Source organism: Myotis myotis, unplaced genomic scaffold (genome assembly GCF_014108235.1).
Source record: "Myotis myotis isolate mMyoMyo1 unplaced genomic scaffold, mMyoMyo1.p scaffold_m19_p_15, whole genome shotgun sequence".
In the NCBI taxonomy this organism is placed as follows: Eukaryota; Metazoa; Chordata; class Mammalia; order Chiroptera; family Vespertilionidae; genus Myotis; species Myotis myotis.
Window position 1 is genome coordinate 11,105,058 of NW_023416319.1, and position 72,089 is coordinate 11,177,146.

Genomic DNA, 72,089 nt, shown 5'->3' on the forward strand with positions numbered 1-72,089 from the left:
ATTATTCCAGATTCATCCCTAGGGGGTCCCACAGAGTGCAGGTTCTCTCTAGCACCCACTCCCCCTTCTCTGTGGGGAAAACCAAGTCAAAGACAACCAGGGCCAAGGTACCAAGAGTCTGTGGGAGGAGTCACTAAGGCGAGAGGCAGCCCGGGGGGCCCAGGGGATGGCCCACTGGCGATGGATATTTTTCCATTGACTTTTTTTTTTTTAGAGAGAGTGAAAAGAGACACATGGACATGAGAGAAACAAGATATGTGCCCTTGACCAGAACTGAACCTGCGATCCTTCAGTCCATGGGCTGAGGCTGTAACCACTGAGAAAACTGGTTAGGGCTCCACCACTTTCTAATAGAAAGCTTTAGGCAAGTTACTTCATCCTCATAGAAGGTGGGGTTGCCGAAACCGGTTTGGCTCAGTGGATAGAGCATCGGCCTGCAGACTGAAGGGTCCCGGGTTTGATTCTGGTAAAGGGCATGTGCCTTGGTTGTGGGCATATCCCCAGTAGGGAATATGCAGGAGGCGGCTGATCGATGTTTCTCTCTCATCGATGTTTCTGGCTATCTCTCTCCCTTCCTCTCTGTAAAAAATCAATAAAATATATTTAAAAAAAAAAAAAGAAGAAAAAGAAGGTGGGGTTAACACCACCCACCGCCAACTTGTTGCCCTGAAGTGACATGATAAAAGGCCTGTTTGGTATTAGGTAAGTAATAACCTGTTTAAATCAGGCACAGGAGAGAAAGCTCTGCTCTGAAGAGAAACTAGCAGTGCCTTTGCAGGAAAGGGCTGCCATTTTATTAACAAGATTCCATTCAACAGCTGCTGCATCGCTTTCTACATCACAGTTCAACCTGTTGCAAGTACTAGGTGCCTTGGCTGAAAGCAGCCAGTTTATGACTGAGCTGCAAGCAGTTAACACGTAGCTCATAAACTCCTGCAACAGAGAAACCTCAGGAATATCACACGTCGAATGCTGCTGGAACTCTAATAAAGGAGGAATTAGAGAGGAAACTAGACAGAAAAAAATGGAGGAAGGGCTGGCATGTGTCAAGGGCCCCCTCTAGCGGTGCTGGAAATAATTGAGATATAGGATATTGGGAGAAAAAACAGTGGCACAGACAAAGCTGAAGAAAGCATCAACCTTTCTAACCTTTGCAGTCATCATTTCTAATTCTGAGATGCTATGATAGATTCCTGTTTGAAAACCTCTTCTAGCAAAAGTGGGTGCCTTAGAGGTGACACAATTCTTTACTGGGTGACACGTTAACTGCCTCTCAGACCTGAGTCCCAAATGATTTGGCTTTACACCATGTCCTTCAAGTTCAATTTTCTGTTGTGGTTTCTCTCTCACTATATATATATTTATATACACTTCCATGTTTCCAGTCTTTGTAAACCATATTTTTTAATCCTCACCTAAGGATATGCTTAGAGAGAGGGGAACAAGGAGAGAAACACTGATGTAAGAGAACATCAACTGGTTGCCTCCTGTTCACAGCCCAATGGAGGATCAAACCTGAAACTTAGTTATGTGCCCTGACTAGAAATCAAACCCACAACCTTTCAGAATACGGGATGACGCTCCCATTAACTGAGCCACACCAGCCAGGACAATAACCATTATTTTTAATGGCTGAATAATTGTAGACTTAACTGATGAGGCTAGAGCAGGACTTGGTATCACTGTACACTTGAATGTTTTATATAATCAGCACACGGAATCCATAAAAAATGACACTCAAATGCTAATGTTCTCTTTGCAGTGGACTTCAACCCACTGATGGAATGACTTGAGAGAGTAAATATATCCATGCTCTCCCTGCAAACCTAATCTCTGTGCTGCCTCATCTTCCTGCAGCTACTGGCTGCCACAAGGGCTGTTACACCCAGGAGACTCTCTGTCTCTAGGAAGGGGAGACTGAGTGCCACACGGTGGCAGATTTATGGAGCAATTCTGGCATCTTCCAGGCGGAAGACTGGCAGCCAGTCCCCCTAGGATATTGAGACAAGTGACCTGCACCAAAATAGGTGAGGTCTGAAGAAAAAGGGGGGGAGGGAGTGAAGAAGTAAAGAAAACGAACGATGGTGACTCACCCATAAACTGTTACTCTAACACAGAGGATCAACCAACACGGTACAAACACAACACCCTCTCCCCCATTTTCATAGTTCACCAGGGAGAACAAAGACCTAACACATCAAGGCGTCCCCTCTATCAACGCAGGGAAGCCTGAGCTTCATTCTGGCTCTGCCAATTATTAACCCTTTGAGTGCCAACCATTATCCTAGGAACTATGCTAAAATTGCCAAGTCATTTTTGCTGTTTTTACAGCAGTTTAGGAAAAAAATTATGAATCGCAAGTAAATGAAGTTACATATTCAAAAACGTAAGGAAACCTTTACTACATTGACATATTTAGCAATATCATCATCACTAATAAAAGCAGACTTAGAACTGGATGCCATTTCAAAGCTTTGATAGCGCTCCTGGCACTTTTGGCGAAAGACAGGGAGTGTGGACCGCGCTCCCAGACACTCTAGGGGTAAGCTGTGCGTGCTCACTTTGTCATTATCTGGGCAAATTTCCTTAACCATAAAATAAAAGTCTTACAAACTAAAAAAAAAAATCCCGTATCTCTGGATCCTATGTGTAAGGGCTTGATACTTTTAGCTTAGAGCAGGTTGACCAAAAAAGCTTTATTTAAGAAGAGGAAATGCCTTACAAAATCCGAGTTCCTGCCAAACTAAGATTCCTTCTAGAGAGGTATCTGAATCAATCCACTTTATCAAGAATTACTTAATGAGGCCAAAAGAGAGGCCACACCACACCTCTAAGCAGTAGACCACTGAAATAGAATCTGTCATTTTTCACAGAGGAAAAGAGCTACCTGCTTCTCCCAAAAGCATGAAACCTACGGAACAAGGGTATCTCTATTGCTTCATCTTCACAGAAAAGCAGAGGGTAATTTCTACCTAATAACATAATTTCAAAAGAAATCCTCAAATAAAGAAGGAAAGACATTCCTAGTTTCTTGGTAGTAGGTAAACACGTTGCTGTCACAGTTTTAACTGCATTAGTGTGCTTCTGTTTTCCATTTGCTCTTCCCCTGTTGAATATGCAAATTCAAATTACTTATTCATGTTCTAGGATAAGAGGATATATGCCTGAGTAAAGGTGAAGAAAGATAAAGAATGTCATTGCTACTATAAAAATTCCTTGACAGTGAACACTTTCTGCTCCTCTCTGGCAAGCATCCCAGCAGCATGATGCCACTCCCAGGCTAAGGTGACCATTTGCTGGGTGACAGAAATCTTAATGTTTGCTTTTCCTCAGCACTGGATTCTCTCTTTGTGGGAACTGAACAAAAGTGCTAGTCCTCTACCCTGAGAGTTGTTATGAGAGAAACTCCATTTAAGAATGAACTAAATGTTTTTAAACTCAGGGTTGCTATTGCTTAAATACTTACCAAAAAAAAAGGAATTCTCCAATTCATCTTATACCTTTTCTATACTTCTATTATATGACTATTATACCACTAGTCATTTTTCTCTAAATTGCATCATTTTCTTTAAAATTAGTACTTTTTTACTTATTTTGACAAAATGCTTAACCCATTTTTGCTAATCATCCCATATTTTATTTAATTTTTAAACATATTTTTATTGATTTCAGAGAGGAAGGGAGAGGGAGATAGAAACATTGATGATACAGAAAATCAATGACTGGCTGCCTCCTGCACACCCCACACTGGGGATTGAGTCTGCAAGCCGGGCATGTGTCCGGACAGGGAATAGAACTGTGACCTCCTGGTTCATAGGTTTACACTCAACCACTGAGCCACGCCAATTGGGCCATATTTTATTTTTTTTAAAGTTGCAAAAAGCTTTATAAATGTTACTCTTAAAACCACATTACCAAGTTCTATTAAATAGATTGCCATCTTAAATTAAAAATAATTTTTAAAGGACTGTTATGAGTTTAAAGCAGGGGTTCTGTCCGGTTTGGCTTAGTGGATAGAGTGTTGGCCTGCAGACCAAAGAGTACCAGGTTCGGTTCCGGTCAAGGGCCCGTACCTTGGCTGCAGGCTCCTCCCCAGCCTGGGCTCTGGTCAGTGCTTGTGCAGGAGGCAATCATCAATGTGTTTCTCTCACATCGATGTTTCTTTCTGTCTTTCCCTCTCCCTTCCACTCTCTCTAAAAATCAATGGAAAAATATCCTAGGGTGAGGATTAACAAAAAAAAAAAATCAATAATAACAATAAATATAGCAGGGGTTCTAACCCTCACTGAGAGTCAGAATCACCTGGGGGAATTCAGAATTGAAGTGACCAGGACACCATCCCATTAGGATTTTGATCCAACTGGTATAGGGACAGACTCCCACAGTGTTATATTTTTAAAAGCTTCCTCCATGAATTTAAACATGCAGCCTAGATTAGGAACCACTGATATAATTCAACAGAATATGAAACTATTTTTTAAATCTTCTTTTAGGTGAAAACAGACCTTTTTTTAGACAAAATAAAACAGATATTTAAGAAAAATTTGTTTCTAATTGTACAACTATAAATGAAGCCACATAAAACACAAAATTTTAAAAAGCAAAATTAAGTCATAAAACCAATTATTTAATTGAAGCTATAAAAAAAGAGGCAATATAATTGATAAAATACTTAGGAAAAGATATTTAGCATGTTTCAAAGATTTAAAACAGTAACAGGACACTTTACAAAAAGTTGTGTGGGAAATAAAATTCTTAAACTATACATAGAAATGTAACATTACAGAGTATCTTATAAAATACAATGACAGAAATATAAAAGGACAGTGTGTGCTCTACATCTGAAAACTATTAATGACGACCAGATATTTAAGTTTAAATTTACAGTTCCTGGGAATGAGAATCATAATACTATACATATCTTCCAAACCAGTGGGCAACAGTTTCCAATTAACCATGAGTGGTATCATCTTCTACAAAGTCTTTGGCCATCTCTGCTGTGATCACATCGATATGACTAACCTGAAGAATAAATGCCAAAAATAAAATCTGTTAAATCTTAAAGAAATATATCAGTGTTCCCACTGTACAGGGTAATAATTAAAATATACAGCCTATTACCTGTAAGTTTTACATATCAAGTCAAATGACTGATTTTAAAACAAGGACTGATAAAACCTTTATTTATAATGGTGTTTGTTCCATGTGTGAGTTTAAAAATATTCTGCCTTTTAATGCTCTGAAAATATGGACAAAAACTTACGCCTAAGTATTCTTTTGCTGTTTCAGAGAACATTAAGGCTTATTAAAACACCAAGGAAAACGGTCCAGCCAAATATAAATCAATGTACATAACAGTTAAAGACTTCATTAAGAAGCACTGAATGACTAGATAGGAAGACATTGTCTCTTAATGCCAATGGAAAAAAAATCAGTGCAGTGAATGCCACAAGAAAACTGCTAAATCTCCTGGGCACTTTAAGTAAAGTTTTTTCTTTACAAAGACATCATCAGATAAGCAACAACTTTCTAAGATTGCTTTCATGACTTAAGTAATACAAAATAAGAATTCAACAAACATAATGGATTAAATACTACATAAACTTAAACTTCATGTAAAAAAAATTACCTTATTTCTGAATTTTACACCATAGAATTTGTCAGCTGACTCAAGCAGTTCAGGCCTAAAAGTAGTTGTAATAAATTGAGCATGTACAGCAAGTTCCATAATCATATCTGTAAAAACAAAAAAGTAATTTAATAAGACCCTTTTCTTAGATCTTAAAATTTAAAATGCAACTATCTTTACTCTTATTTAATATTCAAAACAGCCTGTGACTCTATTTTTATGCATATACCTACAAAAATTACCACCTTAATTTCTTAAATTAGAAATAAATCTTTAACCCCAATATCTTAGTTCCAGAATATAAAGAAGCAGTAACTTCTAACACAGCATTAGAAATAATGTGAGAACAAAACGCCTTTCCCCAGCTACCACTCCCAAAGATATATTTTTTTTAATTGAACTTACTGGTGTTTTTATTTTAATTTATTGATTTTTTTTGTTTGTTTATTAGAGTAAGACAGAAAGAAACATCACTTCGTTGTTCCACTCATTCATGCACTCACTAGTTATCTCTTGTATGTGCTCTGACCAGGAATCAAGCCCATAATCCTGGCACATGAGCTTCTAACCAACTGAGCTAGCCTGCCAGGGCTTTCCCAAAGATCTTCTGAACTTACTAAAGATCAAATACAGATTCTTTAACCACATAATCAACAATGTGGTTGAAACTACATTGAAATACTCAAACATTGAAATACAAGTTCTAAAATGAGCAACTTCTACATTAAAAAGTTTAACTCAAGTAGAATTTTCTTTTTTTATTGATTTTTGAAGCGAAGAAGGGAGAGAGGGAGAGAGAAAGAGAGAGATTGACTGATTGCCTCCTACATGCGCCCTCAGACTGGGCATTGAACTGCAACGTAGGTATGTGCCCTGACTGGGAACCAAACCTGAAACCTTTTGATGTTCGGGACAATGCTCCAATAAATTGAGCCACACTAGCCAGGGCAGTAGGATTTTCAATTGATTCAAAAAATTACATCTTTCTCACAGAACTTTGCAAAGAAGTCTAATGTTAAATTTTAAAAACCTATTAAAAGATAAATTTTATTTACTAGTACATATCCTATCTAGTAACCCCAAATCTCTCAGGCAGTAAGAAGTCACTATAAAAAAGTTAAGCTATCATTTTAGAGCATGTTCTCATTGATAAGTGTAAAACCCAAACTGTACCTGACACAGCCTTTCTGTGCTGAGCATCCAGAGCCTGGTCAATCTCATCAAACAAGTAAAAAGGAGCTGGGTCACATTTCTGAATGGCAAAAATGAGAGCAAGAGCCACCAAGGATTTCTGTCCACCTGAAAGCTGTTGCATTTCCCTCATTTCACCTTGTTTTCCTGTAAATGACACCTAAGAAAACATTTGAGTCAATATCCTAAAGGGGTCGAATACAATCACCTCTTCAAATTAAATTGCATACAATGCATCTACTTAGATTTGCAAAATATTTACAAATTACACTATGATAATTACTGAGGAAAATGGGATGTAAAAGCATTTACCCTGATTCCAACTCCAGTGAACTGGTCAACTGATGGGACACTACTTTGTGACCCAGAACCCCTCTCACTTTCACCACTCCCTTCTCCTTCATCCTGAGACTGGCTGCCCTCAACATCTCCTTTCTTCATCACCAAAGTAGCTTTGCCACCAGGTACCAGCTTCTGAAATACTTCACTGAAGTTCTTGGATACCTTAAAATAAATAAATAGATAGATATATAAGGTTGTGTGTCAATTCAAATATAAATTTTGCTTATATGGAACTATACATATTACTGCTTAAAACAAAGACAAGTATGTAAAAGCAATCAGAAGTATTTTTTTAATATGCATTTTTTTAATTGACTTTTTTTAGAGGGAGAGAAGGGGAGAGGAAAGAGAGAGAGAGAGAGAGAGAGAGAGAGAGAGAGAGAGAGAGAGAGAGAGAGAGACATCTATTTGTTGTTCCACTTATTTATGCATTCACTGGTTGATTCTTGTACATCCCCTGACTGGGGATGAACCCAAAACCTTGGTGAGTGGGAACAATGCTCTATGCTATCCAGCCAGAGCCAGAAGTATTTTTTTTTTTTTAAGAACAATAACAGATGTGATCCTTTTAAGAACTGTGTAGCCTTGGCCAGTGGTGTGGCTCATTTGGCTGGTTGTCATCCTGTGCACCAAAAGGTTGACAGTTTAATTCTCGGTCAGGGTATGTGCCCTGATTGTGGGCTCAATCCCAGGTGAGAGGTGTGCAGGAGGCAGCTGAAAGATGTTTCATTCTCATATTGATGTTTCTCTCTCCTCTCCTCTCTCTCTAAAAAATACAATGAAAATATTTTTTAAAAGAACTGTAATCTTTAAAAAATAGAAGACAGCTGTGTAAAACATTCTAGTTAATATGTTAGCAACTTATATGCTGAATTTATTCACATGTATTAGATCCAACTATCAGTGGGGAAAAAATCTTACAAACTGAAAAATAAACTGAATGATAGCTGGAGCTTTTGTCATGCATGTTTATTTACTACTAAAAGAAACACCACCCTAGCCGGCTTGTCTCAGTGGATAGAGCAGTCAGCCCTTGGACTGAAGGGTCTCGGGTTCTACTCCAGTCAAGGGCACAATACCTCGGTTTCAGGCTCAATTCAAGGCCCCAGTCAGGGTGCATGCAGGAGGCAATCAATGTGTCTCTCTCACATACATGTTTCTCTCTGTATCTCTCCCTCCTGTCCCCTCTCTCTGGGGCGGGGGGTGGGGGTGGGGGGTGGGAAGGAAACATACCTGTTTGAAAGTTAACTGAATAGCTTCATATTTTCGAAGTTCGAGTACATTCATCAATTCCATGATTGATTTGTACCCCCTATCCAATTCTTCTTGTCGCTTTATTAACTTTTCCTTTTGCTCAGAGAAATTTACAAACTGGTCTAAAGCTTTTTTGTTAACATGACTGTACTTCTTCAATTCTGTGTTGCACTGTTCAAGTTTTCGAAACAACTATAAGGAGGAAAAAAATGTATATGTAAATTCATATACAGGAAAATTTGCAATGAGATTTCAAATTTAAAACCAACTAGATTTACCTGTTTGAGACTCAGTGTTTGGTATTTTTCAAATGCTTCCTGGGGAAGTGATCCAAGTTCTCGAATTTTCTTCATACATTCTTCTTTCTTCTTCAGTAGCATGCCTTGTCGATTTGTCATCTTTTCTAGTTCTTTAGTATCATGATTTATAGCATCCATGTGTTCTTTTTCCATATTTTTCCAGCGCTCCATACTCTTCTGAAGTTCCTTAATTCCAGCTTCTGTTTTATCAATGGAATTGTCCAAATCTGAAATGGAGGGAAAAACAAATTAAGCCATAATACCTATTTTACAGACAGAATGTTATTTGATCAAAGGTTTTATTTTAATGGTCAAATCTATCAAAATAAATAGGATTTTTCATGTTTGTTTAAATTTTACTGTGAAAAATTCATAAAACATTGAATTCAGGATAAATTAGAAGTTTACATGAGAATCATGAGTATAGTTTTTATTATTATTTAATGTTTACCTTTAGAAAAAACTAAAAAAGAATTTTATACTCATGAAGTAGGCGACAAGAAAATTATTTCATACTTTTCTCAATAAAATTAACAATTTACGATCTCAAAATAGTCACAAATATTTCAATAAAACAAAGATTACTATCTATAATCAACACCCTGAACTCTGTTCACTATAGACTGTTTATGATGATGGAAAACAAAAAACCATTACTAGATAATTCTGCCTTTTTGGATGTTTCATTTTGTATTAAACAATGTTATAAAATGAATACGCTAAATTTAACTAAAATACCTAAAAAAATTTTACTAAACAATAATTTACCTTCTGATCGTGCCATAGTATCTTTTACTCTTTTATTGATGGCTTCAAGTTCTGAGGTTGTAGCAGTGAGAACAGTACCCCCCTCTGTCTCTCTCAGTTCATTCAGTTCCTGCAACACAAAAGACAGTTATGAGCATTCATCCACAAAATATAAAGGTTAGTTTCAAAATATTATGACTATCAACAGTTTCTATAGCTGTTATGTTTGAATAAACATTCAGAAAACAAAAAAACATACTTTATACAATTGCAAATACTTAAAGTACCATTACAGGGGGGAAAAGTAATGATATAATTACTAAAAAATTTCTCCACATCTACCTTCTACTGATTAAATATTAATAACTTTTACTGAATACCTAGATTGTGCCAGAATACAAATACAAAACAGTATTTTGATAGTCCTGAAACTGAAGCTTAGAAATATTAAATGATTTATCCAAGATCATACACAAAGTGGCAATGCTAGGCAGGTGGTCACACTGCTAGTTGTTGGTCCCCAAAGTCCAAGTTCTCAAACAGAGCCTCTTATATGCGCCTTCAAATAGTTATGGTCATCAAGGAACTCCCGAAAAAGAACATACCTGTTCTACTTGGTCCAAGCGTTTTCTCAAATTCTCATTGAGGTAAGTCTCTACTCGAGTAATAATACCTTCTAATTTAATTCTTTCATTCAGCAACTGTCTGTTTTCCTAAAAGAAAAGAAAATTATTTGTCTACATAGGCATGTACATTTCACATACAGGAATGCCATTAATTTGCTGTCATCCCCATTACTTGTGTTCAAATGAGCATTATGGAGTTTTATATAGGGTGTCCCAAAATTCACGCAAGATTTGAATTTTGCGTGAGCATTAACAACAACAACAAATAAAAGCCTAATTTTACTTGGTTTATTGAATCAGATTCTAATATCTGTTGCCCTTTGATTTCAATCCCTTCAATTTGATAAGCATTACCAAGTACCAATTATGGCCCAGGAGCAGGGACAATGAAGACCAATGAAGACCACGGCTTTGTGTATGTGCCAGCAAAGCCGTGGAGGCCATTTACCCAATGTGCTATTCCATACATAACCCTATACTGTATTCTTTATGAATCAATAAAAAAATTTACAATTTTTAATTATAAACCTGTGTTTTCTATCAAAATTACTTCTTGCGTGAATTTTGGGACACCTTATATCATTCCAAAGACTGTATGTTTTCTTCATTTTCTGTCTTCAAATGCTAGGTTTTTGTGCCTGGTTCTTTTTGTAAGCATGCTACCAAAAATGTTTTTCTTTTCCTGCTTTTAAATCTTTGGACTTAAAATTGTTTAAATCTCTGTTTCAATAATAAAATGTTACTAAAATGTTTAATTCAAATAATATTAAATATGTAAAGATGGTCATATCAATAAATATGGCAAAGCTAACAAGTCAAACCTTACTAGTGATAAATATGCACTAAATAAGATAGAATAAAATGAAGATTTCTTGTATAATCCTAACATATACAGAATGGTTTAGGAAAACTTATTAAAATCTTATTTTATTTACTTTTATGGATAAGTCCAAGTGTCATTTTTACATTTTTTCAATAATCTTTCGCATTTCTTTATTAGCAAGAAAGATACTTTCCACAGTAACCGTTATCAACAATTATTTTTCCTGTCAATTGTACTTGCCTGCTGAAGTTGACGAATTTCATCATTTAGTGCATCTACTCTCTTCTGATCTTCCAGACTAAGTTGGGAAAGCAAATCAGTTCCCAGCTCTGCTTTTAATGATTCTCTGGTGGACTCCATAGCATGCAAACTTGCCTCCAAACTTTGTAAGCTACGTTGCTATAAGACAGATAATTCATTTATTAATAAAGGTACTAGTTACTGTATAACTTATAATAGTAAAAAGTTGGTAACAATCTACATTTGATATTAAAGTGAGCTAAGAATCATATCAACTCAAATTAACTATTAGGTATCCATTACATTTGCTAATTAGAACTATGTAGCAATAATATTCATGATGGGGCTGTGTGGAATACCATATCCCATATCAGACTAGATAAAAATCTTCACATATATTCAAAAGAACCAAAAATAGTTAACTGTTAGAATGTATTAGGGTAGAATAATTGTGGGTAATTTTTAGAAAAAAAATTTTGTATTAGTACTGATGTACCAAATTAATAGTTTTGTCAAACAGCTTCACGTTTATAAGATCAATATATATTTCCACTGTAACAGCAGTTACAATTTGCTTTCTACTCATTTTAATACTCAAAACAAAATGCAATAAAATATTCAAATAACTCCATAAATAGTACTTTACAGACAAAAATGGTAAATTACAAATTAATTACTATCAGACAGTACTATTATGCCATAGTTCAAAATGCCTATTTGTTGAATGAATTTGGAAAGTCTGAATGTGGGCTAGGAAAAGAGACTTTGGGTACCCTCGGGTAATAAGTGTGGATAACCTATTTAACATGGTCCACCCAATTCTATATAATGAAAACATCTATAATAAAAGGCATACTTACGAACCTTCGGCATAAAAGTTTTTTCTGACTGCTGCCTCTTCTCTTTCAGCATCTTCATTTCTGATAATATGCTATCTCGAGATGCTTTAAATTTCCTTTGCTGGGTCTCTATCTGCTGCATTTGGTTCATCAACTGGTCAATTTCATTATTAATCCATATGCAAGGCTAAGGAAAATTCTCTCCAAGTTGTAAATACATCTTATGTTCTAAACTCGCTTCAGTTCTTATAAACATTATTTTGTATCCCCTTCCTTTTCTTTACCCTTAAATAGGTTTACTCAAATTTATGGACCATAAGAATGTTGAATTAAGTGGTGCTCACCCCACCATTTCTCTTTCAAAATAACATGTTATTTTGCTAATAGCTATACCAATCAACCAATCAATATTCTTAGAAAACCCTAGAAGAAGCTAAATGAAATAACAGTATTTTTTAACATCTTTTCATTAAACAAATACTTATTGTGTAGTCTATTATGCTTAAAGCATCAATTATATATGGAAGTTATGTATAAAGAGGCCTTCCTCAATGTGGAAGAATAATTCTATCTCACTGGATTATCAAATATGGAAAGGTAACTGGTGTCAATCTCCTTTTTCCTAGTATTTCACTATGCTTTCTTAGTGGTAAAAAGTTGCCAAATTTAGGCAGTTCTCAAAGTATGCTGTGTAGATCTCTGCAAAATCAAAACTAGGATGTTTACCTTTTTCTCAGTGCTGTTGCTTTCACTGATGGCACAGAAGCTATAAACTCCTATTTTTTAAAAATGCCAGTTTCAATTAAGAATATTTTAATGAAGCAGTAAAAATGATTATTTTTGCTGCTTAAGTATATGTATTTTTAGTATTGTGTGACATAATGTGAAGTACACATAAAGCACTTTTGCCTTAAACCATGGCTGTTTTAAGAAAATGAACAGGCACAACTATTTCAGTTGTAAGCTATACTAGCCATTCTTTTTTATGTGTGTGTGATTTTGAGAGTACCTTTATTAAAGCTGAGGACAGTGAAACAAGGGCTGAACTAGCCACTCTTAATGGAACACCATTTTTATGGATTTTGACAGCCATTTCCTCCACCCTACTAAATCTCAGCCAAATGACCACGAGATAATAAAATCTAATGGACATTTTTCAACCTTATATATTTAATTTCTATGAAGAATGTAGTATTTCTAATTACCTCCCCTCCTTCTTCCATGAAACACTATCCTGGTTTTCCTTCTACAATTTTCTGACTAATCCTCTTCAGTTACCTTATAACCTTAAATTTTAGTATTTCTTGAGTTCTTTCGCTCAGAAGTAGACTCACTATTAGCTATTTATCAGCAAAGTAAAGGATCAATGCTAAAATAGTTTTTACTGCTTTCAGAAGTTAGATAAATATAAGCTTCTGTGCTTAAATAAAAGTCAAAGTAAAACACATGGAATTTTTTCCCATTGTATATATGAGAAGACACACCTAACATGTAAAAGATTATATATTCTAACCAAAATGCAGTTCTCTCTCTACAGTAGCACAGGACAAAAAGATATTTTCAATATTTCTGCGCAGGTTTTCATTGAGCTTTGCTTCAAGCTCACCTAGTTCTTCTTCTGCTTTTCTAACATCTTTTTGTAATTCAAGTCTAGATTTCCTTGTGTCATAATAACCTCCAGTTAGAGCACCCCGATGACTAACTTGGTCACCTATAAATAAAACATAAGAAAGGTAGTAATTCTTTATAACAACTTTACTCAATGATATACTGACTTACAATCAAACAATATTTCCAATATTAAAATATGCATTTTAAAAAAATGTGCTTTTAGGTGAGCCCAAACCTCTGCTAGAAAAGAAGTGCTAAAGACTAATGGAGACATGTGAACAGGACACAGAACTAGCTTGGAATTCCCACTGGCCATATTTGGGAAAATTTGATAAAAAATAGGTGACAATGTAGTAACACATGGAATAAGAAAATAATCCATTAATCATACTGATACTTTAAAAATAAGAATAAAAGGAGAGGGCTTTCTTTACAGAACAGTGACAGCTAATAAATATAGAAGCAATAAAAGAATAACCATTCTGAAACCCCCAGTATATTAAATGAGTCAGACAAGGATCAACAAAGGATACTAAAAAAGTTGTGGGGGAACATGATATTCAGTATTCTTAAAGGACAATCCCACATGTCATTTATTAATTTAAAAAGGGAAAAAGGTACTTTGCTAGTGGTCAAACTTAGCATCACCAACAGTGGGACACATTATGTGATACTATATGTACATATCACTATGCCAAGAATTTTTAACCCAAATCTAATGATAAGGAAGCAAGAAGACAAATCCAGAGAATGGACATTTTTTGAGAAAGTCAATTTCTGTGGGTAGGAAGAAACAGGAGAAACTGTCCTACATTAAAAGAAACTAAAGAGAAGACATTGCCTGCATCCTGGATAGAAAAATAATTTGAATGTGGTAATCACTTCATAAGATATATAAATGTCAAATCACTATGTTGTATACCTGAAACTAATATAATATTGCATTTCAACTATACTTTAATTTAAAAAGAATTTTTTTTTGGGGGGGCAATTGAGAAAATTTGAATGTTGACCCTTTTTAGATTTTATAAGGTTAATATTAAATTTCTTAGGTGTAACAATGATATCTACACTAATAAAGGAGAAACATGGTAACTGGTGTAAGACCGCTACCCTTTTCATTGGCTAATCCATGAGATATGCAAATTAACTCTCAGCCAAGATGGCGGCCGGCAGCCAGGCAGCTTGAAACTAACATGAGGCTTGCTTGCCTCAGTGACGGAGGATCATTGGAGGAAACCAACGTTCCCCGCCTGCGGCTGCAGGCCTCTGAGTGGGCAGTTTAAGAAACATTGTAACAAATACCGCCGGACCTCAGCCAGCAGATTTGCAACATTGTAAGCAAAGGCCAGAAACCTACTTTCAGCCGCGGAGGCCTAAGAGCTGGAGCCAAGCCTCAAGGTAAAGCTGGCCCAGAATAAAAAAAAGAAAAGAAAAAAAGGAGCGGTTGGGAACTTCAGTCACTCCCAGCCTGAAAACAGCCCTCAGCCCCTCACCCAGACTGGCCAGGCACCCCAGTGGGGACCCCCACCCTGAAGGGTGTGTGACCAGCTGCAAACAGCCATCATCCACTCACCCAGGCTGGCCACGCACCCCAGTGGGGACCCCCACCCTGATCCTGGACACCCTTCAGGGCAAACCAGCGGGCCCCACCCATGCACCAGGCCTCTACCCTATATAGTAAAAGGGTAATATGCCTCCCGGCACCGGGATCAGCATGACAGGGGGCAGCGCCCAAACCCCCTGATCGCCCTGCGGCTCTGTGTGTGACAGGGGGTGGGGCCCCAACCCCCTGAACAGCCCTGCTCTGTGCCTGATAGGAGGGAGCTCCCCAACCCCCCGCCCCCCACGGGCCCTGCTCTGTGGGTGTTGGGGTAGAGCCATAACCTCCCCATCGGCCCCTGCCCTGAGTGTGAGAGTGGCGGCGCCCCAACGCCCTGATTGGCCCTGCTCTGTGGGTGATAGAGGGCGGTGCCCCAACCCCCTGATAGGCCCTGCTCTGTGTGTGACGGGGGCAGCGCCCCAACCCCCTGATTGGCCCTGCTCTGTGCGTGACAGGGGGTGGCACTGCAACCTCCCCATCGACCCTGCCTTGAGTGTGACAGGGGACAATGCCCCAACCCCCCAATTGGCCCTACCCTGAGCGTGGCTGAGGGTGGCATCACAACCTTCCAATCTGCCCTGCTCTGTGCATGACGGGGCGGCGTCCCAATTCCCCAATCGGCCCTGCTCTGAGCCCGACCAGGGGCTGCACCTAGGGATTGGGCCTGCCCTCTGCCACCCGGGAGCAGGCCTAAGCCAGCAGGTCGTTATCTCCCGAGGGGTCCCAGACTGCGAGAGGGCACAGGCCGGGCTGAGGGACCCCCCTTTCCCCCCCGAGTGCACAAATTTTTGTGCACCGGGCCTCTAGTTATAGTTATAAAGGAGAATCTCCTATTCTTAGGAGATACATAATTTTTAGAGATCAAGTGTCATTATTTTAAAACTTATTCTCAGATGGTTCAAAACAACATTTTTACATATATAGAGACAAAGCTGGAGGGTGGTTTACCTTCTTTCATCAACACATAAGTATTATAAAGAGAAGGGGAAAAAAATGAAGGCAAGTGAACCTATGTATAAGAGGTTCTTAACCTGGATTCCACAGATAAAATTTAGGAGATCCTTGGCTTGAGTGCGAAAAAATTTATATCTTTATTTTTATGTTAATCTCAAATGAAATTTAGTAATTCCTTCTATAATGAAAGAGACAAGAACCACAGTACTATTATCAGTACTTGTGACTTTGTTATCAAGAAAAATAACAGGTATTTTCTATCAGATAACACTTGTCACAAATCTCAAAATATTGTTTACATGCAGCAGAGTGCTTCAAAATTATGACTTACTAGAGGCCTGGTGCACGAATTCATGCACAGGTGGGGTTCCTAGGCCTGGCCAGCAATCAGCAGGGCCTGCTGGCTGGTGACAGAAGTGGGGGTGGGATGAGGGAGGGGGACAGGGCGCGGGAGGTTGGCTGTGGGAGTGCACTGACCACCAGGGGGCAGCTCCTGTGTTGAGCGTCTTCCCCCTGGTGGTCAGTGCAAGTCACAGCGACTGGTTGTTCCATTGTAATGGTTGCTTAGGCTTTTACATATAAATAGATTAGACCCACTGCTAAATCTTGTTTTTGAATACTTAAGAATTACTATGTCATATTTTTTTAAATGTTGTGATAACCATGCCAATGTGCCAATATAATTTATGTGTGTTTTTTTTATGATCAATGTTTAAAAACATTGAAAAAGGATCCATAGGCTTCATTCATCAAAGAGCCAGAGGAATCCATGGTGCAAAAAAGGTTAAGAACCTCTATTATAGACTAAATGATTACACTTAACAGACATCAACTAAATATAAAGTGTGGACCCTGTTTGGATTCTGACTTAAATAAACAAACTACTTAAAAAATAAGAATTGGACATAAATTTTTAAATACTCTTAAAACTTAAATGGGAAATAAATCCCATTACAAACCTTCCAGGGTAATGCAGTCCATAGTGAAAGCACGGGCCAACTGGGTTGAAACTTCCATGCTACGACAAATCAGTGTTTTTCCAAACACATGTTTGAAGGCTTTGTCAAATCTGGGATTGTACCTCAATTTACTTATCATAGGAATAGCATCCTAAAAATGAATATTTTGTTAGAAAACAAAGAGATCACAACACAGTTAATTAAAACACGCTAGCAGAATTATTAATTACATCTTTATGAAACAGAAATAAACACAAATAACTTTATATTTCAAAACTATAGGTTTTTATACTGAAGAAGTTAGAAAAATCATTCTGCTAAAATATCCTGGAAATAGTGCCCATTTAATCATCTAGGTTTTCAATAGTAGAGCAGTAATAAAGAGCTTAGTAAACAAGCTGCCTAACTTCTCTATATAACAGTTTTTTCATTTATACAATTGCAATAACAGTATCTTTCTCATAAAGTTACTAAAACTAGACAAATTAATATATGTGAAACAGGATAGCATCTGTCACATAAAAAGGCAAAATAAATGTAAACTAATAGTGTTTCCTCAAAATGTTTTAATTTTATTTTATATCTATTTTAGTCAGAAAAATAGTTTTCGGATAAAATAAGAATAAAAGGAGAGGGCCTTCTTTACAGAACAGTGACAGCTGTTTTGTTTAGGTAATGAAAAGGGAAGCACACTACATGCATTCTTTTGTCTTGCTTCATTCACAGGTAACATTTGTGACTCAATTTCTCCTCCCCAAAATTCAAATATAATTTATAGATTTAAAAGAAAAAGCTGGGCCCTTTGAGTAGCTTATAAGATTCTCACTGTTCCTTTGAAATTGTTGATCTTTCTCATAAGGTTTTAGCTCTAACCTTAGAGAATAATAAAATAGTTGCTACTATCATGAACATTCTGAAAGCAAATACCTCAAAGCACTTTCCAAAAATATACCAGCTGGTAACAAAAGCAACATTACACTTTCAGGCCTATCATCTTGCTAGATGTTTTAAATTTAATTTATAAGCCATTAAAACAGTGTATTTGAAAAACTTATTACTCATTTTAAATGACAGTTCCTCAGGGAATTCTCCAACTACCTAACCTTAATTTTGTCTCCCTAGAATACATTCTCAAAGTATCCTCCATTTCTGTATTTTAATACTTCGCACCGTTTCCAATGATTTGTTTCATGTTGTGACTGTGCTCTATGGGGAAAAAGGCGTATTTATTTCACAGACCATGTGAATTCTAATGTAAAGTGCCTGTGCACTAAGCATGGATTGAACATGAGGAAAAGTAATTTATTGAAAGAAAGACCTTAACAGGCCAACTCACATTGGTTTCAGGATAGGCAGTATCCCTTACATCTAACTTATTAAGAGGCAGAAAAGTGACCTCCCCAGGAAGATTCATTTTATTAAACTCCATCAAAATCTTCGTGCTGACTTCGTCTGAATCAACAATATGATAAAATAACCTACATGTAAACAGAACAAAACACATTTTTATTGTTAGACATTTTTTAATCACTAGGCTTTAAAGTGTTATAATCATTTAAACTATTCACTTCCTTTCTATGCAATCCAATTTATATGTGGGTGGAGAGAAGAACTACTAAGAAAAATCAAATTGTTACCACTCTAAGGAAAAGCCCCAAAAGGGGAAAGTTCTAGCTTCTACAATTAGAAACAAACACTTGGCACCTACACATTTAATTAGAAAATTAAGTAAGTAAGTGAGGATACAAGAAGATAATGGGGGAAAAAGAAGATAATGGGAGACATATTGTACTAAAACTACAAAAAGTTGTTTCTTACTCTTTATTTCCTCTTTCCTTTAAAAACTCAAGATATCAAGCAAATAATCTCACCTGTTTCCAGCAGTGACTTCCACACATGTGTAGAAAGCAGGCTCACACTCAAAGTTATTCATCACTATGCCATGATAGCCATTTTGAACATGCTGATTTATTCCTTTTCGACGAAAGTGGTCTAGCACTTTGTTTATGCTGTCTATTCCATTTAAAATGGCCTGTTTAGAAGTGAAAAATATTAAAATAATTTACCAATGGCACTCTTGCTGGTAAAAAATAAAACCATATCTCCATATTAAAAAATATGCCAGAGATTCAAGTAAAAACACCCTCTCCAACAACACATGCCCCTTGGAAATATGCCAACTACATGCAGCATCTTATATTATTAAAAGTACTATCATTAATAGCATGCTTAAACAATACCCATAATTTCATATTTATAAGACAAGTGATTTGCACTCTACTCTTATTTATTTCCTGGAACCAATGACCTACAGCTTGAAAGCTAATTTTCGTGTGATAGCAACTGACTCAATGTAAACTGAGGTAATGAAAAGAATCCGCTCACCTTTCCTGTTGCCGCTCTAAGAAGTTGCTGTTTCTTTTCAAGATCTTCTCTTTTAGCAGCAAGTGCTTGCTGTTCTGCATTCTCCTCTCTCCACAAGTAACTAACCAATAAAAATTAGACTGTCTTTAATTTCAAAAGCATTAAGAAGGCGCACTAACAGTATACAAAATTTAGAGTAAAATAATGAAATCAAACGTATTTGAATAATTTTAATTTAAAGACCATTTAATAGTCAGCTAGTTAGCATTCCTCCAAAAAATTGACATATTTTAGTCTATACTAACTTTCTTTCACTTTGTAATTCATCTTTCTTATTTTTTACTTCATAGTATTTTCTGTCCAGTTCTTCTACTCGAGCTTTGACTTCATTAAGGTCCTGATCCAGTTTCTATGGAAATAAAAATAATTCAAATTTAAAATCCAATTTATTTCTCCCTTCCTCTCTAAAAAAATCAATAAAAACAAAAAACTACCATATGTATAATATTAAATTGTGCTGGTCTTTTTAAAATTAGTGCCTGTCTTATGTATTTTAAAAGTAACATGGAAACTGTTAAAAATAAAACTTAAATAGGTAAAACTATACATTTATCTCTTTGGAAAGATTTTTACAAAATAACTGTAATAGTTCTTACATTATACTGCTCCAAATTTTTCTCTTTATTTGCCTCAGTGTCCTCCAAATCCTTATGTATAGCAGCAATCTGTCTTTTCTTATCATTAATAGCTTGATCTAAAGACTTGAGTTCTTTTTTAATCCACTTATCTCTTTCTTCTTTTGATGTAAACTGGCTTCCTCGACCCTGCTTTGCATAAAGATCCGTTCTTTCCTGGGTAGCTTGGGCCAATCTACACAAGACAAAAGAGAATGGATTGAAAAACAGAACAGGAAATAAAGAAGTTTAATTGCAATCAATACATCAAGAGTACATAGAGAAAATAGCCATCTAAAATTTCCATTAAAAAAGGTATTAAGTATAAAAAGCAACTGTTATCTGATAGAGAGAGCTCCTTGGGCTAGTACTATAAAATAATAAATTTACTTCAAAATCACAATTTAAGTCAGGTAAAATAGTCCATACTTTAAGAATTTCAGATAGAAAATGTCTTCACTTTAGGTTTGCGATAGTCGGTAAATCTAGACAATTCTAGTAACCCATTCTCAGGAATTTTCAAAAATGCTCCAACTATATTTAATTATATAAACATTTAAACTCCTTACAACTAAAGATGCTATAAAGGTTAAAAGGCAAGAGAAAACATTCAAACCACATAAAATAAATATTAATGCCTATATTACATAAAGCAATCCGATACAAAAGAAAAAAATTTTTTAAAGTGCAATTCACTAAAATGAAATATAAGTGGCATATAAACATGATAATGCACTAAATCATAAAATCAGCAAACACTGGCAAGTCCAATCTACAAATACATACTAAAATGTCTAGCTGTTAAAACAGCATTGAATTAAAAAAGTGGCAGAATAAAACATGAAGTAACACGTCATTTGGTGAAAAAAACGAACACGAATTATTTAAAAAGATCCAACATCTAGCTATGTTATTTTAGACATGTTATTTAACCTACTCGAGATTCAAGTTTGTCTCATATGAAGTGGGGATAATGTGGTTCTCTTAGGGCCTTTGAGTAGAAAGAATGTAGACAATATATGCACAATAATGCTTGGCCCACAGCACTTGTTTAACATTAGCTATTACTCTGTAATGTACATTTAACTTTTGCCTTTAATTCTGTGCCTTTTAAACCCATGACTATTTAGGTTCTAGAGAAAACCTATGCAGAAAGTTAAAAGTGGTGGTGAAAAAAATCCCAAACCTAGCAATTCCTCGCTCTTCTTTTTCTTTTACACTGTTGAATTTGGGTTCTGTTTCTGCCAGTTCTTTCTGTTTTTCTTCTATTTTTTCAAGCAGCTTCTGCCTCTCTTTTAATAAGCGTTTCTGTAAATAAAGCAAGATAAATAAAAATGCAATCTGCTTAAAAATCTTTAACTTATATTTCTAACATAAAATGTTTTCTCATGAGAAAATTGATCCTGCAACACAAAACTAATTTTTAAATGTAAGAAACAAAGAGATAGTAATGAGTTGCTATGTGAGTGCAAATTATTTTAACCCTTTGCGGTCGTATTAAATTTGGACATGGGTGTCGTACTGGTCGGAATTAATTTCCATTGAAAGAGCAGTGATACATAACATGCAAGATTATGAAGGATAAACAAGATTTATTAATTCTTTTTTGGAACTACGTCACTACTGGTAGAATCACTACAAACGTTATCACTTTCTACGTCAGAGTCAGTATTCAAGGTGCCAAAATAAAACTCTTCGTCGTTACTTTCAGATTCGCAGTACACTTCTTTCGGTAACTTTCTTTTTGCCATTTTGGAGTATTATTTTGAAATATCTTAACAAGCGAGAATGCCTAATTACAGTTAAACGTAATTTGTAAAGGTTTATTTGAAATTCTGCGAAGTATCTCCGAAGCTTGTCAATTTCTTCACTCTCAAAAGGCGACTGACTCGCCACGGTGTTTTGCATGGCGAGTGTGGAACGACCGCGTTTGTTTATATTGAGTTTCGATATCTCCGATTTGTCGGGGCAATGTTTTGGTTAGTGACAAGGTGGCTTAGACACTTAAGAGCTTTCAGAGAAATGATGAACTGATACATGAATGAATAGAGTTAAGATTCGTACGGTTCCTTGCTGTGGTGGCTGAGAGCAGACATACGATCGGAACGGTAAAAAAGCTTTGGTGGCTGAGAGTAGACAAACGACCGCAAAGGGTTAATGTGCCAAATCTTTTACAAAAATTCAAGCATGCACCCATCACAGAAAGGACTCGGTCCTCCTCATCTGAATATTTATGTCTTTCATTTTTAGCATTTTAACTTACCCTTTGTTCACTATTGCCTGCCAATTCATCTTGTAAATCCTTTGCTTTAAGCTCCAACTTAGTCCTCTGCTTAATTTGTTCTTGTCTTTCAGCACTGAGCTGCTCCTTTTCTTCTTTCATAGCTGAAATTTTTGTTTTCAGTTCTCTAACTTGGCGTTCAATGTCCTATTCAAAAGTTTCAAATAGAAATGAGTCGGGCAATTAGAAGTACAACAGCAGAATTACACCACTAGAGGCCCGGTGCACGACATACATGGCGGGGGTGGGGAGGTGCCTCTCAGCCCCGTCTGCACCCCCTCGCAGTCTAGGAGCCCTGGGGGGGTGTCCAACTGACGGCTTTGGCCCGAGGGGAGCAGGCCTAAGCCATCAGTCGGACATCCTCAGCGCCACCACAGAGGTGGGAGAGGCTCCCGCCACTGCCACTGTGCTCGCCAGCCGTGAGTCGGGCTCAGCGGTGCTCCCCCTGTGGGAGTGCAATGACCACCAGGGGGCAGCCCCTTTGTTGAGCACCTGCCCCTTGGTGGTCAGTGCGTGTCATAGCAACTGGTCGTTCTGCCATTTGGTCAATTTGCATATTAGCCTTTTATTAATACGATTAGTTTTGTCCATTTTTTTTTTTCTTTCATTTACCCTTTCAGTACTCTGTGTTTCCAATACTCAACCCCAGTGACACCCCACTTACAGTTATCATTCCCAATTCTGGTACAAAGGTCCTACTGTGGTAAAAAAAAAAAAATAGCCTAGGTTTAGTTTGTAATCTTACCTCCATTTTATCTCTTGCATCCTGCTGGGCATCTCTTAATTGTCTGGATTTTTCTCCACTAGTTTCTCGCTTAGCAGAAAGCTAAAAACAACAACAAAACCAAGCTATTATTTCTAACTCATCTTGCATTTATTTAATTTTTTAAAATACCTAGTTAAATTTTTAGATACCTGCTAAAATTATCATTTACATTAAAAAATTTTTATCAGAAAACTTAGTGGTTTTTTTTAAATAGAAAATTCCCTAAAACAAATTTTTGTACAAAATGTCAGCAATAGTAATTACAAAATACATTTTTAAAAGCTAAGAAAAAAAATTCATAAAACTTTAAAAGGTGGCTTCCTCTCATCTTGGTCTGAGACCCCACCTGATTATATTTCAGATATACAGCAAGGCCAACATGGGCCTACACATTTTTCTCAGAATAGACCGAAAGAACAAATTTGCTAACTAATAAATTAAGGGGTTTTCAAATTTAATTTTCTATTTAAAAATCATTGGAAAGTATAAATATAGCATGAGTTTAACACATTCATAGTAATAAAAATTAATCTGAATTTAAGTGGCAAAGGCAAATATTTTACCTCATCAAGTTTAGCACGAGTCTCGTTAAGTTCCTGATTGTAAATGGTATATTCCAGGGCTCGTCTCATTTTATCCCACTTCTGATACTGAGCTAGTTCTTCCTTTTCTTCCTCTAAGGTATGTAATCTCTCTTCAATGTATTTTAACAACTCATTGATTTTCTCCCGTTTGCCCTCTTGAAAAAAAAAAAGGGGAGGGGGATGAAGGAGTTCAATACATTTTTATGTAATATCTCTTCTCAAATATACCATGAGTTAAACTTAATCTTAAGAACTACAGCTTTATTTCTTTGCTATTATGGGATAACCAAATCTAAGATAACAAAATGGCAATTATGATGCTTTATTATGAAAAGCAACAGAGAACAAACTTACACATGGTGACACTGATTCTCATATACATGTGGTAAGGATCTCAGTTTAAGCTTCCTTTAAAAGCTTAACATTAAAAAACACAAAACCCTACTAATATCATTGGTGACACTGATTCCCAATTTTACAATTATAGCATTACCTATAGCTGCTACATATTGTATGCCCATTATATTCCAATTGTGCTACTTGTTCCTCTACTCACCACTATAAAACATGAAAAAGGATTTTACAGATAGGGAAGCTTTGAACTAGAGAGATCAAGTCTAAAGTTACAGTGTCAGTTAATTATTAGTTAGATTTTGAATCCAGGACTGTCTGACTCTAAGCTATGACAGGACAGAGCACTTGAAGAGCAAAGTGGGTTTCCATAATAAATGCACTAATGATGAGTCTAAATTCGAAGTTTTACATTAACTTGCTCCTGAACCCTTTTTTTTAAGGAATACATCCAAATTTGTTATCTCACACAGAATGATGAGGACATTAGAGGCACAAAGTAGTTGACCTAAAAGGGCATTACTATTTCACAGTAACAATTCTTTATTCAAAGGAATCAATTGGAAATCTCAAACCTTAAATTGCTTAAAACTAATTTTCTCTCCATTCAACATACAGGCAAAGTAACATACAATATACTCCTGAGATAGACAGAACTCCTTTCCATTACAATACAATGAAAAGTAATTCACAACAAATAGAAATAAGGTACAATCACATTTCTTTTACCTGTTTCTTTCATTAAAGAAATACTTTCTTCTTTTCGTTCATCATATACTCTAGTACCAGCTACTTCTCTTAATAGTTTTAGTCTCTGAGAATCTGGTGCTGTTGCCATTTGGTTGATCTAAAAATTTTGGAAAAATAATTATTACAGCACTACAGACTGCTCTTTAAGAACTCTACGTTGAATGGGTATTCACATAAGTTGAGTTCACTAATATAATCTGTATAGTACATAAGTATACCTTTATACCTGTATTTCCTTTTACTTAAGTGAAATTTACCCCAAAAAATCCAAGATATATATTCATAAGTCTAATTTATGATAAAACCCTCCAAATTACATGACAGAGGAATATCCCACCATCTCTTTTTCTTAGTCAATTTGATAAAGTATAAAAGATGAGATTCATTCTAAAGGAACAAAGTATTTTTAAGAGGGGAAACCATAACTCACTATGCATTTTTTTAAAGCTATAATGATACTATTGAAAGTGTAACAAAAATGGTATTCTTAAAATATTGATTAAAATAACTGTCTCACAGGGGTAGGGTGTATTAAATAAAATAAGCAAAAACATCTTTAGTATCTCACAAATATATGGCAAAGAAAATACATGACAAAGAGTGATAAAACCTAATTATCATGAAACTTTATATAATAAGCATGAGTTCCACATATTCTTTAAAATAAAATTAAGTGCTAAAGGTAAAAAATGCTATCACTGCATTTAAAATTCAAGTGACAGTTACTTTAACACTTTTACATAAAAGAGAATCAGCTCTGAGATAAGAAAAAATGGTCTGTCAAAAGTATACACAACAAAAGTATATGCAACAAAAAAAAATCACCTTTCAAGTCCTTCTCTTTAGGTACCCCAATTAAGCTTGTTCATTCACTAAATTTACTCACTTAAGACATATTTAATGAATCATTACAACATACATGCCACTCTGCGGGGCACTGGGAAAGAAAACAGTGAACAAAACAGAAAAGGTCTTGCCCTCATGGAACTTATTCTAGTGGAAAAAGAGGAAATAAGCATACCATCACAGTATAACACAACTGCTATGAAGAAAAACAAAACAGAATAAAGAAATAAAGCAGATAGAGTAGGAGTGAAGGCAATGCTTTTGTAGATGAAGTAGTCACAGATGGGTCATATGAAATCACACATGAGCAGAAATTAAAATAATGTAAAGAGACCCGTGTTGTATGTGTGAAGGGAAGACTCAGATAATTGCTATTTCAAACCAGCCTCCTTTTTAAAAACTTTCTTATAAACCATCTTTTAAAAAACCTGTTCTTCTGGTATCACGTTTCCCAAAAGGGAAACACCATACCCTTCCTAATCACTTCTGAATGCTAACTTTCCAACACAAATCTAAAAAAGCCTTCAATATATGAGAAGTGGACATTTGTTAAGAACTTCCCCCTAGTTCAAGCAAACATTACAGAAAACTTTAGGACATTACAGGTACATCCTAAGAAAAATTAATTATCTTAGATATAGTTTAAAGTATATTAGGAAATCGTAGAACAATCACCTAAAGTATATAGAAACTAAAAACTATAATCAATATAATCTCTATAAGGAAGATAATATGTATCATTATGGTGAATTCTAGTAATGTAAGCTTTTTAGCATTTTAATTTTGTGATATACTTTCAGAAAGTAATATTTTCAAATGTGATTTTTACAGAATTTCCACAATATTCATAATTTATGATTTTAAAAGATTTCCAAAAACCTACATGTCTTCCAGTGTAATGTACCTTAGAAAGTAATACAGGTCACTAAGGAAAGATGATCCATTTAACCTCTACTGAAATACTTCCCATCCCATTATGCAATGGATCTACTTTGTATTTTATAGCCACATAAAATACTAATTTCAATACAAAATAAATCAATGCAAACAAGACATAAGGTATATTTTCGCTTCAACTTAACCACTACAATAAACCAAATCATCATTCATTGAATATACTCAAAAACCAAGTTCTATTAAAAAAGGACATACAATTTTTTTACCTTTCCTTGTTTAACAATATAATAAGGATTACTTCGAGAAAAACCAGCACTTTCAAGGAGATTCATCACATCATTTTTCCTGTTGATAAAGATTGAAAATTTCAGATAAATGACAAAAAAATGAGTACACTAACTTTTAGGTTAAGGGGCATGAGGGAGTACAGAACAGTTATTAAACCATCTGTTGTATTAGCCTCAGAGATTCTTCAGACTCTTATGTTCATGCTCTAAATACTGATTTGTTGAACATAAGTAAATATACCTCTTATATTAGACAAGTAAAAAAATACTTTCACTCTGTTGTAAAGAAATTACAAATGTGAAGAAAAATGCTTACGTGACCATTTTCTTGTCTAAGAAATATTGATCCTTTTTGGCACCAATAACTCTTCGAAGTGAAACTTCCTCTTTATCAATCTAAGAAGAAGAAAAAAGTAAAAGCCCAGAGTTAATTTAATAGTAAAAGTAAAAAAATTTAAAGGTCATTTTAGAGTCCCTAAACCTAACAATTATTTTGACATTTCAATCTCACTACAGGTATGCTATGAATACTCAATTCTTATGATAAAGACATTTTTTTTACAACAGCTTGAACATTCCCACTTATTTACAAGAATGTTCATTATAATTTTAAAACAAAGTTAGTATGTAAACTGAATAGTAACTCTGGCATAAACTAAATCATAATAGCTTACATAAAGCTATAAATAAATGTTTTAAAGCATAAAAAAATCAGCTGCAACAATAAAATTCTCAACATTAATAAAAAGAAAAAGCAGTTACTCACTGGCAACCGGTTGTCTGAATTGTCAAAAATAATCTCCACAAAAGCAGAAATAACACGAGGACCTGTACCTTCCTAAAATATGAGATAAATTTTAAATTTGTGGTATTTTCAAAAACTTTAAACACATTTCAAGTTTAGTGCATGGTAACAAGCCTGATTCAATGGAGAAAAATTTCTACCCGACTAGTATATATCTCTCTTGCCAAAATAGCAAAGATACTGGATTAGGATAGTAATATTTTTTAACCAAAGGCTTTTGATTCTGAATGAGAATACAAAAGATGTTAAAGTTAGGTCCTCATTAGAGCACAAGACCCCATAGACACTAAGTTCTACCTACATGATAATATCTAAAACACTTTTGAGGCTTTTCTTTTACAGACTCATCTTAATGCTGGAAATGAACCCTAACAAATCACTGAACTATTGAAACTCTGTTTTTTAAACATTTGAGATAGTCTATGTTTTAAATCTGCTAAGAAAACGCATTTAACATGTGTCACATTTAAACCAATTTATGACCCAACCACTTACATAACCAAGTCCAGGTAATTTCCAGATTCTGGACACTGGTATCATGTAGTGATTCAACACATGGAGAATATCTAAAAAGATGATTCTTTTAATGCCAATCTGAGAAACTTAAACAGAGATTTTTCTATAAGGAATTAGTCCTGATTATTGAACCAAAAATTCAAATTTGGGGAGTAGGGTAGAGAGATATTTAAAACAAAAAAACACTTCCTAGGTGGGAGAGACATTATTGAGATATATGGAGGAATCTTGCTTTCTGGTCCTTAAATTAATTATAAGCCTTATTCAAACTAGAAATATAAATTATATTATTTTATAATAGTCTTTTATAACTTTTATCCTAAAACTACTTTAGTTCATTATTCATAAAACTCTAATGAAAAATTATAATAATTTTCTTTACACATACTTCTTTCGTGTTGGAAAATGTTAACATTTATATGGCTAAAAACAGTAGCAACTTTATGCTGCTTATTTTGCAATGGTTGCTTCTATATGTTCCCATTTAACTTCTGGTTCTGAGTCTCAAAGTTCCTAATCCCCAATATCAAACTCTTCTTTCTCCTCGGCAAACCTTCTTCTCCAGCTTTACCAGACAATATCCTTAATAAAGAATTTATATTTATATGGAAGACATATCCATCTATAGACAAATCCTACAATTTTCTTAACATTAGATAAAAATTAAAGCTTTATCCTACATTAACATAACAGATTAAATTTTACAGCAGAATAAGAGGCTATATCATATTCACAAAGGATCTGAAACTTGAACAAGTAATTTATCAGGATTGACAATGTATTTTAAAATATATATACTGTTGCCTTGGCGGGTGTGGCTCAGTTGGTTGGAGCATCATCCCACGCACCAAAAGGTTGCAGGTTCGATCCCTGGACAGGGCATATTCATTTGAGAGGCAGCTAATCTATGTTTCTCTCTCTCTAAAATCAGTAGAAACATATCCTCAGGGGAGAATTAAAGTAAATAAATAAAAAAATATGTATGTAAGCTGACCCTTAAATAATGTGGGTTTGAACTATCGACCTATGCAGGTTTTTAAAATTGATCTGCACATGTTGTTCAAGGATCCACTGGTGATTGGAACTCTGCATATTTGGAAAGCTGGCTGTAGTTACATGCAGATTTTCTACTGAAGGCAGTGGATGTTACTACCCCTTGAGTTGTTCAAGGGTTAACTGTAATATCAATAAGGTCTTAAAGCAGCCTCACTCACATGCAATAAAGCCAATCGCTGTTCCGGACGAAGATGACTAAACTCATCACTGAGAACAAATTGAATTGCTAGAAAAACAAAAACATAACAATTAGTACAGTCTAAAATGAATTTATGCCTTACTAATAATTTCCCATATCTTCATAGAATATAGTGTAGCAGGTAATGAACAATGCAGATAAAGTAGATTACCTGCTTCATATAAACAAAACAAAAAAAATGCAGATAATTTGCCTGTATTTCAGACTAACAGCTAGAAGATGATGATATAAGAAAACTATTAAGAAGTTTTCACTGAGCCTGGTTGGCATGGCTCAGTGGTTGAGTGTTGACCTATGAACCAGGGGGTCCCAGTTCGATTCCTGGTCAGGGCACAAGCCCAGGGTTGTGGGCTCAAACCCCAGTGTGGGGTGTGCAGGAGGCAGTCGACCAATGACTCTCTCATCACTGATGTTTCTATCTCTCTCCTCCCTTCTTCTCTGAAATCAATAAAATATTTTTTTAAAGTGTTCACTGAAACATTTAAGGTAATAAAATAAAAAGAAAATACAAAGGTAACGGAAGAGACAAGCAGAACTAAGGTCTACTTCTTCTTAAAGTACTCACTGACTTGTTAGGTTAACATTATATTTGCTTTTACCCACTAGATATAAATGTTACATATTACTTATTAACAAATTAGAATACATTCCTACAATATCCTTAATTGGATACTTTGTCAAAAGAAATAGATCTAAGTAAAAATATAGGGAAATGCCCTGGATGGTGTGGCTCAGTTAGCTGGGTGTGGTCCAGTGCACCAAAAGGTTGCCTAGCTGGTGTGCTCAGTGGTTGAACATGGACCTATGAACCAGGAGGTCACGGTTCAATTCCCGGTCAGGGCACATGCCTGGGTTATGGGCTCAATCCCTAGAAGGGGGCGTGTAGGAGGCAGCTCATCAATAATGCTCTCTCATCACTGACATTTCTATTTCTCTCTTCTCCCATCCTCTCTGAAAAGCAATAAAAAAATATTTTTAAAAAATAAGATAAACCCTGGCCGGTTTTGCTCAGTGGATAGAGCGTCAGCCTGCAGACTGAAGGGTCCCAGGTTTGATTCTGGTCAAGGGCATGTACCTTGGTTGCAGGCACATCCCCAGTGCGGAGTGTGCAGGAGGCAGCTGATCGATGTTTCTCTCTCATCAATGTTTCTAATTCTCTGTCCCTCTCCCTTCCTCTCTGTAAAAAAATCAATAAAATATTAAAAAGATAAAAATTTAAAAACATATATATATAGGGAAATGTTTCAGATTCCCACCTTCTACTCAACTGCTTCGACAAGGAGTCACTCCTACTTCCATGTAGAGCACTTAAATGGACCACCCTGATCTAGAAATGGAACTCTTTACCCAGTTGTTCTGTTCCCAGTCCACCCAAAAGACCTTTGACAGTGTGTATGTGTATGCACGAATGGGGGTGAAGGTGAGGACTGGCTGTCTTTTATAATCACCTTAGGGGTGGGGGGGTGGAAGGAAAATGAATTTAAATTGCCCTCATTCCCGAGATTATGAAGTACTCATTTCCACTCCAAGCCACTCTCCTACCATCCCCAAATTACTACACTGATAAGATATAGAGTAATACCTTTTAGTTTTACAAGCAGACAGGATAGAACTTTTGCTTTTCTAAACCCACCCTTTTCCTCAAATACTACCCAACTAAGAGGTTCAAAAATTTTCCAACTCACTCCTTATATAGTCTAATTCTGTTAACATGATTTTTTCTGCCCAGAGGATTTGCTGACAGAGGCATTACTATACTTAAATGCATTTTATCTTTAACCCTTTGCAGTCCAATGTTATTTTTGGAATTCAAACAGTCTGGTCCAAATTAATTGACGGGACTGAATGTTGAACTTTTTAATGTTCTTATTGCTCGACGTTGGACCTGCTCCTAGCGCCTGGTCTGTCGAGTCATCCTCGAGGTTGGACCGAAAAGGGTTAAAGATAATTTTCAAAGTCCTATTTACTATCTGCAAATTGATAATAGTCTGTTGATTTAACAAAGTTTTTACACCCCTCCATCCTTTATAATAATAATTGGTTTAGAGCCCTGGCTGGTTTTCTCAGTGGTTAGAGCATCGAACCTCAGGTTCGATTTCTGGTCAAGGGCAGGTATCTCGGTTGCAAGTTTGTAATCCACACAACTCATCTAAGGCAGGCAGGGTGAAAATCTCTGTTCCTAAAGTGAAAAGAGTAATTTGAGAGGCTAAGTGTTTTGCCCAGTCTCACAGAGCTCATTAATCACTAGGTATAGAGTAGAACTCAGGTCCTTACACTCTTAACTCTCTAAACTACAACCCTGTATGAAGAAGTATTTCTTGGATTTCATGCAGACATAATCTCAAAATGAACTATCTTAAGATACCTAGGTTTTAATATATTTAGAATGCAAAAAACAATACCTACCATAAAAAAAGTTACTTTTTCCAGATCCATTTCTGCCCACTACAAAATTTCAAAAAGTATATGTTATTTTGTATAAGAAACTATAAAATTAAAACTTTACTGTATTAGAAAATTTATAAATCCAAGTTTCTAGCATAACATCTTAATATATATTAAATACAACAGAACAGTGAACAAAAGAAATCAATAAACAAAACAGCTTTAATCACCAAATGAGTACAATTTTTATATAGACTTCAGATATCTTTTTCTTTAAAGAAAATAATTTCATTGTTGATATTTTTGCCCTTTCCCAATAGTTTAGATAAAAATAACTAAATACACTGCCTGGCTATTATAATTTATAATCATTACAATGCACAGTAATTCTATTTTAATTGTATATAAAGTATTTTTTAATAATGTAAAGATTCACATATTACATTTTTAAAAATACTTGAATTATTTCAAATTCTCCAACTTCTCACATGTTAAACAATTTATATTATTAATATCATATATTAATATGATATATATTAATATATATTAATGTAGTTTCATACTCATAAAAGTATAGACAACTGTAAGGCATTGTTTTTTCTATCTGAATTCAGAAATAAGCAATCCTATACATAAAAGGGTATCAAATGTTTCAAGTTTAATGAATTCATTTGAGTGTTTTGCTTTGAAACATTTTCATTAAGATTCTTAATCTTGACCAAAATATGCTGAACAATTTAGCCTCAAAGTTATCACTTTACTACAAAGTAAATCCTAAAGAGATCATTTATGCCAGAAAGTAATGAAGTGTTTTTAAAAAGAGGCATATAACAGACACAGAGGCCAGCTTGAAGTGGCTTCCACTAGTTAAATCTAGGACAACATGGTACCATAATAATTAGAACTAGAAATTAGTGCTGGGGGGAATAATCCATGAGTTTATACTGACAATAAAAAGATAAGCAACCAAGAAGGAATGACTCTTAGTTGATCATGGTAAATGTGAAAGGAATACTGGAAATGGAAAAAAATCATTTGAAACCATCAGAATAAAGAATTATTAACGGCCGAAACCGGTTTGGCTCGCTGGATAGAGCGTCAGCCTGCGGACTGAAGGGTCCCGGGTTCGATTCCGGTCAAGGGCATGTACCTGGGTTGTGGGCACATCCCCAGTGGGGGATGTGCAGGAGGCAGCTGATCGGTGTTTCTCTCTCATCGATGTTTCTAACTCTCTATCTCTCCCCTTCCTCTCTGTAAAAAATCAATAAAATATATTAAAAAAAAAAAAAAAATTATTAACGGACACAAAATGTAGAGGAAAATTTTTATAAAGATCACCATCTTTGCATGTTCCAAAAGCATCTCCCCATTCCCATAGTATTTATTAGTTGCATGGGAAAAACATTAACTATACAGTAGAAAAATTAGACACTACCTTGACTGAGTGATTAAAAGTAACATCAGTGCCGAAACTGGTTTGGCTCAGTGGATAGAGCGTCAGCCTGCGGACTGAAGGGTCCCAGGTTCGGTTCCGGTCAGGGGCATGTACCTGGGTTGCGGGCACATCCCCAGTAGGAGATGTGCAGGAGGCAGCTGATCGATGTTTCTCTCTCATCGATGTTTCTAACTCTCTCTCTCTCTCCCTTCCTCTCTGTAAAAAATCAATAAAATATATTTAAAAAAAAAAAAAAGTAACATCAGTAAAAGGCAGATGACACAATATTTTAATAAAACAATGTTATAAAAGACAAAGAAACACTGTGGAAAGGATCCACCTTAAAGGAACCTAAAGAGACATGACAACTAAATGCAATGCCTGATCCTAAATAGATCCTTTTGGAGGAAGGGGGGAGATGCCAAAAAGAGCATTTCTGGGTCAATCAATTAACTGGAAAATGAACAGCAAATGACTGCATTGATGTTAAGTTTACTCAGTGGATTAAGTACACTATGATTATGCAAGAGTATCCCTTTTCTTAGGAAGTTTGCATTGAAGTCTGAGGTAAAGTTCCATGATATACGTAACTTACATCTAAAAACTCAGAACATCAAAAGTCACTTGTGCTGGCTCTGAGCACAAGAGCATCACCACCAGAAGGCCCTGGAGACTGACTGCTGCAGTGCCATCACCACTGGCCCTCCATCTCCTGCAGAGCTGCTCTGTCATTCACGCTCCCCAACAGCCCCATGAATGGGTCATTACCTCCACTTCACAAATGAGAAAACCGAAGCCCTCGGGGAGTCAGGAGTGAACAAGGGCACAAGCCAGAACTGGGATTCGAATCCCATTCAATTCTGCTCCAAAGTTCACGACCTTCCCACCAAGCTCTGTGGTCTATCCTCAGACATTATGACAGGGAGGCAAGAAATTTGAGAACAATGTCATTTGTGAAAAAGCATGGTCATCTTTGAAATGGGCCATAGTGAGCATTTTAACTGCAAAATGACACGAAAGTTAGTGCCGTTCACTATCAACTTAAAAGCTCTGCAAACACACACACGGGAGTATACCCAAATAATGTGCGCCTGCCTTACTCAAACTCTTTAAATGTGTAAAATAAGCAATTCATCGGTGCAGACAGAAGACAAATAAGTCATTTCATACGGAAAAAAAAGACATACAGTTATGTATACGCAGAGATAATTTCGTCTCCATCAGCCCAGGTACAGGCAGAATTTAAACACGAACACTTACCAATCACATTATGTTTTGAACTGAAGGGATCTACAATTGTCTGATCTCTGTAACTCCGAAAACCCTGGATGATAACCTAGCAAATAAATAAAAAAGAGATTTTTTTTGTTTTCAGAACACACACAAAGAAATGCAAACTTCTAAAAACGTTTTCTTTTGCACTTATTGCCCTCTCTGGTGTCTCCTTCAAGACAGGAAACTGTCGATTTCTCCTCAGAAGATTTCACTGTGGAAAGCGGCGATGACAAGAACAAGCGGCGTCCGGTCACCACGCACCCAGTCAACGGGCGCCGGAGCCGCAACCTGAAGGGCTCACGTCAACATGCGTCAAGCAGGCAGGCTGGTCCCCGCTCTCCTGAGTCCGAGGGGAACACGGGACAGCCCCCCAAAGGGAGGCGTCGCGGGAAGGGGGCGCTGAGAGCCCAGCGCCGCCAACAGGGACGCTCGCCCGTGGACCGCGGACGGGCTCTGCACCGCGCGGGCTCCGGCGCGGGAAGGCGTTTTGACAGGAGTCAACAATGAGGCGGCGCCACACCTTCCGCCAGAATGAGGTCCCTCCGACTCCTCCTGTCAGACCCGGAGGAGCAAGGCCCCCGGGTAAGCTGGCACCCACCCACCCTGTGCCCCAGGGGCGCCCCCGGGCATCTCCACACACGCCAGCGGATGACCCGCGCGGGGTTCTCCCCGCAGGACCCCGAGCTCCCCGGTCGCCCCCGCTCCCGGCCCCCCCTCCCCCCGGGAAGGCCCGATCTCTCCACAAGGCCCGCCCCGCCGGCCCCTCCACACCTCCCCCAAGTCCTTTCTCCTTCCAACAAGCGCCCCGCACAGAGGCCCGGGCTGCACAGGGACGCCCCAGTTCTCAGCGGCCCCCGCGCTCCGGGGGCGGGGCCTCTCTCCGCCCCCCAGGCCCCGTCCACCCCAGGTCCCCCTCAGCAGGGAGAGGTGAGGCCGCAGGTCGTGCCGCGACATCCCCGCCTCCAGGAGCGGTCCTCACGGGCCCGTGAGGGGTGTGAGGGACGCACAGGCCTTACCTGCTTTATGTACATGGCTCCGGGACCCCAGCCGGGGAGAAGGGCCGCCCGTGAAGAAACAAGAGCGCGGCCGCGGGGTCAGGTGAGGCACCTACGGTACCCCTCCCCCTCAGCGCCAGTCCGTCCCGCCAGCCAAACAAAATGGCGTCGCCCCGGGAGGCGGAGTCCGCGCCTCGGACGGAACCATCTTCCTTTTCCCAACAAAGCGTAGGGGGAGTCCGGGTCAGGTCTGCTTTATCCGTCTTAGAAAAGGAGGCTTCTCCGGCGTCCTTAGGTGGATTTGATTATTAAATTTCTATCTGTAGCTGAAACTTGGCTGAGGGTTAGTCGGAAGCTTCATTCAGTAAAGTCTTGAATGTGAAGTTGGCTCGTATTCCCTCCGAGCGTGGAGCCAGTGGTTGCGTCCAGAAGGGGGAACCTTGGGCGCCAAAGCCGAGTATGGGAGTCGGAGAACCAATAGCTGTGCGGGCCGGTGGTCACGTGGTCTCGGGCTGTTTAAAAATGCGGACCGGAGCGGGCTGCGTCGTCCCTGGACCCACAGGATGCGGCTGGTCTCTGGTACAGCGTGCGGAATCCTTGCTTCTCTCTCTCTCTGTCTCTCTCTCTGTCTCTCTCTCTCTCTCTCTCTCTCTCTCTCTCTCTCTCTCTCTCTCTCCTCAGCAAACTGAAACTCTTTCACATTTAAGATAGAAACGTAATGTGATACAATCACTTTACTTTCTTATAAAACTAAATATGCATCTATCCTATGATCTAAGCCTAAGATAAACATACGAGGACATACTTGTCCTCAATGATTTTTATTTACAATGGTCCCAAACTGGAAACAACACAAATACCTATCAACTGATGACTCAATCAATAAATTGAGGTATATCTTTTTATTGACAATAAAAAGAAATGAACTACTGATAGATGCAATGACATAGATGAATCTCAAAAATGAAGTTCTAGGACAAGTGAAACAGATTTATGATGGAAAAAAATCAGAAAAGTGATTGCTTCGGGGAGGTTAGGAGGGAACTGGGAAGGAACACAAAGGAACTTTCTTTCTCTTTATAGGGATTTGTCTATTAAAAAAATCTTCATGTTAATAAATATGGTATTCATTCAAAGTGAAGAAACACTACCTTTTACTTCGAATTTGTTGTTTAGTTATGATTGCAGAACACCAAAAGTTATTAGCATAGAAGCGATTCTCTGTATTAACCACCTATAGTATGCACATTCAATGAACAACACACAGATTATGCAATTATGTTATTTTTCCCCTGTTATGTTCTGATTATATTTATTGGAATGTAATTTTGCCTGTTGTTCTGATTATATTTATTGGAATGTAATTTTGCCTGTTGAATCTGATAATAAAAATTAGATTTCTGTTTTGTATGTCTTTGTTTTTAAATGTAATATATCTATGGATTCATTTTTATTATATTTTACAAATGGATTGGTTTGCAACGGATTAAAAAGTGTTTTAAACTGGTCATTCACCACTGTTCTATATGTCAACTTCATCTATAAGGTGAAGATAAATTGACAACTTTGGATCGATCACAATTTTGCATGGTGTAAAGTCCAGGGAGTTAGGAAAAAAGGGCCACTTCATTCCAGCATAAACGATGAACATTGTTCCGAGTTTCACTTCTTCATCTTTCCATGAGAGGGCAGTCGAGAAGTACTTACAATTGTCAGGTGCATCATAAAACTAAACTTGCCCTTAAACGAAGAAATTGTAGCACGTAGGAAAAAATAAAACAGAGCAAAATCAATTAACCAGTGGACATATACTGAGCACCAATACTGTCCTGACCACACTGAGACTCACTAAAGAGTTTGAAACCTACTATCTATATATTTGTAGCTAAAATCCAAGATAGTCCATGAAAATGGGACAACACAAGCCAGAGTCAATTTTGCAAGATGGAAAGGTTCTGGAGATTGGTTGCATGACAGGCTGAATATACATAACATTACTGAACTGTACATTTTAAAATGGTTAAGATGGTTAATTTTAGGGGGGGGGGGGAGAGAGAGAGAGAGAGAGAGAGAGAGAGAGAGAGAGAGAGAGAGAGAATGGATATGAATATATGAATAAATGAGATGGGGAGGGAAAGAAGAAATTCTTCAGGCCAAAATTCCCAGGTGGGCTGTGCAGGAACGCTATACATTGACAGCTCCAGATCACAGATGTAGAAAGAAGAGGAGATGGATAGCACATCACAAGGGTTGTTGAGCCATTACTTTGGGGCACATGACACACACATGTATACACACATGTACTTTTTGCTGGGGGCTACTACAAATCTGAGCCCATCATGCTACCCCCGTTTTCCGGCTGATTGCGTTAGGGAGCCCCTTTTCATAATTAGTTCCTCCATTCAACATTTACTGAGCACCTGCTTTGTTCCAGGAGGAGGTGGAACCTTGGGAGGCTATATGTAGGGCGCAGCTGTGAATGAGACAGACAGCTTCTGCTCTCAGAGTGTTTAGAGAATATAATTCTTTCTGTTTGAGGCCCTGAAGATCCTGGACACTTTTTAATTCAAGTCAGCATTGTCTTCGAACATTGACAAGTGGGCCACTTGGACCTACCATCTCTCATGTGTTGTCTTGGAAAGTGGACAAGACAAGGAAGCAAGAGGGAGAATCACTCCAGAGCCACAGAGCCAGCCAGGGTTGCCTTGACAACAAGATCAGAGAAAACAGCCAGGCCTGGAGGTGCCAGGGCTGGACTCTGAGCCTCAGCCAATGGTCCACGGAAGGATGTCACCTTTTGACTCCAACAGAACTTCACTGAAGTGAGTCTTTGAAATCCCAAGGAAGAGGGGCCCACGCACTGAGGAACTCATCCCACGTCTGCTCCAGCCTTGTTCTAATCCTGCAGGAACACAGGATGTTCTCACTCCAAAGGCTGTCCAAGACCGCTGTAGGGTCTGGGTAAGAGTTTGGCTTAAGAATCAAACAAGCCTCAGTTAAAACTCAGGCTGGGCCTCATGGTGGCTATATATAACCTTGGACAAAATCTGTATGTCTGAGCCCCAGTTTCCCCATTTCTAAAGTGGAAATAATAATAGGAGCACCTCAGAGAGTGTTGTGAGGATGAAATTACATAATGTATGTGAAGTTAGCTCAGTGCCTGGCATGCAATAAGCGCACAGTTAATGCTGGCTTTTAAAAGCTAAGCAGAATTGGAGCTCAGAGATCACCTCATTCCTTCATTCTACGATGACAGAACTGAGGCCCAGCAGCCTAGCGATAGTGGAAAGATCATGAATTTTGGAGTTAGACCTAGTTGTGCATCCTGGATCTACCAGTAATCTCTCTTAACCTTAGTTTCCTCATTTGTGAAATAGGACATTAAGGTTGTTCTGAGGACCTGGCACCAAGGCCCTGGCATGTAGTAGTTGCTCAGTAAAATGTTTCTTTGTTTTTTTTCCTTCTCTTTGGTTGTCTAGAGTCATACATGGTCCCAACTTTATTTACTATTTTTTAATTTTATTTATTGATTTGAGAGAGAGAGGAAGGGAGATAGAGAAACATCAATTGTTGTTCCACTTATTCATGCATTCATTCATTGATTCTTGTATGTGCCCTGACAGGGATCGAACCCGAAACCCTGGCGCACCGGGACAGTGCTCTAACCAACTGAGATACCCAGCTAGGGCGGTTCCCATTGCAAACACCCGGGCCTCAGGGAGTTCATGCTGACCTTCATGATACAAACGTGAAAGTCAAGCAGATCTCAGCTCAAATCCAGTTCTTGACCTTGGGCAAGTCACTAATCCTTTTTCTGCTGCAGTTTATTTGTCTGTAAAATGGGAGTAATAGTACCTGCCTTACAGTGCTCACACTGGTTTGAAGTGTCCCATAAGTGTTTATTATTATGTCCTGCTACCATGGCTCTGATTCATTCATCCATTCATTCATTTTTTCATTTATTTGTGTGTCAGGCCAAGAGTCATAGAATTAGACAAGGCTCCTGTGCTAGAATTGCTCACAGTCTAGAGGAGATTTAAGCAATGGCTGTATGACTGGGTAAAGGGTTTTGAGGAGAGGCTGGGCCACCAGTGGTTAAGAGTGTGCAGGCTTTACAGTCAGACAGCCGAGGTTTGACCTCAGCCCTGCTGCTCTGTGACCTTGTGCAAGTTACTCAACCTCTCTGTGCCTCTATAAAATAGAGGTTACCCTCCACATAGTGAGAACTCTGTAGACTTGTCCAAACAATAGAAACATAAGTACACATGACATCAGTAGCACTTGGGGCAGAGGGCAGAGTCCCAGAGGAAGAATGAGGGAAACGCAGGAGAATTTCAGTGCGGTTCCTACACCTCAGTCCTTTCACATTTTAAAATGGTTCCACCAGCCAAACCACAAAGGGACCCTGGAGAGCGTTTTTGCCAAAGACTCACAATTTGCAGGTGAGAAAATGAGGCCAGAGAGGGAAAGTGGCTTGCCCAGGTGAAGTGGACAGAATAATGACCCCAAATCTGTCCAAGTCCTAATCCAAAGAACCTATGATTACGTGACCTTACTTGGCAAAAGGTGCCAGCTTGGTTAAACTAAGAATTTTGAGATGGGAGATTATCCTGAATTATTTGGGTGGGCCTAATGTAATCACAGGGATCCTTGCAAAGCAAAGGAGGCAGAGAGGCAGATTTGATGATAGAAGCAGAGGTGGGAGTGATGTGGGGCCAGAGCCAGGGAATGCACATGTGAACAGGGGCCTCTGCTTTCTCCATCCCCCTCCCCGCAAGGGTGCCCTTCCTTTGATCTGAACCTTCATTTCCTGCTATTTGTCCCTGGAACCCAATTTGCTACTTTCAGCTTTGATAAAATGTCCTCCTCCCCACCCCTGCCTTTAGAGACAAAGCCGGAGTCTCACTCTCGGAAGTGGAAACCAGGAGTGTCAACAGCAAATGAATGGCATTCCCTGTGGCAATCTTCTCAGGAAAGAACCCTAGATGAGATTTGTGGACAAGGCTGATGAGATTTGGGACATGTAACCAATAGCAGATAAATAGCCATCTAACTAATTATCATGGTTCCTCTGGGAGACAAGTCTCCGTGGCTGGGATGAAAAAATCGGCAGTAGATAATAGAGCTTGTGTTTCCAGAACAAGACGGAAGAAAAGGCCTTGGGAGGCTGGGAGGCCAAATTTATGTATTTGGACAGACATATTTCTAGAGTGGAGGAGAGAAAGCGATCAGATTACAACTGCTGGAGAGAAAAAGAAGTGAGGAAACCTAGGGTTGACCTGCCATTAAGATCACCGGCATTGTTGGACTTGGCAGGTGGGCATGTAAACTGTAAGGAAGGGTTGGAAAGGCTGTCAGTACGGACCAACAATTCTCCTTCAGGAAATTCAACATAGGTGAGTAATAAAGGACATTCGCTTTGGCATGGTTTATAGCAGTGAAAATGCCCAACAATATGAGATTTGTTAAATAAATGATGGTACAGCCATATGGTAGGGCGCTATGCCACACATTTTTTAAAAAATGATGCTGTAGAAGACCATTTAAAGACATGAGATGATATGAATACTCATAAGTGAAAAGAGTAGGTGTAAGACCACATGGTAGTAGGATTCCATTTTTGCTTTAAAAAATAATAATACACATGCCCTAGCTGGTTTGGCTCAATAGAAAGAACCTCAGCCTGCAGATAGAAGGGTCCTGGGTTCCATTCCGGTCAAGGGCACATGTTCAGGTGGCGGGCTTGATCCCCAGTGTGGGGTGTGCAGGAGGCAGTCGATCAATGATTCTCTCTCATCATTGATGTTTTTGTCTCTCTCTCCCACTCCCTTCCTCTCTGAAAATCAATAAAAATATATTTTAATAATAACAATAATACATAAAAAACCTGACAGGACAATTATTATAGTACTACCAACAATTCCCTTTGGATGATAGAATTAGAGGTGGTTTTAACTTTTTCCTTTTGGTGTATTCATATTTCCCATAGTCACTAATTGACATGCATTATCTTTGCAAATGGAAATTATCTGTAAAAAAATAGTTCAGCCCAGCCGGAGTGGCACAGTGGTTGAGCATCGACCTATGAACCTGGAGGTCACAGTTCGATTCTCAGTCAGGGCATGTGCCTGGGTTGCAGGCTCAATCCCCAGTGTGGGGCATGCAAGAGGCAGCTGAACAGTGATTCTCTCTCATCATTGATGTTTCTATCTCTCTCTTCCTCTCCCTTCCTCTCTGAAATCAATAAAAAAATATTTTTAAAAAATAGTTCAAAAGAAGTGAGTACTTGGTGATATCTAGTTTGTGCCTGGATCTTCCCATATATTATCTCATTTGTATTTTAAAACAGTATGAGTTAGGTGATGTGCCCCTTACACTTATAGGGAAACTGACACAGAGTTTAAGTAACTTGCCCAAGGTCACACGGTTAATAAATGCTGGAATCACAATTTCAAGCCACAGAGCCTTCTGTTTCTAAGGTCACTCTCTTTCTATAACATCACTTATCTCCCTTTAAAGAATTCCCCGGTCCCTCTGTGCTCCTTCTATGTTCTGAGCAACCTTCTGCTTATGTAGTAGCCTTGGCTTGCCTTAGCCTCAGGAGGGAACAATACTGCTGCTGCTGCTGCTGGACTCAAGGAATTGCCTTATAAACGAATACATTCATTTCCTGTTTTATTATTCCCACTCTTGTTAATTACTTAGAATAAATTGGTCCCTCCAGACATGATAAGGGCTGGGGGAACTGGAGGATCAAGCCCAAGATCCATGCTGGCACACTCTGGCTACCCTGTCTGGTTTCCTGCCCAGCCTCCTTCACTCTAGCTCCCAGTGGGTCATTTAAATTAAGCTGTGGCTTCTGTAAATACCAGAAGCTGGGTGATCCTCCAGCATGTGTTAACCCAGGCAGGGCACTGAGATAAATGCTGTTTCCATCGTGCAAGTTGAAAGGAGAGGAACGTGTCTAAATGGACTTGGTTTCCATACCACTTCGTTAGCATGGTGCATGGCTGGAGAAGACATTCAGTCCATATAGAATGTATCCATGGTTACAGGAAGTCAGCCAGGTCACTCTCACTGCCAGCAGCTGCCTTTTCTCTCATCTTAGCTCAAACATTGCCCAAGTGGCAGAGAACTGAGCAAACTGTTAGTATTTTCTGAAGACTTGCACTATGTCCTGTTGTCTGAAATGACTAAAGGGAAGGTGACAGAAAGAACAACTACTGAGTGCCTCCCTGGGATCAGTATTCTGCTCATTCTGATATTCATTCATTCACTCATTCATTCAACAAATATACAACTTGTTGAATGTCTGCTGTGAGCTAAATCTTGTATTGGATGCCAAAGAGAATAAACAGGTAAAAAGAATGCCATGAAAAGAAAGCATAGGGTTTTTTTTCTGTATCTATGAAGTTTTTTCTCCCCTTAATCCCTTCACCTTTTATACCCACCCCCCAACAGTTGTCAGTCTGTTCTCTGTTTCTATTTTGTTTGTTAGTTTATTTTGTTCATTAGATTCCACATATGAGTGAAATCATATGGTACCGTACTTGTCTGTCTCTGACTGGCTTATTTCTCTTAGCATAATATTCTCTAGGGCCATCCATGCTGACACAAAAGGTAAGATTTCCTTCTTTTTTACGACCAAATAGTATTCCATTGTGTAAACGTACCACAGCTTTTTGTAAAATTCACTCATGTACTGATGGGCATTTGAACTGCTTCCAAATCTTGGCTATTATAAATAACGCTGCAGTGAACATAGGGGCACATATATTCTTTTGAATCAGTGTTTTAGGTTTCTTTTGATACATTCCCAGAAAAGGAATCGCTGCATCATTTTTTGAGGAAACTCCAAACTGCTTTCTTTTCTTTTCTTTTTTAATATATATTTTTATTGATTTCAGAGAGGAAAGGAGAGGGAGAGATAGAAACATCAATGATGAGAGAATCATTGATCAGCTGCCTTCTGCATGCTCCCTACCAGGGATCAAGCCCACAACCCGCGCATGTGCCCTTGACCGGAATCGAACCTGGGACCCTTCAGTCTGCAGGCCCACGCTCTATCCACTGAGTCAAACCAGCGAGGGCCATACTGCTTTCCACAGTGGCTGCACCAACCTGCATTCCCAATAACAGTGCACAAGGGTTCCCTTTTTCCATATCCTTGCCAACACTTGTCTGTTGATTTATTGGTGATAGCCATTCTGACAGGTGTGAAGTAATATCTCATTGTGGTTTCAATTTGCGTTTCTCTGATGATTAGTGACGTAGAGCATCTTTTCATATGTCTTTAGGCCAGTGGTTCTCAACCTTCCTAATGCTGCGACCCTTTAATACAGTTCCTCATGTTGTGGTAACCCCCAATCATAAAATTATTTTCATTGCTACTTCATAACTGTAATTTTGCTACTGTTATGAATCATAATGTAAGTTTCTGATATGCAGGATGTATTTTCATTGTTACAAATTGAACATAATTAAAGCATAGTGATTAATCAGAAAAACAATATGTAATTATATATGTGTTTTCTGATGGCCTTAGGCGACCCCTGAGAAAGGGTTGTTCGACCCCCAAAGGGGTTGCAACCCACAGGTTGAGAACCGCTGCTTTAGGCCATCTATATGTTCTCTTGGAGAAGTGTCTATTTAGGTCCTTTGCCCATTTTTTAATTTGATTGTTTGTTTGTCCTGGTGTTGAGCTTTATAAATTCTCTATAAATATTGGATATTAACCCCTTATCAGATGCATCATTGGCGAATATGTTCTCTAATTCATTAGGTCGGGGTCCTCAAACTATGGCCCACAGGCCACATGCAAATACAAATATTGTATTTGTTCCCGTTTTGTTTTTTTACTTCAAAATAAGATATGTGCAGTGTGCATAGGAATTTGTTCATAATTTTTTAAAAAACTACAGTCTGGCCCTCCAACGGTCTGAGGGACAGTGAACTAGGCCCCTGTTTAAAAAGTTTGAGGACCCCTGCATTAGGTTGTCTTTTCATTTTGTTGATGGTTTCCTTTGCTGTGCAAAAACTTTTTAGTTTGATGTAGTCACATTTGTTTGTTTTTCCCTTGCCCAAGAAGATATATCAGAAAAAAATATTGCAACCAGAAATGTTCAAGCCCTAGCTGGTTTGGCTCAGTGGATAGAGCATCAACCTGTGGACTGAAAGGTCCCGAGTTCGATTCCAGTCAAGGGCACATGCCGGGGTTGTGAGCTCGATCCCCAGTAGGGGGCGTGCAGGAGGCAGCCAATCAATAATTCTCATCATTGATGTTTCTCTCTCTCTCCCCCTCTCCCTCTCTGAAATCAATAAAAATGTATATTTTTTCTAAAAAAGAAATGTCCGAAAAGTATAGGATTTAAAATAAAATTTGTTTTAAATTATTATACAGTAAAATTGACTTTTTTCTTCTTTGCACTTTAACATGTATAACTAGCATCACAATCAGAATACAGAACAAAATGTAGAATTTTAATTTCTATTGACTTGAGGAAATTGAGGTCCAGAGAGCTTCAGCGATGCCCCTGAGGTTAACACAGATGACAGAGGAAATTTGGTTTTGCCTTGGAGCTCTGTGGCCCAACATTGGTCCTTGAAGTGGAAATCCCCTCTCTTTTATGAATGATTGCAGACTTCTTGGTGTCAGTGATATCTACTCTAGAACTTCAGAAAGCCTGCTGGGAATTTAGAATTCAGCTGGGTCCAGTGGTTTATTCTCTAGGTGTAAGGCTTGTCTGGAATAGTCAGTTTTACCTAAGAAGTATTTTGACTCACTTTCTTTTTTAAAAAAAAATGTGAATATAAGGTAATCTTTTGCCAGTGACTCCTGGTCACCTTGGTGACTGTAAGTGAGAACCCAAAATGAAACACTGGTTTTTCTGACTCCTCTCTTGGGGAAAGTGTGTTTGCTGCCCTATCACAAGCCCACTTTTGTTTTGTTTTTTGTTTGTTTGTTTTAGTACTCACCAGAGAATATTTTTCCATTAATTTTTAGAGAGAGTGGAAGAGAGAGGGAAAGACAGAGAGAAATATCAATGTGAGAGAGACACATTGGTTGGTTGCCTCCTGCATGAGCCCCAACCAGGGCATATGCCACAACTGAGGTACATGCCCTTGACCAGAATTGAACCTGGGACCCTTTGGTCTGCAGGCTGATGCTCTATCCACTGAGCCAAACCCGCTAGGACACAAGCCCATGTTTAACCTGATATGTTTAATGGAAAACCTACAGCTCTATACTGGAAAATAAATACTTCAGCATTGTGAAAATTGTAAACTGGAAGTCAATAAAGTCGAATAAAAGGTCAAGAGCCTCTTCAAAGGAGTGTCACATGCTCACAACACCCAGGACTTAATTACACCTGTTAAATCACCTTCTGTGGTGGTTGAAAGCACTTTGGAAACTTTTTAACACAGCATTTTAGTTGATATAACTAATAAATGCACATGATAAAAATGACATCAAGTGACCAAAATTCTCCCTCCATCCCCAGACCTGAGTCCCTCAGTCTCCCTTTTCAGAGGCAAACACCATGGTCGGGTCCCCATGTTCCCTTTTAGAAAGTCACAATCAGAAGGCATTTATTTATTGTCCATAGAATGTGCATTTATTTTATACTGCCTAAAAGAAATATCCCATCACATTTCTCCTGACTCCATTCAATTAATTCAGCTGGGAGCCGGCACCAGGGATACAAGGCCCAATAAGGTAGCTGTGGCTTTCAAGGAGCTTCTCCTAGAGCAGAGGGAGGGAGTACATGTAAACAGGACTGAGCCCTAGCCGGTTTGCCTCAGTGGATAGAGCGTCGGCCTGCAGACCAGAGGGTCCCAGTTCGATTCCGGTCAAGGGCATGTACCTCGGTTGCAGGCTCCTCCTGGCCCCGACCCTGGTTGGGGCACGTGCAGGAGGCAACCAACTGATGTGTTTCTTTCACACCAATATTTCTCTCTGTCTTTCCCTTCTCTCTAAAAATCAATGGAAAAATATCCTCGGGTGAGGATTAAAAAATAATAATAATTAAAAAAGAGTATTAAAAAATAAAATAAACAGGACTGAACATAGGGTGCTGGGATTGGTGGCCCCATGCCCCTGGTTTCCACCCATTTGGTACTGACCCATCCACCACAGGCGCCATCTGGTGACAGTGGCTGGTTTTCTAGATGTAGCTGCTGGCTGGTCCAAGGCCTCCAAGGCAGGGCTAAGCTTGCCTTCCTGGTGGAAAAAGAGATTTCTCTCCTACAAGTCTCTAACAGGACCCCAGAGGCCATCTTCACAGCGGGTGACCACCTAGCCTCAAGCATGCCTCATGAACCCTTTCCTCCCAAACTGCTTGAAATTCCCACCCTAGCATCACTGGACTGGACAGGACTTTAGAGAGTGGCCCACCCCTTTTTCAGACTCCCCCTCCCACACATCACATCCCCATCATAGGGACTTCTGGCCTGGGGAGGGCGGAGTGCGAACACACCAGTGACCAGAAACTCCCTCCCTGGGGCAGCCTACTCAGTGGCGACACAACACAAATGGTCAGAAAGATCCTCCCTATGATGACACCATCCACTGTTCCCAGCGCAGGATTATCCAACAGGCTGACCTAACAGAGCTGGTAGGATCAGGAAAGGGGAGGCACTTGAAAGCATAACAATGTTTTTCAAAGGACACTGATAACTGATAGTATAAAAAAATAAATAAAAGCACTGAAGTGGTTATTGTGGGGAAAAAATACCCGAAATATGTTGGATCTTCTTATACTTGTTCTTAGGATTTAGATCTCTTTATTTTGTATTACCTATGGGGGTGGGGGTGGGCAAGAAATGCCATAATCTTTAGAGCAGTGGTTCTCAACCTTCCTAATGCTGCGACCCTTTAGTACAGTTCATGTTGTGGTGACCCCCAATTTCATTGTTACAAATTGAACATAATTAAACCATAGTGATTAATCACAAAAACAATATGTAATTATATATGTGTTTTCCGATGGTCTTAGGTGACCCCTGTGAAAGGGTCACTCAACCCCCAAAGGGGTCAAGACCTACAGGTTGAGAACTGCTGCTTTAGAGGCTTAAGACTTCTAAAGACCTTAAACGGTCCAGACGGTCCCAGATTCTGCTCTCTGCATTTACCCAGAGGAAGTCTCCTCCTCCAGACAGCCCCTCAAATATCTGATGACTTCCTCCATTCTCACACTCAACATTCGTTTCAGTTTGTCAACTTCCAGGAAGCCCTTTCTGAGCACCTGGGAGAGAATGGGGGTTTCCCCCAAGACACAGAGCCCTGTCTGTATTTGTTTGTCTTTCCATTTGGTGTGCTGACCCATGTACATGGAGACCACAGTACTGCCTGCCTGGGTGCCCACAAGGCGCCCACAAGGTCAGTGACTATTCCTTGACTTCATGGCTGATGTTTGAACATCCACCTACTTGTCCCCATCAGCCTTACATCACCAGCCTCCAGGGATGGGGATTATCCCTTTGTCTCCTTCCACAGCCCTGGGACATCCAAGATCTTCCCCAGGCTCTCCATAGCAGGGCTGTGGGATGGGGCTGAAGCTCAGAGCTGGAGCCCCTCAGCCTGGTAGATGAGGGCACAGGAGGGGGTGACTAAGCCTTTCTAGCAGCCTGGGGGTCATAGATATCATGGCTCTAATTGCTAAACGGCATGGCAGAGTGAGGGCCCCAGAGAACAGGGGACCTTGAATGGAACAGGAAGTGGTCACTGTGATTCAACCACAGAGCTTTTCCTGAGTGTCATCTGTTAAGAGTGACACAGCTTTTGGGGAAAGTCACTGTGCTGAGGTGAGGGCGTGGGGGGGCGGGGGGATGTTCAAGTTACAGGCCAGTGTCACCACAGAAACTGGGCAGTGAAACCGAGAAGGAGAGCAGCCTCCTGCAGCGTTTCCGGCCATGTGGGAAAATGCTTACTGTAGTTACTTTACTACTTACAGGCTACTTCCCTGAGCCTCTATTTCCTTATCAATATAATGGGAATGATAACAGAGTCTACTAACAAAGTTGTTGTGAAAATCAAATGAGATGTCATATGTTTATCACGTAGGAGAGAGATTAGTATATGGTAGGTAAAAATAAACAACAGTAATTAATATTCTATATTTTTTTTATGATCAGGGATTCTCAGAGGTGGAAATCTTAGCCTGAATCATCTATAAAGTGCCAAGAAAGGCAGTGATGTTCTCAAAGTCTCACATAACTAACCAGAGCCACAGCTGTGCCGAGAACCAAGATCTGCTTTTCAGTCCTTTTCCCTCTTTCTTTTCCTGTCCCCTCCTCCTTTTCACTGGGGCCTTGTTAAGTGACAACCATTTTATGCATGTGATTGCAGGTAATTCTCATAGAACATAGGCAAAACTGTTCCATCTTTCAGAAGCCATGTCATTCAGAATGCTTCCATCCATCTTCTCATTAATTCCTTTAAAATTCTGCCCTCAACCTCTCCCACTCCAGGAAGTCCCCCTGGATTAAACCTCCCCCAGGGCTCTAATCCCTCCCAGCTATTAGCCAACATCCTGATCTAGCAACTGCTTCTGCAACTATCAGCAACTAACACAAACATATGGGGAAGGGGGCAATGTCCTTCAAACATGGATCTTCAAATCATTAAACTTGTAAAAAAAATACTAAAAATATTTTTTTAAAAAAGTAGTAACAGTTCTCTTTATTTGAGCATTTATTTTCTGCCAGGTTCTCTTCTGAATTATTTAGCTGGAATATTTTTAAATATGCATTTATAATATCCTCAGCAAGTTAGAATTCCTCAGTAGCTTTTTTAAAAATGTTGACATTTGTGTTATTTGCCACAAATTTTTAAAAATATATTTTGATTGATTTTTCAAGAGGAAGGGAGAGAGAAAAAGAGAGGTAGTAATATCAATCATGAGAGGGAATTATTGGTTGGCTGCCTCCTGCATGCCCCCTACTGGGGATCAAGCCTGCAACCCAGGCATATGCCCTTGATCGGAATCAAACCTGGGACCCTTGCTCTAGCTGGTTTGGCTCAGTGGATAGAGCGTCAGCCTGTGGACTGAAGGGTCCTAGGTTCAATTCCAGTTAAGGGCACATGCCCAGATTGTGGGCTTGATCCCCAGTAGGGGGCGTGCAAGAGGCAGCCAATCAATGATTCTCTCTTATCATTGAGGTTTCATTCTCTCCCTATTCCTTCCTCTCTGAAATCAATAAAAATATTTTTTAAAAAAACCAAAAACCTGGGACCCTTCAGTTTGTAGGCTGACGTTCTATCCACTGAGCCATACCGGCTAGGGCTCCTCAGTAGCTTTCACTCTTCCCTGGTTCCCAGCAGCCTATCCAATGCAGGAGCAGCTGTGGACAGCTTCAGTCACAGATGAGGCCACAGAGCACCAAGAGGTGGACAAGGACTGGAGGCGGGCAAAAACCTGAGGGACATCTGGGGACAACCAGCCAAACACATTCATTGTGATTTTAAACATATTCCTGAGGGAAGACCTGTCCACTCTGGTTTGCATCTGATTCCGTCAGTTCAGTGGCAGCCTGAGGGTAGGTTACCAGGTCCCTGGTGTAAGTCCAAAATCTTTAGGGGACATTCTCAGGCTGGTGGGTTCTGCATCCTCTCCCCAACCCCCACCCCCTACTACCACGATCTCTGAGACTTGGCTCCTGACCCTGGGTTGCCTACATCAATGAGCTTTGCTGCCATTTCCCCCAATAAGCTGGCGGTGTCGTTCAGTTGGATTTCTGTGCATTTCCTTCCCTGTCTCGAACACGCCCCCTCACCCCTTGTTTGCTGCCTAAGGACATTCATGGAGAATTTTAAAAACACTCCACTGGGGACTCTCTCCTCCGATAAGACTGTGGGCTCCTCAAAACAGGGACTGGGATTTAGTCTTAATAAAACTTTATTTACTAAAACAGGCTGCAGACTCATGGGCCATCATTTGCTGATTTGATTTTTTTTAAAAAAAATTGCATTGAAATATTATTTATCTTGGTCACTGAGTTTTTTGGAACCCCCCTCCTTAGGTTTTTGTACTCAAAGCGCCCCACTCTTTTCACACTATTTCCTGTTTGTTTGTATTTCCAGAGCCCAGCATGCTTCCTGGAGGTGTGTGGGCTCAGTTCTCACAGCTGAATAAGTGAATGGAGGAATGAATGAAGTGGAAAGGACACCAGACTGGGCATGGAGAGCTGTGAGGTCCAGACTCTGCCACGATGTGATCCAGGCATGTTCCTTAACCCTGCAGACCTCCGTTTCCTCATCTGTGAAAGGCACAGGGCACATTGGACAATCTCACAGGATTCTTTCTGCAAACACTCAACAAACGTTCATAGATAAAGTTATGAATCAACCCTGAAAAGATGGACGTGACTCAGTTCCTTGCTCTGGAGGTGCTCACCGTTCAACGGATTAAGTAAATCTCTGAGCCTTAGGCCTTTCCTCTGGAAAATGGGGTGATATTTACCTGGGGCTATAATGAGGCTCTAATAAACAATATCATGGATTCACAAGCTCCGGCCACTCTCCTCATTTGATCATTTCTTACAGAAACTTGATATAGAGCAACTCACTTTTCTTTGGGCCTCAGTTTCCTCCTGCATGAGAGGAGAGAGTGGGACCAGAAGACCTCTGAACCCTCTGCTTCTTTCAGGTTCTAATGGTGATTTGGAAGGACGGGGTGTTGGGGGTAGGGGACAGGGGAAAGGATGATTTCATTGCCCTTTGCCCTCCTCAGATACTCTGGTTACTTCACTAGCACACTGTGGCTGGGGCAGAGCCTGGCCACCCAGTGGGGACCCTGGACAGGCACAGGATGGATTCAGGAGCACGTGGGTATCCCCGTCCCGGACACTGCAGGGTAAAGGTTAGCACCCCGCCCCTCCGGCCTATGCAAGCTGGTCAGGCTGGGGCACATCCTCTGCTCGCCCGCTCCTCCCTGGGAGCACCCAGGTACCCATTGCACAATCGCTGCCGCTGCCCTGCCGGGGGAATGCAGCCAGGGCAGTTCCCATGGGGCTCCCAGCTCAGGGTGGGACCCTCTACTTGGCTGGGCGATCAGAATCACACTAGGCAAAATATTAATTATTGCTGCTTCCAAAAGCCCCACCACCGGAGGTGCCTGGCCTGCCCAGGAAGTCCAAATGATCAGCATCCCTGGCATTTTAGTCACCCCAGCGGGGAGCTTGGTCACGTGAGCCACATCCTGGAACCCAGCCTGGGACCTGCAAGTGCCAGAGGCTGGTGGGGGTTAGAGTGGGGTGGAAGGGGTGGAGGGGGTGACTGAGTGGCAGGGGTAGCCAGGGTGGGGGAGAGTAAGGGAGAGGGAGAGGAGAATAGGAAACTCTCCAAGAAGAAAGAAAGAAGCCCTGGCTGGTTTGACTCAGTGGATAGGGCGTCAGCCTGTGGACTGAAGGGTCCCGGGTTCTATTCCAGTCAAGGGCACATGATCAGGTTGCAGGCTTGATCCCCAGTAGGGGGCGTGCAGGAGGCAGCCCATCAATGATTCTCTTTCATCGCTGATGTTTCTATCTCTCTCTCCCTCTCCCTTCCTCTCAGAAATCAATAAAAATATATTTTTAAAAAAGAAGAAGAAAACCTTACTGTCTAAGAGAATTTTTACGTGATTCTTTTTATTTTCTAGAAGAGGTTGAGAGGCATAAGAAAATCACCCAAGTCCCAAGCTGGTGAGAGGCAGGGCCGGGGGGCATTCTCCACGACACTAACGGCAGGAGATTTCACAGGCAGGATAAACCACCCAGTCTGACCCGCGGCGGAGCATGTTGGGCACGTGAGAAGGCCGTGGCCAGGCCAGCGGTGTCAGGTGATGGTGGGACTACGGGACTCTCAGATTCTTGGTGGCAGTGAAAATGTCCCACAGAACACGGTGAGGTGGTGTGCATCTGGAGGGCTGTGCCCCTAACCTGCATCAGACCTGTGGGAATTTTAGGAAACAGCCTCTTGAACAAGGTTCCTTGGAACAAAGTGCTTAATTGATGTGGATTTAGCATCAGTTGGGATTCTGAAGAAGCATTCCAGAATCAGAAGTGTTTTTTGAAAAACACTCATACTTTATAAATGCATACCACTCCCTCGCCCCTGCCCCCTCCCAGACAGTGGAAACAACACTTGGGGGATGATTCTCTCCCGGCCACAGGGCATTTTGCAGCTCTTAGGAATGACAACTACAAAGAGTCTTTAATAGCATAAGGAAGTGCAAATGCTGTGCGGTAGGATACACAACTGTGCACACAGGATGGTCATAGCTGTTTGGAAGGAAAAAGAGGAAGAATGAAAGAACCCAAGCCAATGTATAGTAAACAGATCGGCAGGAAGCACCAAAACGTCGATGCGGTTTTCAGTGGGTGGTAGGTGATTTCTTTTTCTTCCAAGTTTTCAGTATTTTTCTTTCTATGGCATATGTTCCTTCATATGTCATACATGGCCGATATGTAAAAATGTTTTATATTTAAAATACTATTTGTATCTTACTTTAGAAAAAAGTGGCTAATAACAGTAATAATAATTATAACAACAAGAAGAATGGTAAACTATAAGCATTTACTGGGTGTCTGGCACTATGCTAAGTATCTTGCTTGCTTTATTTTTTTCTTTTAAATCCTCATAGCAATCCTGTGAGGTGGACATTACTAACATGTCTATTTCACAACGGCTCTGAGATGTTAGGGCATGTCTTGCACATTGAGGTCTTGTCTGTCCAGGATCCAAAGCTCCCTGAATAGTGTGCAGGACTTGCCCTGGTGTGTCTGCTTAGAGCAGAGGTTCTCAACCTGTGGGTCGCGACCCCTTTGGGGGTCGAATGACCCTTTCACAGGGGTCGCCTGAGACCATCGGGAAACACATATGTAATTACATATTGTTTTTGTGATTAATCACTATGCTTTAATTATGTTCAATTTCTGACAATGAAATTGGGGGTCACCACAACATGAGGAACTGTATTAAAGGGTCGCGGTATTAGGAAGGTTGAGAACCACTGGCTTAGAGAAAGGGAGCTGCTGACCTCCCACCACTGAGGCCCAAGGGCAAATCCTCCCTGTCCAAGCTCCCTGGCGGATGTGGATACATGATAAAGGCCCAGACAGTTGGTGCGCATGGGAAGGTTAGAACCCCACTTGCTGTGCTATTGGCCACAACAGCATCAGTGTCCTCACTAGACACCTCCCGGCTAAGGGATGGTTTGGTGCCTCCTGCTGCTCTGGGCCTTGAGGACTGCTGCCTTCATACCTGCTCCTTTCCTAAGCCTGTTCCCTCTTGAACCTCTGCCAATTCTATTGCATTGTATTCCCTTCTTGGTTCAAGACAGCCGGGACCCATCTCTTTGGCTTGTCACCCAGAGCTCTGACTGCTATCGGTGATTCTCCAGCTGTCCCAGAGCCAACGGGAGGCAGGACTGCAACCCAGATGTGTCCATCGGAGCCCAAGCATTGAGCCCAAGCATTGAGCCAATCCTCTGTGCGACCCACTCTTCCCCAGAGAATGAGAAGCATTTCCTGAACTTCTAGAAAATAACAGGAAACAGTATCTTGAAAATTTTCTCAGTAATTAGGTATCCCCCACCCACCTTACCACCGTGGGAGCCCGGCAAGCCATGTTGTGAAGGGCAGGAGCCAGGTCAGGGAGGAGCCAACCCCCGCCTCCGGTGACTTCGGTGCAATGGGATCTGGGGAGGACAGGAAGCAGAGGCGGCTCAGGCCTCGCTGGCACTTCCTGCCTGGTGCCAGAAGACTGACTCAGCAGGGTCTCCACCCCTGGAAGCCTATTTTAACCTTTGGCGTCTGGGAGAAGAGCCCCTGCTTTGACCCCCATGGTACCTTGTACTTCCCTCTCCCACACCAGGTTATGGTTACTTGTTTACATATCCACCCCCATGCAACTGAGCTTCTAGGACAGAGCTGGTCATTTCCCCCTGAATTCCTCATGCCTGGTACATCGAGATTATTGGAATGAATGAGAGGATAAATGAATGAAGGGCTCTCCTCGTCCCCATGCAAAGCAATGGAAAGTCTTAAACCCCGGGGCTTTTCTAACACATCTTGGCAAAATAGAACAACTAAGGGCTCTGCAGTTGACAAACCTTGCTTCAAACCCTGGCTCCCTGACTTACATGCAAATTCGTTCTTTGCCTCTCTGAACCTCAGTTTCCTCATCTGCAGTGTGGGGACACTGGGCAATTGGGAAGATAGCAAAAATGGTTGGCACACAGTAGGCCCTCCCTGCATTCTAGCTTGCCTCTTCCTCCCCACACTTCATTCTTTTATTTTTTTTTTTTAATATATTTTATTGACTTTTTACAGAGAGGAAGGGAGAGAGATAGAGAGTTAGAAACATCGATGAGAGAGAAGCATCGATCAGCTGCCTCCTGCACATCTCCTACTGGGGATGTGCCCGCAACCCAGGTACATGCCCCTGACCGGAACCGAACCTGGGACCCTTCAGTCCTCAGGCCGATGCTCTATCCACTGAGCCAAACCGGTTTTGGCCCCACACTTCATTCTTACTCACTTCCTTCTCCCTGCCCCTCACTTGAGTAAATATAAACAATAGGGAAAAGATTAAATTAACGGTGGCATATCAATAAGACAAAGCATTAGGCAGTCAATAAAAATGTTGTTTAACCAGTAATTTTTAACTGAATGGAAAATGCTCATGTACTCATGTGAAGCAAAAAAAGCGGGGGGGAGGGGGGGGCTAAATTATTCATACAGCATGACCTCAGCCATGTAAAATGAGTGTGCATATGCAAGCTTGTACGTGTAATTGGCAATTCTGAGGAGATACACAAGAAACTCCTAACAATGTTTTCCTCTTGGGTAGGAATAGAAAGTTGGGATGCACTTTGACTTTTCACTTTACAAACTCTCCTATTTTAGGTATATAAAATAATAAACAATATATAATATTATAACATGTAATATATAATATTATATAATTTTTGCCATGATTATGTATTAATTTTTAAATAAAACCCAAAAAGCAGAACAAATAGAAATTAAATGCGATAAGATTTCAACAGGGGCTATTTGGGGAGTGGAGGAATTATGGGATTAACAAAATAAGTCTCTGTTTTATATTCTTCTATATTTTAAAAGTGTTTTATACGAAGCTTGTAGCTCTTCTATAATCAGAAATAAGGCGAACATCGCTTCAAGTGGCTTCCCTGGAGTATGGGGAGGAGGGAGGAGGAGCAGGTGACTGTGTCCGAAGGGCCAAGGGAGTTCGAGGTGGAATTGGGCAGAAGCACTTGTATTTTTGGAGCCATGTGGTTCCTGCTGAGTCAACTAACTAGTTGTTTGGCCCCGGCCTGCCTGTGGGGGCCGGAAAAGCTCCCACTCCTGCCTGGTTCACTCTTAGTCATCCTCTGGGAAAGGGTAGGGGTGGGGGAAGGAGGTCAGTTAGGAGTCTCTGGAGCCTTCTAAGCAGAGAAGTCCTGGGAAACAGTCTCCATCTAGGCATGCCATCACCTGGCATTGTCACCTTGGGGACAAGCCGCAGCTGGGAGCAAGCAGGGAGGGTTGGGGGAGGGGTGTTGGGAAAGTGCCCCTCTGGCCTTTGGCAGGCAGCACCCCATCCTCCCTGGAAGCTGCTGTGAAAATTAATTACCGTTTGTCCAGGGCTTTCAGATTCCCCAGATGAAAGACATGGCGGAAGGAATGTCCTGATGAATACGTGTTTATGGTATTGACTTTCCTCCCCAGCACCCGTCATGACGATCACGTGCCCCTCCCCTAACCTCCCACTGCCCTCCCTGACATCCTGGCCTCAAAGCACAGAGGTTGAGCACCAGTATCAAATGCTGCTGAAGGAGAGGAGCGAAGGGCAGGGAGCAGCTGATCCCCCATCATCCTGCATTTCAGATGGGTAAATTGAGGTGCTCCATTTCCCTACAAGTTAAAAGAAGGAAAGATGACAGAGCCTAGGACACTGAGGAAGGAGGCCTTGGAGAGAGGGCTATGGATGACTCTAGGCCAGAGCCCAGGCCTCTGCCCCTCTTGTGGATTCAGGGGTGGGAGGAATTCCAGAAATCTCAGACCATGCATTGCCAAGCAGACTCATCCCTAAATGCACAAGGTAGATGGAGTTTATTCCAACTTCTGGCGAACTGACTTGATTCCTTGTTGATTGCTTCTGAACACTTGCCCACAGCTGAATTCTGACATCCATGAATTTGGATGGGAAACTCTTTGGTTTTCTAAACTCTTCTCATTCTCTTTCCTTCTCCTTTTTAAACAAGAAGATAATTGATCTGTAAAGCTGCTTATTGTGTTTCTGGGCAGGTGTACAGAGCAAATTCAATGGAGAGAGGATCATGTAGGGGCCAGCCCCTCCCTCAAGGAGACTACATTCTTATTGAAGAGTCGAGTCCTTGCTTATGAGACATTTAAACAATCATAAGGATGGGCAGGTAGAAAAAAGGCCTGAGCCCCAAAAAGAGCAGGGCAGTTGTGGACTAGAGAACTCAGCAGACTTTCCTAGGACCCAATTATGGAGGTGCAAAGGGACAGAGTCTGAGTGGAGATGGTGACGAGCCCTTTGGGGCCGGAATGGAAGGTTCTTGTGAAGACAGAAGCAGGATAGGACGGGTGAGACTGTGAAGGCCCTTGAATTGCAAGCTAAAGAATTGGAATTTTGCCTGGCCAGCATGGCTCAGTGGTTGAGCATTGACCTATGAACCAGGAGGTCACCGTTCGATTCCCAGTCAGGGCACATGCCTGGGTTACAGGCTTGATCCCCAGTAGGGGGTGTACAGGAGGCAGCTGATCAATGATTCTCTCATCATTGATGTTTCTCTCTCTTTCTCTCCCTCTCCCTTCCTCTCTGAAGTCAATAACGATATATTTAAATAAATAAAAATAACTGGGATTTTGTCTAGAGGGCAATGGAAACCCACCTAATGTTTCCGAGCCAGAAAATCCTACATAATAAAAGGCTAATATGCAAATTGTCCCCTCGGGAGTTTGACCAGGAGACTGGGAGACTGGGAGTTCAATCACTCGCTATGACATGCAGTGACCACAGGGGATGGTGCGGAACATGGTTGGCGACCAGCAGCAGTTGGGCACTGAGAGAGTTAAGGAAGGAGGAGGCAGGGAGGCCGGGAGGCCGGGAAACTGATCAGCTCTGATTGCTAGCCAGGCCTAGGGACCCTATCTGTGCATGAATTTTGTGCACCAGGCCTCTAGGGATATAATACACAGTTTGAGAGAAGGTTAAAATGTTTTCACCAGGAGGTGAATCTTAGTATCTGAGTCAGCAGCCCTACCATGAAATTCACCATCCTCCGCCTCAGTTCAGCCCCCGACTTCTATTTCAGCTAATGGCATGGAAGCACAAATGTCACCTCCCCTGTTGCTCTCTGACACACTACCCAGTGTTATTTTCTTCATAGCTTTTATTGCCTTTGGAAATGATCTAGTTTATGTACTTGTTTACTTCCTTTTCTCTGTGGACCCATAGAATGTAAGCAAAATGGGGTAGGTAGGGGGTTGTTATCTGTTTTGTCTGCTGTTTCATCTGTAGCACCTATGACAGTATTGGGCTGGTGGCAGATGCTCAATGTGTATTTGTGGAATGAATGAGTACATGGATTGATAAATAGATTAATGGCCCCATGATTTTCTGGCCGCAAACCCCTTGGTGATTTTTTTTTTTAATTAAATCTTTATTGTTCAGATTATTACATTTGTTCCTCTTTTTTTCCCCCCATAACTCCCCTCCTCCCAGTTCCCGCCCCACCCTCCGCCCTCACTCCCCACCCACTGTCCTCATCCATAGGTGCACCATTTTTGTCCAGTCTCTTCCCGCATCTCCCACACCCCTTTCCCCCCCAGGAATAGTCAGTCCATTCCCTTTCTATGTCCCTGATTCTATTATAATCAACAGTTCATTCTGTTCATCAGATTATTTATTCACTTGATTCTTAGATTCACTAGTTGATAGATGCATATTTGTTGTTCATAATTTGTATCTTTACCTTTTTCTTCCTCTTCCTCTTCTTAAAGGATACCTTTCAGCATTTCATATAATCCTGGTTTGGTGGTGATGAACTCCTTTAGCTTTTCCTTATCTGTGAAGCTCTTTATCTGACCTTCAATTCTGAATGATAGCTTTGCTGGATAAAGTAATCTTGGTTGTAGGTTCTTGGTATTCATCACTTTGAATATTTCTTGCCACTCCCTTCTGGCCTGCAAAGTTTCTGTTGAGAAATCAGCTGACAGTCGTATGGGTATTCCCTTGTAGGTAACTGAGTTTCTTTCTCTTGCTGTTTTTAAGATTCTCTCTTTATCTTTTGCTCTTGGCATTTTAATTATGATGTGTCTTGGTGTGGTCCTCTTTGGATTCCTTTTGTTTGGGGTTCTCCGCGCTTCTTGGACCTGTAAGTCCATTTCTTTCACCAGGTGGGGGAAGTTTTCTGTCATTATTTCTTCAAATAGGTTTTCAATATCTTGCTCTCTCTCATCTTCTGGCACCCCTATAATTCTGATGTTGGTACGCTTGAAGCTGTCCCAGAGGCTCCTTACACTATGCTCGCATTTTTGGATTCTTTTTTCATTTTGCTTTTCCGGTTGGGTGTTTTTTGCTTCCTCGCATTTCAAATCATTGACTTGATTCTTGCGCTCCTCTGGTCTGCTGTCGGGAGTCTGTATAATATTCGTTATTTCAGTCCGTGTATGCTTAATTTCTAGTTGGTTCCCCAATATAAGATCGAGGGTCTTATTAGTTTTCTTGTAGATCTCATTAAGTTTATCGGCAGCTTCTAAACAGTTCTTGAGAGACCTTAAAAGTGTGGTTCTGAACTCTATATCTTCCATTGACAATTCTGTCCTGTTTCTTTGTCTCTGCATTTTGTTATGCTTCCTTGGTGCACCCCCTAGTGGTCTTTGTGCGCAGTCTTATAGTTAAATCTTAATTGTTGTAGCTAATTCCAGGGAGGGTTTGACCTCCAGGCCAAGTGGCTATGAGAGTCAGCTGTGTCAGCAGTGAGAGAACTTCTGTCCTCTAGGGAGGTGCTAATCTAGCCTTTGCCTGAGGCTATCCGGCAAATGCCTGTGTGCAGGGCTTGGGCGGGGCGGGTCGCACAGGATCAACAGGGTGGGCCGGAGAGAGCAGTTATGGCGGCTCTCAGTCCTGTCCCCAGGGGCTCTGCCCCTCTGAGTCCCAGCACCCGCTACAAAGCTCGGAGAGAAAGCTGCACTCGCTCTGACCGAAGCCAGACAGTCCCGCTTCTCCCGTTTGAGTCTGGGTCCCTAAAGACTCGCCAGGATCTGGAGCTCAGAGTCTGCGACTCCCTCCCGAATGAAAACGCCAACCGCACCCTCCGCCGCCAGCCCGCTCCGCGCACTCCGCACCTCAGAATTTGACTTCAGCACTGCGCCTCCTCTGAGTGTCCGTATGCGTTTCTCTTTCCTCCTAGTTGTAGGACTTCCACTCAGCCAGCGTTCCTGTGGTTCTGGGTGATGTCCCTTCCGTTTTTTGGTTTCACTTTTGAAGTAGTTTTTCAAAGCAGCAAACTCCGGCGTTAACCTATGCCGCCATCTTGGTTCTCTGGTTCTGTATTCTCCCCTTGGTGATTTTTGACTCTTCCTTCTCCCTCCTCTGCAGAATCCAGTCATTCATTCCTTGTCTATGGATATTATTTCTGCATCCCTCAATGCCCTCCCCCTGCCCTTTGCATTTACACCTCTACCCTAGAAAACAACTCGAAACTTTTTGAAGGCAGAGGCTTCTCCTCTCCATTTCCCCCCTGGGACTCAGCACAGGGCCTTGGCAATGACAATTCCCACTGATCTGTCTTTACAGTTTTCCAAGTGCTTTTCAAATGATCCGGGTATACCTAGGGCAGATTCAGGACTCAAATCTCAGTCTTCAACTCTAACCAACACGTTTATTCCATTGTTGTTCTGATTTATGCATAATTTATGATGAATGAATGAATGCTGGAAGTGCTCAACATAGATTGTAGAGGGAGAAACTGGAAGGGGGGGGAATATTGACACAAAAGGAGAGAGAAAAAGAGGAGAGTGATTGAATGGGGGTGGAATGTGGGGAATAGTGAAAAGCTGGGGTTGGAGAGGGCAGAATCCCCAGGGGTTAGATTACTTTGTCCCATGTGTTGTGTACCCCTTCCCCATTGTCTTGTCTTTTAAAACAGAAAGACAGGTAGCCAACCTAGGAGAAGATACCAAAGACAAAGTTAAAGGGGCAGGGAGACTCTGAATCCAAAGGAAACATTATTTATTTGCTTGTGAGCTATTGTGTTTATAAGCAATAAGCATAAAAAACATAAACAATTCCATCAGACAAAAATTGCAAAGGACAAAGATGTATAAAGAAAAAGGAAGCCCGGCCAGTGTGGCTCAGTGGTTGAGCATCAACCTATGAACCAGGAGATCATAGTTCGATTCCCAGTCAGGGCATATGCCCGGGTTTGTGGGCTCAGTCCCCAGTATGGGGTGTGCATGAAGCAGCCAAACAATGAGTCTCTTTCATCATTGATGTTTCTCTCTCCTCCTCCCCATTCCTCTCTGAAATCAATAAAAATGTATTTAAAATGTATCTTCTTAAAAAAAAAAAAAAAAAAAAAAGTAAAATGAAAATCACCAGTTATTTCTCCATCCAGAAAAAGCCATTCTAACATTTTGATATACATATTCTTTCAGACTACATAAATGTAAACATTAAGTATAAGTCTATATCTATAGATACAAACACACACGTGTTTTTTAATAAAATGGGATACATACAGTTTTGTAACCTGCTTTTTGTTCACTTAATAATATGGAGTGAACACAAAGGAGATTTTATAAGCCCAAAGGGCAGTTTGAAAAGATAACCTTTGGGATAAACAGGAAGCCAGAGAAGATAAATGAGCATGAAGTGAGCAGCCAAGCTCTGTGGTTTTGATAAATATTATTAAAGTAAATAAATCTTAGATATCCTGCCAGGTCAGGTAATTATTAGCTCTATCAGCAAGGTCACCAATTCATAGACTCTTGGGATGTTGGTACTTGAAGAAGCCTTTGAGATGGTCTAATTCAACCCCCTTACCTTAGGTATTGAGAAACTATAAGCTCAGAGATATGAACTAATGTGCCTAAAAAGACATGACGGATGAGCCACAGAACTGGAATGAGAAGAGTGCCCTGGCTCCCAGTCCAGTGCTCTTGCCACTAAACCACATGCATCAACAGTGTATGCACTCTTCTAACACAGGCACAGAATGAAACAGGGAGAGATGAGGCCCCCAAACCAGTGTTCTCCTGGTGTATCACATCAGTGGAGGTGTGTGTGTGTGTTAAGAGGGCAGGTCATGCCAAGTTGGTGTGGCTCAGTAGTTGAGCGTCAACATGTGAACCAGGAAGGCACAGTTTGAGTCCAGTCAGGGCACATGCCTGGGCTATGAGCTGATCCCCAGTGTGGGGCGTGCAGGAGGCAGCCGATCAATGTCGTCTCTCTCTCCTTCTCCTTTCCTCTCTAAAATAAATAAAAATATATTTTTTAAAAAAGAAAGAAAATAAGAAAACAACTTCATTTACAATGGCATGAAAAAAAACTAAGGAACAACACAAGTGCAAAACTTGTACAACGAAAACTACAAAACGTTGAAATAAAGAAGATCTAAATAAATGAAAGGCATCCCATGTTCATGGGTTGGAAGACTTAACATTGTTAAAATGGCAATACTCCTCAAATTGATCGACAGATTAAACATAAGCTGTATCAAAATCCCAGCTGCCTTCTTTTCAGAAATTGGCAAATTGATACTGAAGTTCATAGAAAAATATGAGACCCAGAAGAGCCAAAACAATCTTGAAAAAGAAGAATAAACAATTGAATAAACACTTCTTGATTTCAAAACTTACTACAAAGCTATAGTAATCAAGATAGTGTGGTACTGGCATAAGGATAGACATATAAATCAATGGCATATATAAATAACTCTTAAAACTCAATAATAAATAAGTTTATCTAAAAACTTTCAACAGATGCTTTACCAAAGAAGATATATGAACAGCCAATAATTACATGAAATAATTCTCCACATCACTAGTAATTATGGAAATATGAATTTAAAAATCCAGTGAGGTACCACTACATACTACTAAAATGGCTCAATTAAAAAACAAACAAACAAAAACCTAACACCACCACCACCCCCCCCCCCACACACACACACACAAAACAGACAATACCAAGTATGAGCTAGGATATAGAGCAACCAGAACTCTCATTCATTAATGGTAGCAATGCAAAATGGTATTACCAATTTTAAAAAATAGTTTGGCAGTTTCTTATAAAATTAGATATATACTTACCATAAGTCCAGAAATACATCCATGAATGTCCATACAGCTTTATCCATAAGAGCCCAAAGCTGGAAATAACCCAAATGTCCATCAATGGGTAAATTGATAAGCAAACGTTGGCATATCCATATCATGCAATATTGTTACAATAATAAAAAGGAATAAAGTATTAGTAGTCATGACAATCTGAATGAATCTCAAATGCATTATGCTAAGTGAAATAATCCAAACTAAAAAACCTACCTACTGTATGAAATTAAATAAAATTCCAGAAAAGGCAAATTAATTGCCAGAGTCTGCAGTGGGAAAAGAGTGAATGCAAAAGGGCACAAGGAAATTTGGGGGGGTGCATAAAAGTCCATATCTTGACTGGGGTGGTGGTTATATCACTGACTATATACATTTCTAAAAAAACCATTTGACTACAATTAAAATAGGTGAATTTTACACTATGTAAATTATACCTCAATAAAGCTGACCTTTCAAAATTATGAGCATCAGCTCTGGTCAGGTAGCTCAGTTGGTTATAGTTCCGTCATGCCAAGGTTGCAGTTCAATCCCCAGGTAGGGCACATACAAGACTCAACCAATGAATGCACAAATAAGTAGAACAACAAACTAATCTCATCTCTCTCTCTCTCTCTCTCTCTCTCTCTCTCTCTCTCTCTCTCTCCCTCCCTCCCTCCCTCTATCTCTAAAAATCAATCAATAAGAATTATGAGTATCATTAATTCCCACTTTGATATTGTTCTGAAGGGAAGGCATAGGTGCCAGGAGAACATTTAATATAGAATCCTGAAATCTCAGAAGGCTTTCCTGAGGAAGTGAAATCGGAGTGAGGTACTGAGGAGGCCCATACATGAGCAGGTGAAGAAGGGAGGGATGGGGCAGAGGGAAGGGTGCGTGCAAAGGCCCTGAGGCTTGAATCCTCTCCATCACAGCCTTTCTGATAGAAACCTCAGTTCTGCTTGCCAAACCTTCACAACAGTGGGTAGTTCACTGCTGCAATTATTGTAATTAATAATCATGACCGCTATTCATTGAGGACTTGTTATGTCTTTAACTTCATACCAGACAATTATTTCTCATAACATTTACTCTTAAAAAATTGTACCCACAAGGTAGATTCAATTAGTATTCCCCTTTTATGGATAATAACTTCAAGGTTTAGGGAAATGCAGTACTTTGTCCATGTCCACACAGCTAGCAAGTAGCAGAGACAGAATGCAAACTTGGGTTTTTGAAAATCCAGCTGAAGTTCCTAGACACTATGTGACTTCAGTTAGACACATCACTGGCTCTCCCCTCCAGGCCAAACATCACTACCTTTCCCAACTCTTCTTCATATAACATAGTCTCAACCCCTTCATTGCCCAATCTGTAAACACACTAGTTTGAACACCTACTATAAATCAGATGGGTCCCTCTTGAAATGCCATGTAATCTCTGCTCTCCTGATATTTCTAGTCTGGAGATGAACATTGATACAATAATCAGAGGTAAATGAATACTTTTTAAGGTTTGGTGAATATGCAGAAAAGATATAGGTAGGGAACTATGACAGATAGAACTGGGACATCTAACCTAGCCTGGGCATCTGGAGGGCTTCCCTGGAGAAGTGAAGTTTGAATTGAGATGTGAAGGACCAGGGATTATTTGGTTGAAGAGTGAAGTTTAAGATATAACCTTAAGTTATAAGGTCCTATAAGTCAGGCTGATGTAGTTCAGTGTTTGAGCATCAACCCATGAACCAGGAGGTCACAGTTCGATTCCCCATCAGGTCACATGCCCAAACTGGGGATGCAGGAGATAGCCGATCAATGATTCTCTCTCATCATTGATGTTTCTCTCTCTCTCTCTCTCTCTCTCTCTCTCTCTCTCTCTCTCTCTCTCCTTCCTATGTGAAGTCAATAAAAAATGTATTTTTAAAAATTGCCAGAGGTAGGCTAAAATTTTGGTTCTGAGTTGCCTAGTGGCCTGAGCAAGGAGGGAAAAGGGCAGTCATGAGCTTTATGGTGTTCAGAAGATAAACCACCAACAATTCAGATGCATACAGCCTTTCAGGGTATTGAGATGGGGCATTTTTCCCAGTCCTCACACAAAAGAGACCATGGTACACAGGGCTCAGGCCAGCACCTGGATGTGTGGCTGCTCATACATTGCTCACCCCTGTTAGGCCCAGTTCAGGAGCAAGGGTGGACCTGAGAGGGAAACAATCGGGGGGAACTAACGTCTCTATTCTCCCGGACACATCTCTACCTGAAAGGTTGCTAGAGGCCAAGAGAGGTGTTTCTTCCAAACTGGGGATGAAGAAACTGGGAAAACACCAACTTAAATTCCCCATCCAGCACTGGAGGCCAGTGTAAAGTTGCTGTTGGCCAAAATGGAGCTGTAATTAATGGGGAGGCTGTGAAGGGCATGAGAGCTACAGAGCCATCCCCAGCTGTGGGGCTTCACTTGGCTTACCCTCCAGTGACTCACTGGCTTATGAGTAATCCTCCCAGGCCTGATTTAGAGGACTTACTCACCCTTCAGAGAAAGACTCTAATGCAATAAAGCAAATGTCAGCAAGTGGGATGTGGCGTAGCACATCACCCCAGCCTGCACCCAGCTTCCCCCTCCCTGGCTCTCCCAGCCTGAGGCCCCTGCCGCCCCTCAGCTCCTGGACAGTCCCGAACAATGGGCAGGCTTCCCGGACAGGTTCCAAGGCTGAGCACAGGCTCAGAGATATGAAAACGAGGCCGGACCTCAGGCATCAGCTAGACCAAGCCTTGGAGAAGTTTGGTCCGGAGAGGCTGGAGATAAGCTCCAATGCCCTGGAGTTAGGGGTGAGTGAGGGCTGGAATCCAAGACTTCCCCCTCCCTGTCTAGTGTTCTTCAGCCCCCTTTCCTCCCATGGAAGCCCTGCGTGGACTATGCAGATGAAATACAGTCTGAGTGGCATTCTTACCTGAGGGCTTTCCAAGGAAACTGGGAAGGAAAGACATGTGGAGAGCAAGGCCTCAAGCAAAGCCTTTGAAGTGAGATGCTTAGAAAGAGCTGGGCTACCTGGGCTTGCCCACCATCTTGGTATTCGCCGACACGGTGCCTGTGGGAGAGCGGGAGGCCTTGTTGGGCCTTCCAGAATCTAGGGGTACCAGCTCACTGGGATGGCATAAATTCCAGCCAGTTCCTGGTTCCCTCTTCTTAGGAAACAGGCCCCAAAGAGTTGGCATAGCCAGCTGTGGGAAGACGTTTAATACAGAGGAATACTCAGAAGGCAAGTCAACGCAGCCTTGGGTTTAAACCCACTCCTGAGTAAATTACCTGAAGAATTAGTTCCAAGGGTAAAAAAGGCGGAGGCAGGCACTTGAGGTGAAACTTCACCTAGTTTGCTTCCCCATTCCTTGGCTATTTTCCCAACCTTTTCTGAGTGTCTGCCACGTGCCAGGCACTGGAAGAAGAAGGCCGACTGCAAGCATGGCGCTCTGGTTTGCTGGAATCCAGGGTCTTAAGCTTTAAGAGACTTTGGGGATCATCTAGTTCTGTTTGCTCATTTTATAGATGAAGAATCTGAGGTTCAAGTCAAATTCCTTGCGTGGGCTCATGGAAGTGAGGAGCCCAGAGTGAGTGGACATGCTGATCTCCTCACGTGTGGCATGCACCCAAGGACTTCTCTTGCAAGTGAGTTCAGGGAAGCCTCTCAAATGGAAAGCATCATATTCTGTATTACGACCACTAGTTCGTGAGTGGATGCACAGACTCACATCTATTGCTACAATCCACCATCACCTTCGAGTTTCTTTGGAAATCAACCCAGTGAGGCAGGCTCGTTGCCCCCAAAATGTTTTTATTCCTCCCTTAACCCAATTCATCAACACAGAGAAGTTTTTCTTTTTACTATTTTTATTTAACACTATAAAAAAATGACGACCAATTACATACTGCTTTTCTTCACATTTGTATGGATTTTAGGAAATTATTGCCTTTTCCCCTGGAGAAATAACCTAGACAAAATATAAAGTAGTACCACACTACGAAATCTACAAATCCTAGAAGTCAACATCTTGAAGACAATCTCCAGGGGTAGGGGAGGGAAAAACAAGTGTCACAAGAGACGAGACAAGCACATATAAGGACAGCAAGCTGGGGAAAAAGACCGTGTCAATGACACTGACCCAGACAGTAGGTACCCTTTTCTCCTGGCACCCACGCCACCACCTCAAATGGGTGATTTTTGGTCTATGGTCTAAGGAACTCTCTTTAAAATGACACAAGAGTTGCTTTGAGTAGAGGTGTAACAAGAAAGGTTCAAGTATGAGTAAGAGTCATGCCAAAGTTCAAAGTCAGGGAAGAACCCACAGTGAAAAGGCAACTCAGAAGTGTCTACATCTCGCTACTTCAACAAGCTGCCTCTGTGGGACCCAAGGGGGAATCTCAAGAAGATATGAGGGTTCAAATCAGCATATATATGGGGTCCCTACAAACCCTATAGGGTTACTTTCCTGACTAGATGATCAGCTTATTCCCTGAAGTAACAGAGACAGACACGGAGACTGCCAAAGTTCAAAAAGTAAGGTGGAAATTGTGCTTCCTTCAGAATAAATTGGCTTCTTGACTGCCTTTTCTCCAGGTCTAGCAGCTGCTTTCTCCCATGTTGCTGCAGGTGTTTGTTGCCTTACGCTTGAAATGAAAAGGCGAACTTTGAGGTGCCAGGACTAGGCAGTCCTGAAAGGGCAGGGGGATCTGGAAGTACAGTAGTCAGCACAAGCTGTGCTCTCATAATGGCTTGGCCTTCCTTCAGTCCCGAGAACCTACCCCGAGGTCAGTCTGAAGTTCGTTTGCAAACCTGGGGACCCTTCACTATCCCACTGGAGCAGCGGAACAGAGGGGGTCTTCAGTATTGCACAGGTATGAGATGTCCACCAGTTTAAAAAACAAAATCACAGTTGTTCTTGGGGCTGGGCGGGTTCTCCCATCCAGTTTTAGCAGGATGTGGCTGTGGCCATGGCGCTCCTGCTGAGCTCTGAGACCGTCCAGTGGGTGGGCACTGGCGCCAGCACCGAGGTAGGGAATGTGTAGTAGGAACCCTGAACATCAGGGCTCAGTGTCTGCAAATGGGCTCTGAAGGAAGAGCTGGCTGCCTCCCCTTGGCAAGAGGGAACCTGGGGGGTGGGCATGGAAGGCAGGATCTCAGATTCATACTGCAGGAGCTGGCCCATGAAGCCAAAGTTGGGCGAGACCACACTCCTCCTCTGCTTGATGTAATCGAAGGCATCCTTTAGGCGAAACTGCCTGGTCTTCATGAGGTAAGCCATGCAGATGGTGGGTGAACGGGAGATCCCAGCCTCACAGTGGACCAGGGCCTTGCCTCCCTTTTCCCTGACACAGTCTGGAAGGAAGAAAAGACAGTGGGATTGAGTTGGGATTAGAACCCAAAGGCAATGCCAAACACAAGAATTAAACACAGAAGTGACCTAGCTCTCAAACCATCATGACTGTGCAACAGCTGTCGTCCTACATCAGACTTCTGCCAGTCTTTAATCCCCACTGGTGAGGACAGAGCTTCTGGGGCCCCACCAATGTCTTTCCCAATGTAGGACCTTTCCAATCCTTAGAGCTGCTTCCCAGTGCCCTGGGATACTTGCACAGATTCTACCACTGAAGGTTCTAGACCTAGAGTAATCCCTTCCTGAGGATGGCACCCTAACATGGATGGGTTTCAAGAGGGCATTGGAAAAACCTTGAAATTGCAAGCCAATTTTCATCAGGTATGCACATTTTTTTCCTGAGAGAGTCCCAGGTTCAAAGACTGACTTAGAGAAGCAATTCCTGCCTCTCAGGGCCTGAGTGTAATGGTGATGACCTAGTCCCCCCCATCTTGGTAGACGCCTTCCGGCCTCCCAGGCACCCTGTCTGGCTATGCCAGGGCAGGATGCTTGGCTCAGCTCCCAGGGTCCCCACTACCAAACATACAATATACAGTGCAGAGCCACTAATTATAGCCCTGGCCAAGTGACGCTGACTAGATGGATAGAAATGGCTTTTCGCAAACTCCACCTTGCACAACAACGGGAGTCATTGCTATAAAGCTACCACCATCAGTTAGGATTCTTTAGCTCAATATGACAAAAGGGAAGGTAGGGTGCCCTCCTCTTCTGTTCCACTCCTGCCCCCAAAAGAGCTACAACTGTTAAATATGGGAATGGGTCAAAGGTTAAACATAAATACACATCAAAGAAAAATAAAAACCACTAAAAATATAGTCTTTTCAAGTCCCTCTCTTGCTGCTAAAAAAACAATTACATCACCGGAAGCTAGATGTACGTGGCACTATGTAAAGCCATGGTGTGCAAAAACATTTAAGATTTTGAAGGACAAATAAAAAAATCAGCCCTCTCACCCACCTCCCTCCTCAAATTCAAGGAGTTTGCAAATGAATCTGCAAGACCTGAAAGATCAAATTTCTGAGGAGTCAAAGAGGAACCCTGGAGTTTCCCCATCTAAGAACACCCCGCTGTAGCTTATTAGAGGTGCCCCCAATTCAGTCTCTGACTCAAAAGGAAAAAGACCTGCAAATTAGTTCAAAGGGGACCCCAAGTCCCTAGCATTACAGGGTCATGACTCTCATTCTCCTTTGCTCCTTTGTTGGCCTCCTTGTAGTCTAGTTTTCAATTGGCCCAATACCACATCCAAAAAAAGCAGAAGGTCTTCTGGATCCCACTCTACCCCTCGGGGCTTGTCTTTCCCGTGGCACTCCTGTGGCATTCCCCTTGGAAGGGGTCAGGGCATGGCTCAGCCTCAGTCTCTCCTTCCACGAGCAGGGCAAGGAGACTGGGGACAAGCATCCTGTGCTTTCATAGTTGTGGGTGTGTATGTTTGTATATACAAACGGACACAATACACACCCAGGATGGGGAGGGAGCCTTCTGAGAAATGGATGGGGGCGGATTTCATGACCTCACTGAGTAGCTATCAGGCCGAGAAGGGCAAGGCATTCCCAGGGGCAGGGGGAAAAAGTTAAGGCTTTCCCACCCTGAACCCACCATTGAGGCTGCCTCTCTGAGACTCCAAAGGAACCATCTCAGCCGAGTCGCTCAGGGGACAGGCTTAGCCTTTTGCCTCTGGTCAGTTTCTGGATGGTTTCACATGAAGCAGAAATCATATGTGACGAGCAGAGGGGGCCATCATGTGGCTGCGGGGGGCCCTTTAATTGCTACCTACACTAAGTAATTACTGCTGTGCCTGACACCTGCATTCTCCCCCTCCCCTCCCCCACGCCAAGATCCTTCCAAACAAGATACAGGAAAATCACATTTCAGCTGCAATCGCTATGCATGCTCAAGGGAAAGGAGGACCCTGGAACCTAGAAGGCAAGGCCATAAGGTTGGAGAGTGGGGTTTGCAAATTTGAGACAGAAAAAAAGTCAACCCAGCCTCCAAGGAGGAGGAATGGGGGAAAGAGATGTCAAATGGGAGAACAATCAAGCTACATGGAGAAGCTGGAAACCCAAGACCCAAGGGAACAGAGGCTACCAGGCCTACACAGCAGAGAAAATGGGTAACTGACTCACAGAATAGAAAAAGGATGCAAAAGATGCCAACTTTTCTGTGCACAAAGCATGGAGCTCGAGTCAAGTGCTATCTTTAATCCAAAATTAGCTGGAAATGCAAAACAAATTGCCCCCCAAAGCTTGTTAAAAACTGTGGAAAGCTGCCAGGGCCCTTGGGGCTTAGTGCGTAAGTAGTGCTCTCTCAATCCTTCTGTTTGCATTTAAAAATATCCCAACCTGCGTAGAAGGCACAGCGAGGATGACTCTTTCTCGCCCCTGCTTCCCTTGTGTGGAGATTTCGCACGGACACGCTGTGCTTCCCGCCCAGCTAGAAACCGTAACGAGGGCGGCAGTTGAATACTGCCATAAAATTATATTAATTTATCGTGCAAATTAAAGCTCCTATTAATAGCAACTCAAATCTGCCCCTCTGCCTTTTGGGTGGCTGTCTCTCGTCTTGGCTCCAACTCTCGATGACTGCATATAGAAGAGACTTTTCTTCTCCGTGATGGTAGCTGCCATGAGTCCATCAAAATCCAAGGCCTTATGTCCCTACAAGGCGCCCAGAACAGCAGAGGGGAATGGCTGAACCTACCAATGAAGTCTATTGCTTCTTGAAAGTGGGAGCTAATGTCAGCCGTGTGGCTGTCCTCCACGGGGATCCATATGTAGTGTAGGTGGCTCATGCAGGCCTCGGAGGTCCGCCGCGAGACATTCAGCAGGGCCGTGATGTGCAGGTTGGCGAGCAACTCGCACTTGGATGCATGGTAGGCACTTCCAAGGTAGAGGAACGGAAGGATTTCAACTGGGCCGCCCTGGAAGCAGGGGCAAAGGACAAGCAGGAAATATTGGATTAGCCTGCTCACCTGGGAGAGGAAACAAAACAACCCTGACCTATTTGTGTTAAGGTGGGAGGTTCCCTTCCTGGTTTCCAGGTAGAGAGAGTTCAGAGCCGAGGCCGTTCAACCAAGAGTGTGGGTGAAGCCTCCATCCTGGCAGACGCTCTAACCCTCCATTACTGCTGGTGACTCAGTGACGGCAAAGCCTACATGGTGAAGATTTTCATTTTCTTACACATAGTGAGGAGGTAGGAAGTGCCAGCAGCCTTCCTGTGCTAATGAGGATGAGAAGCGGTGGGTGTGATGGGGGGGATGGAGCTATGTGTGTTGAAGTTCTAGCAGACCTGAGAGCACCAGCGCAAGCCCTTCAACTTGGAGAGCAGCCTTGGTTTCTTTCTAGATAAAATGGAAAAGGGTTCACTAGGCGAGCTCCCCCCGCCCCTTACAGTCCTGATGTTTTGTATAGTGTATTTCATTAAACCCAGGACACTGTTTTTATTTTTTTTTCCAATTAAATTTATTGGGGTGACATTGGTTCACAGGATCATACAGGTTTCAGGTGCACATTTCTATGTTACAAGATCAGTATATTGCACTGTGTGCTCACCACCCAAATCATCTTCTGCCCCCTTCACCACTACTACCACCAGCACCAGCACCCGCTAGGTCCAGAGATGTTAAAATGCGCTCTCTGGCGCTCTAAAAAGTTGCTTCTTAGAAGTGAAAATAAGTCACTATCTACCCAGAATCCTCAGATAAAGAAAAGCTGTTAGGCCATGAGCAGAGGAGAGGGGCTTCCCCCACCTCTGATCATC

At 40.9% G+C, this 72,089-nt stretch overlaps 2 protein-coding genes and 1 long non-coding RNA gene across 6 annotated transcripts in view; 1 reads left to right on the forward strand and 2 right to left on the reverse strand.

Annotated features, from left to right (window-relative positions):
• Positions 1–4,606: 4,606 nt before the first annotated feature.
• SMC3 (structural maintenance of chromosomes 3) lies at positions 4,607–35,910 on the reverse strand. Of its 4 annotated transcripts, XM_036336031.1 has the most exons (29): positions 35,605–35,910; positions 34,574–34,649; positions 31,900–31,938; positions 29,453–29,520; positions 27,684–27,755; positions 27,234–27,313; positions 26,897–26,975; positions 24,867–24,984; positions 23,766–23,941; positions 23,182–23,262; positions 22,419–22,583; positions 21,342–21,463; positions 20,138–20,351; positions 19,787–19,890; positions 19,503–19,602; positions 18,989–19,149; positions 18,454–18,595; positions 17,118–17,268; positions 13,549–13,701; positions 12,016–12,167; positions 11,152–11,310; positions 10,068–10,175; positions 9,484–9,592; positions 8,695–8,942; positions 8,396–8,608; positions 7,133–7,324; positions 6,803–6,980; positions 5,630–5,736; positions 4,607–5,022 (listed from the first exon to the last, which is right to left on the reverse strand). In XM_036336031.1, exons 1-29 carry the CDS (start codon positions 35,617–35,619, stop codon positions 4,951–4,953), a joined length of 3,654 nt encoding a protein of 1,217 aa, XP_036191924.1. In that variant the 5' UTR covers positions 35,620–35,910; the 3' UTR covers positions 4,607–4,950. The 4 variants fall into 4 exon arrangements, with proteins under 4 accessions (XP_036191924.1, XP_036191926.1, XP_036191927.1 ...); XM_036336033.1 differs by lacking the exon at positions 27,684–27,755; XM_036336034.1 differs by lacking the exons at positions 27,684–27,755; positions 34,574–34,649; positions 35,605–35,910 and adding an exon at positions 33,314–33,438.
• LOC118669753 lies at positions 34,729–36,991 on the forward strand. The gene is made up of 2 exons (XR_004972121.1): positions 34,729–35,170; positions 35,910–36,991. It is a non-coding gene; the product is annotated as an uncharacterized LOC118669753 (long non-coding RNA).
• Positions 36,992–66,806: 29,815 nt separating this feature from the next.
• Positions 66,807–72,089, reverse strand: part of DUSP5 (dual specificity phosphatase 5) — a 13,478-nt gene continuing 8,195 nt past the window's right edge. The window contains 2 exon segments of the mRNA XM_036336036.1: positions 66,807–68,275; positions 71,031–71,250. Of these exon segments, the coding sequence (XP_036191929.1) occupies positions 67,869–68,275; positions 71,031–71,250 (627 nt within the window). The 3' untranslated portion in view covers positions 66,807–67,868.

Excerpts from the sequence above, each read along its gene's own strand:
- SMC3 (XM_036336031.1), bottom strand. Across the intron at positions 19,150-19,502 it reads TTAGAGCGGCAACAGGAAAG|GCCATTTTAAATGGAATAGA; the intron begins GTGAGCGGATTC and ends ACTTCTAAACAG. Across the intron at positions 9,593-10,067 it reads GCTTGGACCAAGTAGAACAG|GAACTGAATGAACTGAGAGA; the intron begins GTATGTTCTTTT and ends TTTGTGTTGCAG.